General features: G+C 41.6%; 4 protein-coding genes across 5 annotated transcripts in view; all 4 read right to left on the bottom strand.

The window, feature by feature from the left end:
• Positions 1-25,804: 25,804 nt before the first annotated feature.
• Positions 25,805-37,337, bottom strand: LOC306715774 (proto-oncogene tyrosine-protein kinase Src-like; the record flags this gene model as incomplete). 2 transcript variants are annotated; one of them, XM_079186244.1, is made up of 11 exons in its annotated part: positions 25,805-28,761; positions 29,262-29,393; positions 29,599-29,752; positions 29,850-29,926; positions 30,192-30,371; positions 31,003-31,158; positions 31,254-31,403; positions 33,268-33,371; positions 33,637-33,735; positions 35,465-35,572; positions 37,072-37,337. In XM_079186244.1, the coding sequence occupies 11 exons, from the start codon at positions 37,335-37,337 to the stop codon at positions 28,553-28,555; spliced, it is 1,635 nt and encodes a 544-aa protein (XP_079042370.1). In that variant the 3' UTR covers positions 25,805-28,552. The 2 variants fall into 2 exon arrangements, with proteins under 2 accessions (XP_079042370.1, XP_079042369.1); XM_079186243.1 differs by having other exon boundaries at positions 35,465-35,564; positions 37,076-37,337.
• An 8,569-nt stretch (positions 37,338-45,906) lies between these two features.
• Positions 45,907-48,466, bottom strand: manbal (mannosidase beta like). The gene is made up of 3 exons (XM_079183741.1): positions 48,309-48,466; positions 47,418-47,631; positions 45,907-46,382 (listed from the first exon to the last, which is right to left on the bottom strand). The coding sequence occupies exons 2-3, from the start codon at positions 47,565-47,567 to the stop codon at positions 46,272-46,274; spliced, it is 261 nt and encodes an 86-aa protein (XP_079039867.1). The 5' UTR covers positions 47,568-47,631; positions 48,309-48,466; the 3' UTR covers positions 45,907-46,271.
• A 152-nt stretch (positions 48,467-48,618) lies between these two features.
• Positions 48,619-58,392, bottom strand: nfatc2b (nuclear factor of activated T cells 2b; the record flags this gene model as incomplete). Its single annotated transcript, XM_079183726.1, has 10 exons — positions 48,619-49,374; positions 51,133-51,771; positions 52,505-52,637; positions 52,973-53,028; positions 54,298-54,438; positions 54,897-55,069; positions 55,621-55,823; positions 56,354-56,525; positions 56,729-57,689; positions 58,266-58,392. The coding sequence occupies 10 exons, from the start codon at positions 58,390-58,392 to the stop codon at positions 49,328-49,330; spliced, it is 2,652 nt and encodes an 883-aa protein (XP_079039852.1). The 3' UTR covers positions 48,619-49,327.
• Positions 58,393-66,883: 8,491 nt separating this feature from the next.
• cyp24a1 (cytochrome P450, family 24, subfamily A, polypeptide 1) overlaps positions 66,884-72,089 on the bottom strand; it is a gene marked incomplete at its 5' end in the record, with an annotated part of 5,734 nt that continues 528 nt past the window's right edge. The window contains 11 exons of the mRNA XM_079186628.1: positions 66,884-67,004; positions 67,656-67,767; positions 67,863-68,060; positions 68,173-68,251; positions 69,079-69,245; positions 69,827-69,972; positions 70,764-70,875; positions 71,184-71,275; positions 71,646-71,739; positions 71,827-71,920; positions 72,007-72,089. The exon at positions 72,007-72,089 is cut by the window's right edge and continues 108 nt beyond it. Coding sequence (XP_079042754.1) covers positions 67,657-67,767; positions 67,863-68,060; positions 68,173-68,251; positions 69,079-69,245; positions 69,827-69,972; positions 70,764-70,875; positions 71,184-71,275; positions 71,646-71,739; positions 71,827-71,920; positions 72,007-72,089 — 1,176 coding nt within the window. The 3' untranslated portion in view covers positions 66,884-67,004; position 67,656. The remainder of the gene's footprint in view (positions 67,005-67,655; positions 67,768-67,862; positions 68,061-68,172; positions 68,252-69,078; positions 69,246-69,826; positions 69,973-70,763; positions 70,876-71,183; positions 71,276-71,645; positions 71,740-71,826; positions 71,921-72,006) is intronic.

The raw sequence follows: 72,089 nt of genomic DNA, 5'->3' as shown, positions 1-72,089 counted from the left end.
AAATCTATAAATATATAATTAACAGGAGTGCATTACTTTGAAAACATTCTGCATTTAGAGTCGGTAAAATCAAATTATTAAGTTACCAAATTTGAAAATTGGCATATTTTAAAGATATATGTACAGTACAGCATTGGTGCATGCATATTCAGTATGGGTGGCCCAAGTGGGAATCAAAACTCATCCAAAAACAAAAGTCTTTTGCTGTTGTAAGTCCTGAAATATCCTCCTTCTTCTCAGTTTACTGTATATAGACGTGAATCTATAACAGCATGTAATGACAGTACAGAGAGGACGCGGAGGTGGAAACTTTACACCTCACTTGCTCTATCGCTATCTTTACTTCTTAAGAGTTGGATCATATCGCGGCATGTGACATATCTCTGGCTTTACTCGTATCTTCTCAGTTGGAAGAGAGATTATAGATAGCAAAACCTCCTCTTGTTCAAGAATGTGCTACCTAAAAGTGACCACCCGTCTTCTAAACGTTCTCTACAGAGCCTCCAATGTTGATGTTCTTCAACATATAATCATCATATCTCAAGTTCCATTAAGCCCCTGTGAAATAGCTGAGATACATTATCATGTGTGCGGCGTTCTGTAACTGAATACAAGTGTTTCTTGTTAGTTTAATGTTTAAATGAGCCCGCGTCTGCATTGAACATGTGTTTCAATTTATGCTTTGTGAGGTTTTCTTGATTTATGCTGCTTTGCACACACACTTTGCAATGTCATTGTCCAGGCCTATGAGAATGTACAGTGTCATTTGCTATTGTGGGGGCTTGTTTGGCAGGCGATTGTGAAGGTGAACAATTGTACGTGTAAGATATGAGTGGTTAAATATTCCCATCTATTAACATTTGAAGGGCAATCGTATTTTGAAACCCAACTCAACTAAGTAGGTGAATAAAAATCGGACTGAACCAAATCCCGGTGAGGGTGAGGGGGTCATGGCTGTGACAGATGTTGGCAGAAGTCACATCTGGTTGGTATAGCGTACAAAATGGAGCTAATGGGGTGAGAGGGTGAGGGTTTGAGGCTGGCAGATGTCAGCAGAGGCCGCGCCTGTTATTGACATAGCTGCCATCTTAGGTCTTCTTTTCATCCGTCAGCCGGAATTGACCGAGGATCCCCACTGCTTTGTAATCTGACCCAGATGATGGATCTCCTGCTACAGGGAATGTGCGGGCATGCGCACACGGACACGTGTAAAGGAAACACTTGAACAAACACACATCTCTCTCTTTGGACACATGCACAAACACACACATTAGTGCTGAGCTCTGTTGCCGCTGTCTTCCACCATTTAGATCCATATCAGTTCCCTTCCCAAATCTGCCCACATATTATTTTACTCGACCTCAGACGGCAGAAGAGATTTGGTCCCGGGCTGCAAATGGGATCCTGACATGCAAAAGTGATGTTGGATTTAAATCCACAGGCCGGGCGAGACCTTTTCACAGTCTAACTTGAGATGCTGACACCACCCACCCACTGTCGCTGGTGATTTATGAGGGATGTAAGGCGTATTCATCACCTCCGCATGAAATAGCAGATCATTATGTAATGTGTGCAGCATATTTTTGAATCTCAAAAATAGGCATATTCCTGCATTGAAACATGTGTTTCGATTTATCGCATGTGCCGTTTTCTTGATTTATCCTGCCTGGCACACATACTTTCCCAGTTGTACTGCCATTGTACCATGTGTGGTAAATCAAACACACCTCGAGTAATTTAAGCGACCCAGGTCAGCTACTATTGTTTCTCATATCCTCCGGTTTATGGCTCCACAGTCAGTGCATGAAGGAGGGAGAGAAACAGAGCGGGAGGGAGGGATGCAGCAGTGGCGGACTCATGACTTGTCACATTCCAGTGGAGGTCTCTGCTGGTCCCAGTATGTGAGATTAGAGAGAGACATGAGGAGGGCCGGCTGAGGTGAGAGCTGATCCCGACCACAGATAGCACCTCCGGGGGCAGTTTACCTACGATGGTGGTCTGATGGGAAGCTTCACTCAATGTTCTCTGTCTCTGAATTATCAGTGTTCGTTGAGCTATAGTCGTCATCCAAAAAAAAAAAAAAAGGGTGAGGAATTGAAGAAATAAATCAGCATTGTGAGTGTTTCATTAAAGCAGCGCAAATGAATATTTTATGTGCACGATGGTTCAAATGTTTTTGTGAAAGAAGTCACTCGTAAAGAAGAACCCACAGAAAATTATCACCCATTTTTGGGGGTTATATAGCTGCTACTTTGCTGTTTTGTGTCACTCTCACCCAGCATTTGAATTACACTGCGGCTTTTGGGCGGGTCTCTTTTCTCGTTGTGGGTCTTAAAAACAACATACAAACAAAAACAGGAACATACCGATAAACCCATAAAGCTGAAATATAACATTTTATTCGTATAGAGTTAAGCTTCTTCCATGTTAAGATCAGGCATCCAGTTTCTATCATCTGGACTATGAGAGGAGAGAAAGAGAGAGCGGCTGCGTCCGAAATTACAGAACATGTTAATTAGTAAGCTAAAACAGGATGTGAGATTTGTTAGTACGTCTGAAACCTACAATTGAAACCAATGAATACATGATACATACATACGTTCATAACAGCCAATGGCAGAGAGCTCTATTATGTCACTAATGCATCAGTTTAAGCACAAGGACCATGGTTACGCGTCTTCAATCAGCAGGGAGGCTCTCGCGTGATAACTACACTTCAGTGTGTCCGAAAAGATAGTTAATACTATCACACTAAAGTATGTTGAACAATGGTACACATATTAATTACATAGCTCATTGTATGCAGTTTGGAATGCAGAGACTTTATTTAGATATCGCCTCTCACACAAAATATTATAAGGAAAAATAAAAGGCTCACCAGTTGAAAGGTAGGCATGTTTGTAGGCCTTTGTAGTAGGGTGAACGTTGTTGTGCTAAAGGACATTATGATTTCCTGTAGAATCAAGGAAATAAAAGAGTAGAATGGGCGCTCCCATTCAATCAGCGTAGCAGGATAGTCTTTTATTTTGAAAGGTTGGCTACACGTTGACACTTTTACTGTTACCTTTTTTTATGTTTACTTTGTTTCCAAAAGTGTTGTTAATATTTTTTCATGAGAGTAGCTACATGTGTTGTAATTTATAATTCATACACTTTACTATAAGAGGGAATGTTCTTTGTTTTAACAGGAAGCTCAAGTTCGGTGAGCTCACTCTCTTCCTTTTTCACGTTTTCTCTGGGAAGCTACACAATTTCTTTGCAGTTTTTTCTATGCATGCAAGGTTGATGTGACTTTAACTTTGTAGTTTCATCTATTTGCATGCAGAAATCTGTTAATGAGAGTTTGTCCAGCCGAATGTGTGGCAGGGCTGCTGTGTAGCTTGGGACGTAAGCGTGAACTGCTGTCCGCGTTGGCTCATGAGGAGCATTTTGACACTGTTCATGGTATTACACAAGCATGCAGTGCATTTAGGCAAGAGAGACCCTATGAATGCTTTGTTTCTCTGCAGAGAGGTTATGATGTTGCAATGTCACCTTGCAATAAAGGGCTAAAAGACAGTCCTGGGAAGTGAGGTAGAATCCAGATCAGGGTTAAATTCTTCTAGGAGTGAACAAGCATAATCAATTCCAAAAAAAGTTATCGACCAAAATTTCCAGTGAAGCATGGATTTCCCCTGATCTTGAAAATCAGCAGTGGAGTTAAAATGTGGCTTTAATTATCATAAACATCAGCAACTGTCAAATGTGATAAATAAACCTTGATATGTTTAGATTTGTCTAAACACTGGGCTTAATCTTGATACTAACATAGGCATTTTTTGCTCTTGGAGCTTCAGTCCGGATCTCACTGATACACTTTATTTTAAAATTTTGTCTGCAGCTTCTTCTCTCCTTCAGCTGCAACCAGCAGTAATTCTTCCGTTGACTGTTTGAGCGAGTCTGCAAAACAAAGCCTCTCCTTCCTCTGGATTTGCTTTGTACTCAGCTGGTGATAAGGAGCTGAAGAAAACGTTTTATTGAATGTGAACAACTGACCGGTTTTCAGTAGAGATGGCCATTATTTATTTTTAAGGAAAAGAGGGAGAGTGTTCGGTTTTAAGCACCTCTGAATTGTAGATCCTCTTGTCTGATTGTAATCATAATTGCCTCCATTTTGCGCCACTCCAAGTCTGTAATTTAGTTTGAGTATATGAATGCTGACAGATGTGGTGAGAGCACATAAGGACGGAGAGATAAGGGGAGGCAAGGATGAGGACAGGCAGGTGAGACCAGAGGAGACACAGTGTGTAGGCAAATGCCCTGCATGTCTTTCTCTCTAATTTCATACCTGCAGACAGGTGCTTGGCAGGGCACAACATGCATTTGAGAGGTGGAGGAGGCGGGCAGAGGGAGGGTGGGAATGAGGAAGACCTTCAGAGGGGATCAAAGAAGGTCACGCTATTCCTCCCTCTAAACCCCCCCCCCTCCCCTCCTCGTACTCTCCCTCCTCCACTGATCTGGAAACGATAGATTTCATTCCTGCTTTCACTCCTGAAGAGGGGAAGTGGTGTCGAATTACCAGAGTGGGGTCTGAGGATGTGATCTGGAACTAAGATCAAAATGCAGGATATGTAGAATATAGAAGGAAATCAGGGACATGTTTTTGTTATCTTTGATTGTGTCTGTTTATTGAAAGATGTGAAAGGAAAGACATTGCTTCATTGAATGTCAGTCAATCGGTCGGTCCGCTTTGGTCCAAACTAAAATATCTCAACAACTATTTCATGGATTGCAATGAATCTTTGTTTGGCGTTAATGTTCCCCTCAGGATAATAACTTTGGTGATCCATCGACTTTTCACTTTGTGTCAAAATTTGCTTCAAAATGTTGGTTTATGACCAAATTCTTGCAAAAACGGATGCCGTTCTCATCAACCTCAAATGTGCTTTGTGTTTAGCGCTAAGTAGCAAATGTTAGCTTGCAAACAACCAAAACTAAGATGGCTTACATGGTAAACATTAGCATGTTAGCATTGTCATTGTAAGCATGCTGGTGATAGCATTCAGCTCTGTGCATAAGTGCAGCCTCACTAGCATGGCTCCAGACTCTTATTCATGTCAATTCACTGCCAATTTAAAAGGTTTTCGTTGAGTTTGCCCTTCTAAATCATTATACCGGGTGTCAGACAGTGATCAGATTGTAAAACCGTATAACACAAATCTGTGATTTGGGGCTATAAAACAAAACTGACAAGCGTTCATGTTTATTTAACATTCATCCGAACTTAGTGTCAAGGGTTAGGGTTGCACTATCAATTATATCCCACAGTTTCCACTTTACCTCTTTTTAGGATTACCTGCAAGTACTTAAACAAGTGTGTTTTCTGCTTTGCCCACGAGGCTGTCCTACTTTCCTATTGCTCAATGTTACTTCACTACAACAATAAGCATCCTATTTCAAGGCGCCTTTACCGTATTCAATTCATGCACGGCCATAATTCCCATCTGTGGAGTCTTTATAGAGCTGCCGGACGACGTATATTTATGACTGCAGCCCCTTTATGATTTCTCTACTGTAAAGGAATAACAGCCTGGCAAGTAGCGGTGCAGCCCCGCAGGCCATTATTTACTGTGGTGTTGTACCTCGGAGACACGCAGCCGTGATACGGGACAGGAGGCATGCAGGAATTAAATTACACCAGAAATTTAGTGATCCTTCAAAAGAATGGGCTCCCTTGTTGGATAGGTTTACCTATGTTTCGGCAAATGGAGTTCCCCCTTTGGAAATGGCTGCAGGAGCAAAAACAGGTCGGAAAAACAGGTCGGAGGGAGCAAGTGAAAAATTCCAAATTAAGTGTCGAGTTGGTTTGTGTGGGCAGCGTGCGGTTGACATGTTGGCTCCTGCGTTTCGGGCTCCAAAAACACCCTGCTGTAGGTTCAGTTAAAGAGGGACCGCTGATGTCTAATTACCTGTTGAGATGCGGTTTGGATTGAAGCAGCTCTTGTGACAGAATGTCTTTCTTCTTGATGAGGAAATTATAGACTACAGCTGGGGCTCACATTCTCTTGGTTTGCATCTTGAGGTCTTCACCTGCTCCCATGCCTTTTTCTGTAAGTTTGAATCATGCGGTGGAAGAAATTCCCCCGCATCAGAAGTGATGTGGGTTTATTTTCTCTGCTGCCTGGAGGAGGTGGAGGTTTCTGAACCTTAAGTTCGCACATGAGAAATATTTTGATTTGCGTTTGATAACAACACCCTGCAATAAGGCAGACTGACTGCAAAGATAATCATGTTTTATCATCTGCTGTGTGATTGCAGGGCTGAGTTATCATGATATTTTGTGCAGGGAGTGTGGTTGAGGAGTCAACCAGTGACGTGAGATCAAACGGCATGTATGAGATTGTATGTGCGTGTGTGAGTGTGTGTGTGTGTGGAGGCAAAGGGGCAGATACAGGGCAGCAGGGATTATCAGGCTGCCCTTGATAACACACAGGTGGCTGATCTTGGGGCTTAGGGTCTGACGCTGTTCCTCAATCCACCACTTCCTACTCTGTACACACACACACACACACACACACACACTCCTGTCCGGCGGAGTTGCAATATCATGGCAGAGCTCAGGTTACTGTCCGGGTGCACCGCTCTGGGTTGTGGAGAGTTAGGAATGGGATGAAATAGATAGTCAATGTAATATTCTGCCAGTTCGTGCAGAGGTGAGTGGTTATTGATGGAGGCTTTGTTGTTTGAGCGATACGTCTGACTGCCTCAGGATCCCCGTTTGATTTACAGTTTAACGGCCTGTTGCTGGAGGAATGAACAAAGCCATTACAGAAGAAAAAAAGTGGAGAAAAAAAAGAATTTTATTGCACAAACAAAATAAGCAATCACTCTCTTCACCTCTCCGCTGTGCATTCTTAAGTGACGACAATTCATCTTCAATTTCACACCAGAGTTTTCCTGTGTTAGAACCCCATAAAGTGCTGGAGCGGACTGAAACTCTCCATGGTTGCTGTTGGTGTTAGCGGCGGGGGCTAGAGAGAGAAGGGGGTTGACATTTATGGATGAGGTTTTCCACCATCTCTACTATTGGGTTTTTAAGAGTTGTTGCTTGTATGGAGCCCCTCTGCGTGCAGCGTCGGGGACTCAGCTGACAGGATCTGGGGTGGCTGCACTGTATTCACGGAGGCTTTGTAAACTGCGGCCGTGATGTGCACATCCATCACGGCCCGGCGGCATGCTGGGTTTCAGGATGGGGGTGCATTCGTTATACTGACACAGGAGATGGAGGGGGCGGGCAGGGGGTCAAGATTAGGGTGTTGGGGTAGAGTGGACAGTGTAGACGTGGTGGGGTGGGGGCTGGTTGAAGATAAGGAGATTTGTGCAGGGTTTTAGGGGGATAAAGCTCCATGGCAGCAGTCTAGCCGCTCAAGAAAATCTCACTTGTTCTTTTACAAGTCTTTGCATTGTTACAAGGGGATTTGGGGAATAAAGGGTTTCTGTGGAATTTCATTAACAAAACAACTTTCAGGGGGAGACTAAATGATGAAAACACTTCAGGACTTTTAAGTAACAAGAACATGACTGCAAACATTGCTCCAATTAAGCTGAATGCCGTTTAGCTGCATCTGTTCACCATATCATACGATTTGCGTTATATCCCTTTAGGTTGGTTTTAACTTGGGACTACTTTTTCTCTTTGTCTTTTCCAGACAAGTCGTCTGCGTTGTAGACCACTAATTGTTTATTTTTTGACGGATGCACCTGCACACTGGTGACAGATGATTCAGTAATTCCATTGCCAATATTATTCAAACAGGATTGAATTGTGAATTTGTTGGGAACTATTGTCAGTCGGCACAAGTAAACTTGTAATTTTCATATCATTTCCTGTCCCACTTGCTACCGAATCTGACCCTGTGTGACCTTTTCCCACTCAACAAGTGACTCTCTCTTCACAGCTGTGCACACCAGCTGCTCAAAGTCAAAGTGTTTGAAGGAACTATTTCTTCAGTAGAACGAGAAGAATGTTTTGTTGAACATTGTTCTTGTAAAGAGATGTCAATGGCGACAGAAATCTCAGAGATTCCTCAAAATCAGACAATCTGCAAATTTTTTTTTATTTTATTTGGGTGAACCAACCCTTTAAACACAAAAAACGCCCTTTTCATGTATTGGCAGCAATATAAAAATTATTGTTTTGTGTGGCTGCCTCCCTCCACCACCCTGTAATCTGGACTAACTGGAGTGTCTGGTGTTGGGGAGTTAGGGAGTTTGGGGGGGGGGGGGGGAGTGATGCTGACAAGGTACATCAAAGCAAAAAGGGGGGAGAAGATGAGGAGCGAGGGGAGACAGAGATTAGGTTGAGGGAGGAGAGTGAGAGAAAGTATAGGTCAGGAGTAGGGCTGCATGGAAAGCTTGACAAGAAAACAACAAGTCTGAGATAATGATCTCATTTTCAGACCTTATCAGACCTCTGGCATGCAGACGTTACTGTCTGCATGATGGGAATTGTCAGCTTAAAAGCAAGGCATCGCTGCTTTTGGGATAAATACAGATGAATATCAGCCAAACACAATATTGAAACTTAACAGTGATCCAGGTTAATAAAGAGAGGCCTTTTTTAATCCCCAGGGCCGATGGCTTTATCACAAATTCCATCTGAGAGCCGGTGGTACTCCAGAGTGTCAGTCACAGAGACACTCGGGCTATTTCTGCGGCAGCCAAACCCTCCAATCACACATAATGATTTCCATTTGCTAGCTGCAGGCAGATGGAGCATTTCTGTCTATCTCCACACAAATCATTTCCCCAGACGAAACCCCAAATAACTTAAACCCTCAATTCAATGATAACTGGTCTCAAACTTTCTTTCTTTATTCTGTTGCTCTAAACAATGAATGAGATGTTTGTAGTCGAGATGCAATCCAGAAATGTGATAATATGAAGTTGTTTTAGCAACGATAGAAGATTCTTAACCACAAATAAGATTATCGGAAATACATGAGACTTCTAATTTCTGCAGCCACAAATGGAGGATCAGAGAGGAGAGGAAGAAAGAAAAGGAAAGGGAGAGAAGGAGGAAGAGGAGAGATGATGGGAGGAGGAACAGTAAGAGGAAGAAAGAAAAGGAGCGGAGGGGACGAGGAAGATGAGATTAGAAGTGGAGGATAAGGGGAAGAGAGGAAGATGAAGAGGAAGAGGAGAGGAAAACGGAAAAACCAAGGAGAGATGAGGAAGTGAGGGGGTGAGAAGAGGGACAAAGAAAAGGAAATCAAATGAAGAGGAGAGGAAGAGGAGAGTGAAGAGGAGGAGGAGAGGAGTGCTGGATGTAGATCCCATTGAGTCCTTTCTGTTTCACAGCCCACTGCAGCTGAAACCAAACATCCACAGCCGAACATCTGTTGTGTTTGGCCGTGGCAGCCGTCCCTCCTCTCCTCTCCTCTCCTCTTCTCTCCTCTCCTCCGCTGCCGACCTCTCTGACAAACCACTTGGCTCTCGCACCCACAAAAAGGTTTTATCCATCTCTTGCTTATAGTAGACCCTTGACCTGGGTGGAGGAGGAAGAGGAGGAAGAGGAGGCCTGGGGGGCCCTGAACACGAAGAGGAGGTTAGAAATATACAAGATTCTCTGTGAGAAGAGGCTGGCCTTCGGAAACGAGAGCATTGGCTCGACAGAAAGTGCTCCAAACACAACAGCGTCTGGCTGTAATATGCGGTTATTATGGATCACAGCTTTGCTGATTCAGTGATGAGCTCATGCTCTGCAGTAGATTATCTTACAGTCGTCCTGAACAACATCTCAAATTCTTGTTTTTCTGAGCTTTTTGAAGAGCAGAAAAAATTAACTTTGTGTCCAGAGAAAACAATTTCTTAAAGTGCATTTAATTAGTGCTTCTATGAAAATACTTTCCTGGTGGGATGTTAAATGATTGTAGTCAGCTTAATTTACTGACTGTGTAGACGTGTCTGATCTATCTATTTTCTGAAGGATCCTGTTGTGTGACAGGCAAAATGTCAGAAATATAACTGAAAACATCAATAAATAATGAGGATTATTAGTTAAATATTTTAAGTGGAAAAAATAATTCTAAAGCTTTATCATCTCCTTTACCACAAATAAATTGATAAAATGAATTAAAACTGGATTTACTCTATTATCTAACGTTCATTTGCTCATTTTATTAGTCAACTTCAGTTTTTCTATGTTATTGGCACACATTTTATATATATATATATATTCTCATAAAACTGAACCAGCCACGTGACTTAAATCCTCCATACTGCACTGAACACTGCTGTAGCATCACTGTATAAAGTCTTGTAACAGACGCTAAAGCATTTAGCAAATGCTAACAAAGTTTGCTAGCTAACAAAGAAGTTTTTAGTTCGTTCGACATAATGGGAAAAGATACATGAAAACACAAATTGGCTCCACAAATCATGTACTACAATTTTGAGTTAACCTTCTTACTGTAGCCTACTTGAGTATTTTCAGTTATACTACTTTATACTTTTACTACACTAGATTCAGAGGCAGCTATAGTCACTGCAATCTGTATTAATTCAGCAACAACCAACTAATAAATGATGCTGTATTATCATAGCCTAGATAAAGCTAATCTGCATTAGGATATATAAAGTAGCCTTTTCAAAATTTGCTCTATCTTTACCAGCTACCACATCAGTAATGCTTTGCGTCAATAATAACTTTAGGCCTTCTACGGCCAGAGATGGGCAAAAATACATCAAAATGTATTTTGATACAAAATACAAAATACCCCCAAATAAATGTATTACAACAAAATACAAAATACTGGTGCCAGAAAATGTAACAAAATACATGTATTTTGTATTTAAAATATAGGAAATACTTTTTTCTGGATTTTCTGTTTTCTCACAATTTGGTATAGCAGAGCATTCAGGTTTGGGCTATAATGTACACAAAGCTCTGGTGAACCCCACAAAAAGGAAGAACAGTCACGGAATGTCAGTGTAACTAAGCAAAGCTATTACAAGACAACAACTTGATTGATTATGTATATATATATTTGTATTAATGGGACTTAACAGCCCATAAACTTTGGCGTTGTATCAACAAGAAAATATTCATCACATATGACATACAAGCTCCCAATCTCCCTCTTCTTAAATGATTCTGGCAGTCCCTTCAAAATCATTGCTACTAACAGCCCGTCACTCAATGTCTCACCTGCGTTTCTCAATGCTGTGATGGCGGTCTCTGCGCGTATAACATACTCCGTCACACTCTCACTGCTCGACTTTTGAAGCAAAGTCAGTTCTGTATACACACTAATTACGTGTGGCTTCCCTTTGCCAGCATAATAGTCTCTCAGAATCGTCAGTACTTTCCGCCCATCGTCTGCCGCTTCTCTCATTACTAGCGACAAACTTTTATCATCCAGAAACTGGATTAGCTCCGCGTATGCTTTGGCATTTTTCGTCTCGTAGGCTGCCGGTTCTTCATCCTCAGTGGGCTCATTTAAAATAGTATCCTTTAGCCCTTGCAACCGAAGATGGCCCAAAAATTTCGTCTCCCACAGTTCATAATTTCGCCTACTCATGGTGCTAGCATAGTATGCGAACTCTCACTGGACACGCGGTACGTTGCGACTTTTCTCTCGGTGGTACTTCGCTGCATAATTTTCTTTGGGTGACCCTGGGTAGCTCTGGATAACTCTGGGCCCATAACCTGTTAGCAGATGTAGATTGTACAGCAATGCTGGCGTGTATACCCAGTGCTTACCCGAATGTAATTACGGAGGAATAAAACAACGTGGGGCATCACTTCTGTTCAGTGGAACTCTTTTTTCAAAGTAAAACTTTATTGACACGTCACCTTCAGCACCTCTTATTGGCTGTTCTCTTTGTCCATCACACAGTATCTGAATTAACTCTATAAAGCCTGCATATGACAATACAAATAGATAACATATAATTGAGAACACATTTCTACGTGCAATGCCTACCCTGTGAACATTGGTTCTTTAAAGAAAGCTGATCTTATACTCAAGGGACTTAAGTCATCCATGCACAAAGATTTCACAATTAGCATCATTTATGTTACACATTCACTGACTGTAAATGGACAGACATACAGGACTGCATCTGTGCTGACACTAAAAACACAGTATCATGGGAAGCACTTATTTGGTCAGATAAATCATGTTCTACCCCAGGAGGAGAAGTTACTCTTTCTTATTAGAGTGCTTGAAGTTCAGTGCTTTGATGAGCATTTCTATGATTCTAGATTTTTAAATAAAAACAGAGTGTCTGTTGCTATCAGGTGCATGACAACGGACGCGCATACGTCAGTAAATGTCATGGAAACGCCACCACGGCGCTATAAAAGGTCAGCAGCGGACCTCAGATTGTCACTTTGCATCTGAACTTGCAGACTCGGGGAGCTGAGCGGAGCGGAGCGGTGCGGAGCCTTGAGCCTTGACGGCGGAGCGGAGCCTTGAGCCTTGACGGCGGAGGGAGCGGAGCCTTGACGGTGGCCTTGAGCCTTGACGGCGGAGCGGAGCCTTGAGCCTTGACGGCAAAGCCTTGTGCCTTGACGTTGGAGCCTGAGTGTAGACAGCGAAGCCTGAGCCTAGACGGCAGAGCCTTGAGCCTTGACGGCAGAGCCTTGAGCCTTGACGCCGGAGCCTTGCCTTCATGGCTCCGCCGAGCCTGTCGCTCGGCGGAGCCTGTCGGCAGTTGACGGCGGAGCGGAGCCTTGACTTGACGGCGAATGGTTTACACATTTGCTGTGTTGAAATTAACTGAGTGCCTCAGTGGAGCGGTGCCCGCGGTATTATGATGTGAAATGCTGAATGTACTTGTTCATTTTCTACCATATTGTTACATGTTATGTTGAACTGTATTACATTGTGAATAAAATTCCTTTTAACTTTAAGTTGTTATTGTTGGTTTTATTATGGTCCATCCACCTGTATTTTCAGTTATTCTTTTTACATCAGTTAGAATTAGAACAAAGGTTTAAAAATAACTTAATTACAACCTGCTAACATAACTAACTACACTATTACATTTCAGAGCTATTCACATAACTGTTTTAAAACAACAGACTCCAGATTTGATACATTATAAAGGAAAATGTTGTTTACTGGTGGTGCATTGTAAATGTTATTTAATCTTGATCATTTTAAATGAACCAAACTAAATCCTGAAGAAAACACAAACTGACCCCTTCACCCATATATTACATACATATACATACATACATATACATATACGTACATATACGTACGTATATGTACTTCATTTATTAGAAGATTAAAATAAATTAACATATCTATACATATCCACCCCAATAACAATTGACCAATGTGTTCAGGCTAAAACAATTACAACCCTAAATTAATCTCTGAATATCACTTTAAAATTGTAAAGATATCCGGTTTATCCAAAGACGAGGTTTGTAACCAATTATATGTAGAGATACAAGGGAGACTGGGTCCGCCCACTTACTGTCAAAAAGAAAAACTACTCGCGAGCGAGCAGGAAAAAGACTCACGAGCGAGCAGGTTTAAACTTCGCGAGCGACTTTCGCTCACGCGAGACGGACTTTTGCTCGCTGAGTGATATAAAAGCGCTCATCAAAGTAACAGCGCGGCTGTTTGATTTTTCGCGCGCACATGGATCTCATTTGCGCTCTCGGATTTTGACAGTGATTTGCCTTCATATTGACTCACCATTCTGAATAATGTTTTAGTGCTTAGTTTTTACTCGCTCCCATGTCCTCTTGATAGCTGGGTTGCAACTACATGATGGTTGAAAGCACTCATAATTATATGACAGTATTATTAGTACACCATAGCATATCATTATTGTAGAAAATGATTAAGGTGGACTCATGATAAGAATAGAGAGAATCACACACAATTTATTTTCACTGCTTCAATTGATTGAATTACTGATTATGAATAATACATATACTGATACGCCCATACACAGATTCGCACACGCATATTCAAACTCCTAGTTGTATATGGTAAACTACACATACATGTATATACACATGTATATAGTACATGATACATAAGCGCATACAGTACATATATCCTCATAAGTATCTATTCATTCGTATCAGTTAGATACTCTTTGGGCTTGTTTTTATCTACTTATTCTGAAAGAGTTGAGATAATAATTTTCGCTATAAGATCTCATTGGATGATGCATTCCATTAAGCCTACTGCCAGCAGGCACATTTAAAGAAATATCATCTGATTGATTGGGGTGATGAGGCACTTAAAATTAACCTATACATTTTCCCAACACTTACGCATTTAACTTCCTCATATGCGTTCATGATCATCTCCTGCTCATCAGCGGACAAAAAAGAGGCTCTTTCTTTGAGTTTATTGGCCGTTGTACTGTTAGAAAATCATGGTTTTGGTGATCAACGCTTCCCACTTTTGAAGTAGGACGGGCACGCGCAAGGATCATGATTACTGACGTCTGGTTCGAATTAACGAGATTGTTTGGGCGCGGATCAGCCTTTGAGGACCCGAGATAGCCTGACATCAATCATCGGGTTAATTTAAGCTGGATGATAGGACATTTGATCGACTTAGTTGAACCACGTACGAGGAACGGGGCCCAAGCCAGAAGGGGGCGATAGCGGAGCAGCTGATGTCACCCACTCTGACCTCCAGCTGTTCTGCTTTAGGCAAACATTTCACACTTAAGTCCTTATAAGCCTCACAAATGTGCCTTCTGATACAAAATTGATAACTTAAAACAGATATTTAGTCCTTTTGCACGTTTAGGAAATACAACTTAGCTCCAAACACTAAGAGAGCCCTAAAGCTCTCTCATTCATTGTAATGTTATTTAGTTATTTCACATCTGAAAGTCTGTGACACATTCCCCTGCACCTCAGACAACAGTATGTTGGTTGATATATCTTCTCCTAAAGACATCTAACCAACATGTTTCATTACAACGGCTTACTGACACTATACTCATCTCTACATTTCAGGTTCTTTGGACTTTAGTTGGCCAAGACTAATATTTAAAGGCAGTTTAAGATTTTGTATCACTTGTATACTAAAAGAAGAAAAGTTCTAAACAAGTTAACAAAAAGAAACATGTTTAATAAAAATAATTTGATGTAGATTAGTTCAGTAGACACATCATATGTTCTACAATAACAACATTTCATATCATTATGCCTTCAACACAGAAGCAGATCCACTCTGCTAAGTTTCTGGAGATTCTCCACGTGAAGTTGCTTTGCTTAAATAGCTAGCTACTCGACTGATAAGTTAACTTGCTAAACACTCGATGCTAATATGCTAATGACGCTAGCATGCTGTCTAGGCTAGTGCATATATGCACTAGCCTAGACAGCATGCTAAAGAACTTGCTAAACACTCGATGCTAATATGCTAATGACGCTAGCATGCTGTCTAGGCTAGTGCATATATGCACTAGCCTAGACAGCATGCTAGCGTCATTAGCATATTAGCATCGATCGCTAGCATGTTAGCATTGATCGCTAGCTTGATATTATAACCATCACCATGTATATACAATAGGCTATGTAGCCAGACCCAGACAAAAATTATACATCAAGCTAGTTGACATCTGTCACACTCAGATACAATATTTTACTTGACAGACAATCCGTTGAACTTGAAGACTGAACTCATGAACTGTTTTTTGTTTCGTGGAGAAAGTATTTTGAGTATTTTAAATACAAAATTACTCCACTCTAAAGTATTTTGTTACAAATTACGTTCGATTTTTAATCGGCCCTATCAAATACAAATTACAAAATACTCAAAAGTAATTGAAATACGTATTTCAATTATAAGTAATAGAAATACTGCCCATCTCTGTCTACGGCCTATACTTTACTCAAGTAAAACTAACTATATTGAATAAATTAAATTGACTTTCTCTTCTTTTCTCTGTGTGATATTGACCATATTGTGAAAGGAGCTTCCCGTATTCCTGTCTCCAGCACCTTGCATGTCGGCCTCACAGACTCTGTTTGTTTCCTCCCAGCCCCCTTTGCTGCTGCTGCAGTCCTGTCAGGCATGTGGTCCAATAATAACCCGGCCAGGTAGCTCAGCCATGTGGAATTTGACATTATGTCCCGGGGCATGTCGGGCCCCCGATGGGAGAGTGTGAGTGGACGGTAGACAGCCAGTGTCAGGGTTTTCCAGAGTGAGTTACACAGTCTTTGGTGCATTTCATCTGCAGATAGGATAGGGCTGGCATTGTTAAATACATAAATCATTATCAACGAATCTCATGAAAAGACCAAAGCATCGATGAAGTTATCCCTAACCAGCCAGTCATGAAGCAGTAAATCACAAAATATGAAAAATCTAAATCTGAAGCAGAATCAGAGAGAACGGAATAAGATGTTTTCAAAAAAGTTTAAGTTACTTAAAATGGGAAATCGTTTACTGAATATAACTATTTGCTTTCTTAATCCGTCACAGCAAGGTCAAGTTTATCTGTTGTCCACAACTGAGTATTTACTCAAGCGTAGTACTTCATTCAACTCCACTACATTTCAGAGGGAAATATTGTACTTTTTACTTCACTACTTATACAAAATAGTTAAAAACAACTACAGCAGTGAAATCCTGCTTTCACATTAATACATGAGTAATTGTAATCGATTGATATTATATAGGGGCCTATTTCTGCATTGAGTGCTTTTACTTGTAATACTTTAAGTACATTTTCCTGAGTATACTTACACAATTATATATTTGCAGGACTTTTACTTGCAACAGAGTATTTTGACATTGGGGTACTACTACTTTTCCAGTAAGAATCTGAATAAAGCCCCAAAACATACTGTCTGCATGTAATCAGATTGTTCTTTCTTTATCTCTCACACACAAACCATTCCTCCAATAAAGTCCAATGGCATGTAAACGTTAAGCAGTGAACCTACACACATAGAAGCAGATAACACACATAGTGTACAAACATAAAGCATTGACACTCAACATACTTCAGCCTCCTACACGTCTCCTCATTCGCCCTCCCATCTCTCCTCATCTCTCTCCAAGGAGCCCGGGCCGGTGGCTGCAGAGGTGGGGGGGGGGGCAGAGTGATTCATGAGCGGGGCGGAAGGAATGTGTATGAGCACCACATGTCTTTTCTGTTACATGCTTCACACACACGCACACGCACGGCGACAGGTGCGGCGTTGCAGGAGAGTACGTGGCACTGAAGGAGGCCCTTGTTATCGTTGGCACCGGACTCTCAGCTGTGCCCTGTCGCACCACCGGAGGCTGTGTGGTCACAGGCTGATATATGGGCTGCTGTATAGGAGCAGACGTGCCATCACATTCAGTCATTATAGAGTAACGGTGCAGGAGCGAGCACCGGCAAACTTTGCTCTCTGTTCGATTGTGTTAAAAGAAAGCGCTGACCCCGATATGTCACCGTGTTCACAATATGCAATCTAACAGCTATCCAAAGAGTACGTTGTTTTTTGGGTTTTTTTTCTCCAGGATTAGGATGTTTCAGTTTTCTGCCTCCTCCCATTACGTGGATTATCTCAAGCAACAAGGGACACTGTTTCTGGAAAGAGATGTTGCTGCTCATTACAGTTTCTATTGCTGCGAGCAAAACAATTTTCAGTACAAAAACTATTCACAGCTGCGTCTGGCGGTTCTCTAAAATAAGGGGGTCATTATTTAGAGAGAGATGTTGAATTTTTTAATTTGATTATCAACTTAATAAATCATCCATTTACTAATTTTTCGAATGGAGCGATGACAAAAATCCCCAAGGGAAAAGAGTGAAAGTTAATTTGTGACCTTAGAGACAGCAGTTGCCAATCATATCACAATCGTCCTCAACAGAATGAACCAACAGGCTGAAGCTAACTTGGACAAAAAGTCCTTCAAGTGTTGAGAAAAAAAAAGGAAATCTGGACTTCTATAATTCGAATGACTTAATCTGCTGAGGAAGATCGTGTTATACAATCAAACGCATCAGAATGTTTGGTTCTACGTCCCCACACACCACTAGACACACGTGACAATATGCTTTCTTGTAATTTGGGTGAATCAACCCTTTAAGCTCAAAGACACCACCAATAGTTGAACCTGTATAAATATTAATATTTCAGTCATGGAGTTGACAGATGTGGCCCCATTTGGTAATCACAGAAACATATCACTTGTCGTTGGGGTGGAAAAAAGGTTGTGTGCCGAGAAAAATGTTTCAGCTTCACATCCACCCATTTAAAAAGAATCTAATTGGTTATGAAAAGGTTTAATAAACCCGGGAGTTAAAGCATTTAGGCAACCTTCAGGGACGACCAACGTTAACTGAAGGTACGTAGTACAAATCTTCAAAATGAGGTCATGTGGAGGTTAGAAACGTTTAAGTGGCGATGATGTGAAGCCCAATTTCCAGAATGACGTACGTGTTCATATTTCTCTGTCCGTCCTTCGTTCGTGCTCTCTGGGGGGCCAGAAGTCTTAGCTGGTGAGAACGAGGAGAGGACAGCGACTGGCTAATGAGCCAGTTTGTCAGAGACTCGAGACAGCTGCGTCCCCCGAGAGCTGCGGTGTTAATAGATGCAACAAAATGTTCACGCTTTAATTAATATCACCTGGAGATACGAGGGTAGTTTACATTCATGTCTATGTGTTTGTAGCATGTGAAACTGGATCGGGTTGGTGATTGTTGGGAGTCCTAATAGTTTCAGTTCTCAAGTGTGGGTCTGTGTGTGTGCATGCGTGTTTTACTCATCTTGTGGGGACATAAATCTGAACACAGTCACTTTTTGGGATCTCGTCTTTTTGGGGGACAAAATGGGGATAAACTGCACACGTAAACAATTACATTTTAAGGTGAGGATTAGGTTTAAGGGTAGGGTAAGGGTTAGGTTTAGGCTGGTAGCAGTTATGGTTAGGATAAGTCAATGTAATGTCCCCAAAAGTCGTGAAAAAACACAACTCTGTGTGTGTGTGTGTGTGTGTGTGTGTGTGTGTGTGTGTGTGTGTGTGTGTGTGTGTATCCTCAAAAAGACCCTGAACCTCTGTATCTGTGCCAGTATGCATGTGTTTTTGTGTTTGGTCTCAGCATGTGAAAACATTTATGTGCAACCAGAGGAATGCAGCTGTGCCTCGTTCAGAGGTCTGCCTTTCCGTCCATGTCAGAATATTGTGTGTGTGTGTGTGTGTGTGTGTGTGTGTGTGTGTGTGTGTGTGTGTGTGTGAGATTTGATGGTTTTCAGTGAGGATGGTACTGAACCAGTGGCTTCCATACTTCAACTTCTCTGCAGGAATTATGAATGGATCTAAGTGACGATATATGATTATGTCCTCTGATGAATAGAAAGTAATGGACTAGGCCGAGCGCTGAGTTCATTATTTTCTATATCAGAACACTAAAGCAGTGGTTCTCAACCGGTCTGGCTGCGGGACCCACCATCACCCCTTAATGACAAGCCGCGACCCAAATCGAGGAAAATGTTCAACTTCTCAAATGTATTTAATGAAAAGATGGTGCAGTTTGAACCTGAGCTGAAAATGTCCTCTGCAGTCGTAGTGTAGGGAGCTCTCTTGTGCAGAGAAATTGTTCCTGTGAGTCCCCGTCCCACACGTTTCACGTAAACGAGTAAAACTGTTTTGTTTGTTATGTCTGTAGATTCGTCCATTTGTAATGCAAAATGACCACTTGCCTAAATTCGAGCTGTGGTCCGTTGTTTGATGTCATCCGACATGTCTTCAACTCGTCTACTTATAGTGTCATTTGACAGAGGTATAGTTTTCAGTTCATCCTCTGCTGATATTAGCATTACAAGGCATTAACGCAAGGCTTATTTTTATTTTTTTTTGCCTGGCAACCCACTTTTGGGTCGCGACCCACCAGTTGAGAATCACTGCACTAAAGAATGTATTATTGTTCTTATACAATGCTCACTTACCACAGCCAAAAATAGCAGATATTTTTAAATGGTCGTCCATTTTGTTTGTTGTCATTCTTAACCATAGATTCAACAGTAACAGCTAATTTAGCTCAAAGCTAAATTTCTGTTGCAGTAGTTACCTGCCATTTAGACGGATACTTAGACTGCACACTCACGCACAGCTATTACAAGAGTTGTTTTTCCTTTTCTTGTTCCTAGCTAACCAGTTCACTTTTATTCTTACTTTTCTTTTATGAGTAATATATTCTTGTAAAGCACTTTGTCAATTATGTTCTATAAAAGGCGCTTTACCAAATCAACTATTATCGTTATTATTATTCATGTCTCTCCTGCATTACCGTATTGTAACATTTGAGTTAAAACCGCTTTTGTCGGACAGTGATACCTATCACCAGTGTATGAAACCACTTGAAGTGGGCCTGTTCAATACTGCATGTAAAAAATTCGACCTCACTAGTTGGATTTGAAGGCTGCGTATGTTTGAGTTGTTCTGTGATATGATGTTAACAGATGCCTGGCAGCCAACCACCAGTATTTTTGGCAGCCATGCTATAAATACAGATATATTCACACCACCCAGTGTTACACTCACATTCATGTTGACTTCAGGGAAATACATGGAAGCTTGTTTCTATCTGACAAACTCATCAGCCACGTATCACACATGAAAGTGTGAACTTCTTGTGTTTCACAGTTGTTGTTTTCTTTATCAGAGTATTATTTCACAACTATTGAGTACTTTATAATAGACTCCATCAAAGGAGTTATGCCTTTTAAGGAACATTTCCCAGGATAGGTACTGTACAGTTTCAAGTGCCGTGAAACATTAGGGACCCAAACTTTGAGCCTATGCATTCCTGGGCCTGTGTGCTGGTTGCTGTATGCTGTCTGCAGCTGCGGGGCTGCTTGCTGGTTGACGAATGAACCAATAGCATCCTGGCTACGTGATGAATGGACCAATAGAGGATGATGAATAACAGCGAAGAGGCCGTTGAGGCCCTAAACATGAATGTAGCAGCAAGATGTTAAAATTGAGGCAAGGAGAGGGAGAAAAATGAAAGAAAGATAAAGGAGACAGGTACAGGGAGAGAGTGTGCGTGGTGATAAGTAATGGGAGAAGGAGTGAGAGAGGGGATGAGCAATGTGACAAAGTGTTACCAAGGAGAGGAGAGCTGACAGACGGAGGGGAGATTTATGAGTGGACAGAGAAAGGAGAAAGAGACCGACGGAAATAAATAAATAAAGAAACAAGATGAGCATAGACTTATAGGCACAGCTACTTTAAGCTAAATGCTAACGTCATGCACAGAATCACAACACAACCACGCTGATGTTTAACATAGTGTGTTCGCATGCTAACAACTGCTAATTAGCACAGCTGAGGCTGATGGGAATGTCACGGTTGTGACTATGTACAGTAATCATAAAGCAACATATTAAAAAAAAGTTTTGACTGGATGGTGGTGATGGATGAAAAGTTAAGGGTTTACAAGAGAATCCCTCCTGATGGGGTCAAGGAAGTGTGTTCTACTTTTTACTGCAATCCATCCAAGTAGTTGTTGAGACATTTCACTGAAAACAACAAATGTCAACATCGTGGTGGAGCAAGATGAAAAGTCAGGGGATCGGAGAAAAATTCCTCCTCTGGGTGCAGACTGTCTGAACAACATTTCATGGCAAGACATCCAATAGTTGTTGAAATTGTTGTTGAGATATTCCAAGTGGTGGACTGACTGACCAACATTACCATCAATAGATCAGGCTGTTCTCATACAGCGTTCGTAGCTAAAGCTACAGAAATGAATGCGAGGAAGAGCAACACACAGGGAAGGTTGATGGGTAAAAACCAAACCAAGATCTTTACTAAAATGTTTCCTTTTGAAGACAAGACGTTTACTTTGAACAGAAGGTATGCATGTAACAAGTGGAAACTGACACATGTTGCAAGACATGTGCAAACGCACAAAAAATGTAACTTGTTTGTAACTTGTTTGATTAGATATCCGAATCTTATGAGGATTTGTTGCAGAGATCACAAAAAGGAAGAAAGAAAGCAGAAAGGAGGGAGTGATGACAACATGATGCATTGAGCACATTACTTGTGTTATTCACTGAAGTATGTGCGGCTATGAATCCATCTACTGTATGATACCACAAACGTGCTGCGAAGAAATAAAAGCAGACAAATTTGCCCGGCAACCCAGCAAACAGATTATTACAAACAAGAGGACTATTTTCAGGACCACAAGCCTCTAAAAACAACCCACTGAAAGGCAATGAAAAGGTGTGAGATAACCCCATAATAAATCTCACACTGACGAAAGATCAAATCCTCCGCTGGCTACGACATCAAAACAGTGGAATATTTTCCATTTGTGGGGATATGTTCAGGTCTCTTGGAGACGTGTGCCCAGGTTTTCATGCGTATCACAACTATCCCAACACGGTTCTCGCCGGCAAGTCAGAACTGAGCCGCCGGCGTGATTTCTCCCGCCAAAGCGACCGATATCAGAACAAGCTGCAGGGTGCAACGTCGAGCTCCCGTGGCAACTTGGCAGGTAGCTTGTAAAGCCGTCATGCGGGTCGGTCTCCAAACAGCTCTGTCAACACAGCACAGCACCTCGCAACAATGGAAGGCTGATTAAAGTTGAGGGGGGCCGTTGTCTGCACACCTGTTCATCCTCTGATATCAAAAAGAATCTCTTGTTTCTATTCACAGGCAGCACGCTGTTAACATCCTTCACAGTCTGTGACAGGCAGTGGGAGCAGCCGTGCGCAGAGCGAACCGGAGGGATTGTTCGTACACATAGCCGAGTGATCTTCCCGGTGTTTGAAGTCAGTTGATGATGGAGAACATGTGGGTCAGTTTCCAGCTCCTGGAGTAAGTCCTACCTTCAAACGGAATATCTAAGTGTGCAAAGACGGACAGAGAAGAAGGAAGAGGAAGGCCAATTAGGAGGCATAGATGAGAAGATAGGAGTGATGATTGGGATGTTAAAAATAAAAATGTATGAAAAAAAGATGGTAGTGGAAGCAATCTTGTTCATATCCGTTCGCCCAGCCCAGAGGTTGTAGCATCTTTTACCAGATGAAGGTACATTTACTCAGCACTGTTTATAGCTGCGATACTGATCCGAGTACTGAGTTAATTTGCATTTAATTATATCTTCAAATTGTAATATCTTCTTATACATTATTTCTATTGCATTTACACATAATATGTCATGGTGTTAATATAAAGTACTGTTGCATTAACATTTTTTCCTGCAAACGTGTTATGATCAAAACTTTATGTCAGGGGAACACAAGGATGAACATGAATAACGTTTACCCAACCCATATGCACAGAAAACGGGACCAAAAGCTAAAATAAAAGGCTGCTGAAGCACTTAAGGGGTAACGAGTGACATTTATTTATTCATTTATTTGAAGATGATTATTAAACAAAACATCCAGTATTACAGAAACGGAATCAAATAAGGCAACAGCGTCTCCAAGGGAATAATAACAAACAAAAGAATCCACAATAACTCAAAGTAATCTCTCTAACGAGCCACAAATCAGAAGAAAAAGTGAAGCTAAAGAAGTAGAATAGACAAATAAAGACCTGTGTCAAGGTGCTATCCAAGAAAAGCTGTTCAATGTAACAGTTGAGTGAGACAGCTCAGAGAGGAGGAACACTGGTGTTTTAGAAGATACACAGCTCCACTGATTGTTGAATGAGATTCAGGTGTGAGTGATCAGGAACTGAGAGAGGGGCGTGGCAGATCTGAAACACACAGGCTGTGTTAGAAAATCCCACACTAACACACTGCATGCTGCCTACTCACTCAGCACGTACTTCATACTGCCTACTACATTTTTTCATTTTCTCATAGTCTTCGATACAATCTGACTAATTTTTGTAACCAGATGAGTCTGATGGTCAGTAGACAGAATGCAAGATTAAAGCACTTCTGCATTGGCTTCACTTTTCAGACCCAGAGGTTGCTGCCTGGTCTCGGGGCACCCAGATGCAATGCATTGTGGGGCAGCTGAGTATGTGCAGTAAGCTCACATCTCACACTCAGTTATTCTTGCTGATGTAGTATACATCTGGGCGTTTCTCGAGTACACAAAATCAACATCATATGAAGTGTGACCACACAACATACTCCGGTTTACATCACACTGCGAACAATAGCGTGCGATTTTGAACACATCCTACGAGAGAGAGCGAGACAGCTCTCTCACAATATGAGGCCAGAGGAAAAATCCGTAGGCCTAACAGTGTCAGATGACGGATGCGTTATCACCGTAATGTATCATCTTGCAACAAAGGGCTCTGATATCTTCATGTGCACTACGTTTATGCAGACAAACCAGGGATCAAAAGAGAAAAGAAGAGACAACCTGGACCATTAGTGGAGGAAAAAAAACTGAAAAACGAAACCACCACTATTATCCAGCTTCTCTCCGGGGTTGCCATGCTCCTGTCACTGTAATGAGATGAAAACAAACAGTAACTGTAGCCCAGTCTGTGTGTGTGTGTGTGAGAGAGAGAGAGAGAGCAGACATACTATATCCTTGTGTGTATCCGCAGTGCTGTGTTGTCTGGTATCAATGGCAGTCACTTAGAGAGTGTGAGTCAGTGTGTTTACTGTTTTCACAGATGGAGCTCTGACACTGTCTGGATAACTGAGATAAATGACTCGCACTCTGGCTCAGTAGATGGGAAAAACAACAGCCAGTTACACACACACACACACACACACACACACACACACACACACACACACACACACACACACACACACATACACACACACACACACACACACACAGACGTACTGTACGTTAGAAATGAAGCACTTCATCAACTGATGTTTTTTTGCTTCTATTCACAGCAGGGAAGGAAAGAGTAGCTGCTCATTAATGGGGAAACGTTAGCTGCTGATGGGCTCAGTGTGGCCTCTAATTCAAGCCAATATAAGGAGAGCTCATATGTAATCAATTAACAGTTGCATTTGGTTTCAGGGGGATTTAAAGCAAGCGAGGGAGAGAAAAAGGTGAGCGAGCCAATGAGGTCCCCACATAAACTACTACAGTATGAGAGAGATTTTGTGAAAAAGGTATCCTCCCTCACGCCGTCTATAAAAGACCACTAAAGGTTAATGTTATTTAGTGGAGGCCACCGCAGCAGGTGTGTTGCAATCTGCTGCTGCTGATCTGCACTTCAACGTGTCCTCCAGCTCCTCGTCCACTGAGTGTCCTTGATACTCCTGACAAATACTGCCCCCGTGTGGACAAAAACACTTGAGCCGCTCTGAAGGAAGCAGGGGTCGACTGTCACACACAGAAGGAACCTGAACCAGACCTTCAACCTACATGCAGCGGTGGATGAAGTACTCCGAATCTTTTGCTTGCGTAAAAGTAGTACTTACTGCTCAAAAATGATAAGCTCCAACTGCTTTCAGTGCTTCCTCTTCAGCTGATACCGTCTTAACGTTTTTTGCATCTGTTCTGGCACTAACTTCCACTTCCAGGTCAATTTATCGCCCACCCCTTACACTTAACCTTAACTTCTTTCCGCACTTCAATTTCAACAGCAAGATAAAATGCAGCTTATTTCAGTTTCTTTGTTTTGCCGCAACTGAAACTATTATTAAAAATGTTCAGCAGCAATCAAATACATTCTCTCCAGAAAAATGTTGCCTTTTTCCAATTACGCTTCGTTTCATTCGTTCCTAAATGTGCTTGAAATTCCTGACCCTCCGGTCACATGCTCACTTCTCTAAACGTTTGGCTTTATTGAGGAATCACTGAGTCATGTCCAAACAGCACAATATTTATACATAGGTCAAAGGACAGCACACACACCAGCACACACTCTTATCAAAACACATTTGAAATATAATTTATTGCACATTTAAAGATCAACATAAAGTGGCACGATACCCATTTCAATCCTGTTACATCAGAAACAAAAGACAAAAAGAAGTCCTTACAAAATGCTCACACTGTCTTATTTACGATCCTTGTTTTTGACTTTAGAACAAAATAACCATGAAGTTGCAGGAATGCCAGACCGAAACTGCATAGATTCATAAAAACATGTTTTAAAAAAAAAAAGACAGACACTTCTTTAATATGGCACAGAAAAGCCAATCAGACCTTGGTGTTACTCATATTAGTCATGAGCCCATCAACTTCCACATTGTCTCAGTGACTCTCAGGCGGTTCAGTGCGTCAGCACAAAACAGGGGATTACCAATTCTTAGAGGAAAGCACTGATAAGATGTTCTCAGAAATACATATATGTATATATGTCATGCCCAATTTTAAGTTGTCTTTTGCATAAATAATAAGTCCAATATTAAAAAAGAAAACATTCCTTAAGCCCCATTTACAGTAGCATGTTATTTTTAAAACATTTCGGGAGCAGGCGTGCGTCACTGTAAAAACCTCAACGTGGAGTTTCAGTTAAAGAAAAACTATACAAAAACAAATTACATGATCGTCACAGTCATTTGTTTAAGATACTATTTACATCTTTGACCTCATTGTTCATGTCATATCACAACCCCAAACTCCTGTTTAACGTCAGAATCGTCCACATCATTGATTAAATTAGCCGTCCAGATTCATAATAATTGAATGGTTTTAGAGGGCACGGACCATCTCTTATTGCTGCATGGCTCATATTTTAATTACTGGTTTCATCATGTGTGTTGGCAACACGCTATAACTTTATATCTACTGTTGCTGCATCGGCTAAGTCATAAACTAAACCACTGTGAAATGTGTGACACCCAACATAAATACCTGCCATGTGAAAGTGGCTTACATGATACAAAACCAACCCTACAGTATGAGAGCTACAGTATGTACAGAATGACAGTGAGAAGTGGCAGCAGTGGGTAAGATATATAGATATTTGAAAGAAAAATTGGAATTAGATTGATGGCACAAATGTTCAGAAGTCCGTTTGTGATCCCGTCACCTAGACCTTGAGTAAAGTAAACATACACATGTTGATGTACAGTACAGCATAAATACAAACCCAGCCAATGGTCAAGAGAAGAACGGCACAAAAGCATGCTAACTGGTTTTAAAATCAACTCTTATAGTAAAGTCATCAACACAGTTTCATTAGAGTTACCTGATCTAAGTGTTAGTTTCAGTAGGACCGCTTGGTTGCATATCTTTAAGGACACAACAGCTGCGAAGTGAGTGAAAACCGTTTGAATCCTTGACAGGTTTACCCGTCAGGTTTACTCACTAGCATGACGTTTACTGGGGAAATGGTGCAGAGTTTCATTGTCAAATTGAAGTCAACAGAACTAGACTAAACCCCCCCCAAGTAAGCCCCTTGATGATAAAACATTATATACATGGATAGCAGTAAAGAAATGTCATTTGTTTGGCACACTTTTACACTCGGGGTCTTCCCATCTTGGGCTGAGTTGAATATTAAACAGTAATACGATTGGTTGCCATATCAGCTTCTTAGTAGGTCACATAAATGTTTGATGAAAGTTACCCCATTTATGCCTCAGAGGAAATGAGCTTCAAACTATCAAAACTGCTCTTTAGTGCCAACATAACAGTGATGATTATTGTCAATGCAACTTTTCAGTTAAATCAAGGTAGAAAAACAAAACAAGCATTCAAACACTACCTGCATCAAAATCATTTTTAATTGTCAAGAGTGGATCCAGCTGGCCGCTATGGACGTTCAGCGTGTGTCAAGAAATACAGCTAGAAAAGAGACATTGACCTAACTTCCAGTGTTACAGAACCTGCCTGTTGAGTACATTTACCCCGGCACTACCAGGAACACTTTTTGCACTACCAGAAAAAATGAAGAGAAATCCAGAGAATCAACTGTTTTTTGTCCGCCACTGAACAAAACCTTAAACCACAGGACGCATATTGTCCAAGTAAACATAAGTAAAGATGCAACGTAGAGTTCCAGAGCTGAGTTATTTGGAGACACTTTGAAGAAGCAGCACTTGAGAAAACTGGAGGGAGATACTGAAAGTCAGAAATAGAGAAAGAGAGGAGAGAGGCTGAGGGGAGATAAAAGGACGTGAAGAGAGACAGACTTTCCTTTGGCACCTGAGCCACAGTGGCAGTGCTCTTCTGTGGGCGGAAAAATGTACCAGGCGAGGGTAAAGAGACAACAGAAGAGGGAAAGAGGGAGGTTTTGCTAAACAGCTGATGCTCGAAATATCCTCCCTTGACCTTCTCTCTTCTGCAAAAGGTTTATTCTTTCCCCCCCTCGCTCCGTCTGTAGATCCTGATTTGGTTCCTCCCACATCAGTCGCACCTCTCAAAAACACATAAAATCAGAGCCAGAGTCCGTCCACTAGGAGTTCTCCTTCAGAGCCTTTGAACCTCACTTCAGCAGGAAAACCTTCAGTAAACAGTGAGTGCTGGCAGAAAGGCGGTTCTTCGGGTTCTTCTGTAACAGGTTCTTTATGGCACATGATGGGACTTCTGCAGGTTTCTATCTCGTTTTTTTTGCTTCCGCAGAAGATTCTCAAGTTTCTCCCAGTTGAGTTTCACAGGCGCTCCTCTGAGGTCGGTTAGTGCAGGTCGTTCTGTGTTGAGGTTCTCGCCCCGGGTTCGGTTCAGCGTGTGGTTCTATAGGTTCTCCCCAGGCTGATACTGGGGTTCTGTGGAGGTGAAGTAGTCCTCTAGGAAGCCCTGCAGGTACTCAAACGTAGGCCTCTCTTCTGGGTCCTTCCTCCAGCAGGAGAGCATGAGCTCGTGCAAAGAGCTGGGGCACTCTGCTGGGCAGGGCATCCTGTAGCCGCGCTCCACCTGGTCCAGCACCTCACGGTTCACCATACCTGCCGAGAGAAACAGGAAGTTAGAAGGAAGGAAGGGAACAGACAGACTTTCTTCCTCAAAAGAAAATCCTTCCAATAAAGTAAATTTGACGAATGATATTATAGAAATTTGGAAAACACCAACATCAAAAATCCTATATTTATCCATGAAATTCCAAAAACATTAAATAATTTTACCATTTTTAGGGCTACAACTAATGATTATCATCAGAATAGATTAATCTGATGAATATTCCTGTTTGTTCTGTAAAATGTCAGAAAATAGTAAAAAATGTCCATCACAATATCCCAGAGGACAAGATGACATCCTCACAGCTAGTTTCGCCATTTTTGCTTAAAAAATGACAAACAATTATTCAACTATTAAAAACAGTTGCTGATAAAATTTTGGTTGATTGACAAATCAATGAATTGACTAATTGTTTCAGCTCGTCTTGTTAAAGAAGTGCTTGTTTGGACGGAGAACTGTTCAGGTGCTGATTCGTTACGCGAGTCTTTACCTGGATAGGGGACTCTGCCTTTAGTTGCCAGCTCTGTGAGCAGCACACCGAAGGACCAGACGTCTGACTTGATGGTGAAACGGCCGTACAGAGCTGCCTCCGGTGCCGTCCATTTGATTGGGAACTTGGCTCCTGAGCAACCATGGGGAATAAAAGAACAGTTTCGTAAGGGTACATTTTAAAAGTACCATGTTGTAGAATAAAATATATTAGATTTTAGAACAGTCATTCCCAATTCATTAATTATCGCTTTATAGCAGTAAACAAATATGTACTTCTCTCTGTAGCTCGATGGAAATGAAAGAATAATAATATGTTGTGGAAAGAGTGGACTCACCCTGTCTCGCAGTGTACTCGTTGTCTTCAATGAGTCTTGCCAGACCAAAGTCAGCAACTTTGCACACCAGGTTGTCTCCCACCAGGATGTTGGCAGCGCGCAGGTCTCTGTGGACGTAGTTCATCCTCTCCACGTAGGCCATGCCTGCTGCAATCTGGAGGAAGTGACGCAGAGAGGACAGGGATTTTATTAGAAATACAAATATTGTGGGGGTTTTTTTTGTGTGTGGCTGAACCAAAGCTTATTTTTACCTGAGCAGCCATGTCTACTAGCTGAGGAAGACGAAGCATCTTTCCTGCTTCTCCTTTAAGGAAGTCCAGTAAGCTGCCTGCCAGTGCAAGATAAAAAGATGAACATTTGTAATGACAGCTAAGCTCCAAATAATCAACTAGTTGTTCATTATATGTGTAAACCTTAAAACACAAGCCATCATCCAGATGCAGTAATATATATAAAATGTTAGAAAACCTGGATTTCAGTTTTTATTTATTTATTTAATTTCGAGAAATATAAACCAGCCTTCAGCAGCATTTCAGTTTCAGTACCAGAAAAGGTTCGAGCCATCACGTGTTACTGTCGGTATCCTGTATTACCTTGGCTCATGTATTCTGTCACAATGTAGATGGGTTCTTCAGACACAACCGCGTACAGCTGGACCAGCTTCTCATGCCTGAGCTTCTTCATGACCTGAGCTTCCTGAAGAAAGGCCTCTGGAGACATGGTGCCGGGCTTTAGGGTCTTAATGGCTACTCGTGTTGTACCGTTCCATGTGCCTGTTAATAAAAAAAACATAATTGTAGGACTACTTTGATAAAGCGCTATAGACTTAAGGAATAGTTTGACATTTTGGGAAATACACTTTTCTTGCAGAGGGTTAGATGAGAAGATCAGGGCCACTCTTTATACAATTAGCAGCCCGTTAGCTTAGCACAAATACTGTAGAGCTCACTAATTAACATGTTAAATCTCATTTGTTTACTCCGTACAAAAACCAAAGTGTAAAAACTAACACTTAGCCTAGCACATAACCTACCATTAAACGACAGTGATCTCAGAGGTGCTGGAAGGGAAAATGTGTTACCGTTGGACAGAGCCAGGCCAGCTGTTTCCCCACCGTTTCCAGTATTTATGCTAAGCTAAATAACTACTAAATGTAGCCTTAAATTTAAGAGACAGATATCATAGCAATCTTTTCATCGAGTTCTCTGCCAGAAAGCAAAAAAATATGTCTCTCAAAATGTCAAAACATTCCTTCTATGAGAAATAAATTAGCTGCGACAGCTTTTACCAGGATTCACATCATCATCGCACGTAATGAGCAAATGATTCTCATATTTTGCAAATCCAATGCATAACCTGAGAGGAATTCATTTCCACTAAAAAGGAGTGGTGCGTCGTCCTTACCCATCCAGACCTCTCCAAAGCAGCCCTGGCCCAGTTTAAGGTCGAGGCGGAGGGACTCTCGGGGGATCTCCCAGGCGTCCCTGGCCAGTCCCTGGGTCTGAGGTTTGGCCACAGGACACACGTCCGATAGAGCGTGGCACAGCCCATCAGAGTGCTCTGAACGAGGGGCGAGAAGAGAGAGTGAGCGGGCAGTTTATGGGCAAACAGTGTCGTAAAAGGTTTACCGTCAGAGAGCAGATGTGAGGACTCACTGCGGTAGTGGAAGACTAGCTGCTGTAGGCTGCTGAACTGGGTGCGGGAGGTGATGTAGAAACCTCCGCTATCCAGCTTCCTGATCTTGTAATGTTTAACATTCAGGCCTTTGGTGTTGTCATAATCCAACACTGACAGGCAATATGCCCCTGTGAACAAGACCAAACGACAGACAGAGACATGTTAGAACAATAAAACGAGGCGCGTGTGTCCCTGTGAGACAGCTGCTCGGTGGAGTTTCCGAGCAGCTGTGCTGGGCAAGTCCCTGATGGCCCCTTCAAGGGCCCCAGAAATCCAACTAAGCCTTTCTGTCCCTGCCCTGGTGGACCCACTGGGAAGTAAGGTTGGATCATCAGAGTGAAATAGTGATAATTATTGACTTGTTTTGAACAGCGGCTTTAATGATAGGAATAAAATAAAAAAATAAGACCTTTCAAGTGTGACAGGAATCAAACGTGTACAAAACATGCTTTAAGAAGTGAACGGACAAATCTAACCTCCTTGACAGGGAGATTAAAAATCAATTCTCTTTAATCCGGTGTTCACTCTTGTGCAGTAAAGACACACAATAACTGAACTGGCAGTTTATTAATCCAAATTGCCTGATCGACACAATATTATTCCAGCAGTTTAACCAGATCGTAACGCAAACATGGCTAACAAAAGCTGAGATGATGGTTTCCAACTCCCGTGTTTGAGGATTTGAAGTGTCTTCTAGCCTGAGCCCGAGCATGATGAGATGTATCACGACCAGTCGGACATGATTTACGCTTTATTCATATGAGCGCTATGCTTCTGCTCATCGGGTGTCACACTATGAGCCTCACATGTGACATCTAATACAGAACACACCCAGAGGCCAATACACTTCCTGCCAGAGCTCCTCCTACTCTCCCTGATCTTCCCCCTTTCCCTCAAGTCTCCCCTCTCTTCATGCCTCTCCTGCCCTCACTCAGTGTGTGCATGTTAAGAGAACAGAGACTTATAGCCAGGAGGAACTCCAGCACCCTCCAAGGTTGACCTAATTCTGGCAAAGTGACTCACCGCTATCCATTCACAAGGCCCACTCCAATACACTCCACTGTGCTCCGTTCCTCCTCCTCCCCACCTCCCTTCCGCCAAAACAACCCCCTGAAGACCCCACTGACATCACAAGGACTACATCCGACTGCAGAGTTTCAGAGAAAGACGCAAAACTCCAGAGAACGAAGATACAGCGCCATAGGCCTGCGTGACAGTTAACAAATTACTTAATTACAAGGTTCTGTCTCTTTTAAATTGAGTCCCTAAAGATCTACTTATTTCAAAGTGAGATCTCATCTGCTACGTGGAGTGGACTCCAGGGACAGATGAAGTGCCATCACGTCCCTTTTTCACACATTTTAGAAATGAAAAGCTCAGGTTTTATGAAACATGTTTTATAATCAGATTTTTCTCTGAGAAGGCATGCACTTCCTGTCTGTTGTTGGATTACAATCTCTGAAAACGTATGTTTGTCTTTCAAAATGGCTGCAAAAACATTTTCAGGCAACGCTTCATGATTCTCATAATATCTCTTACCTTAAATACACAATGTCAGAGCTGTACTTTCACATTTCTTGAAGCAATTGCCTTCATCTTGAGAAATAAGTTATATGTGTAGGTTGAGCTGCAGCCGATGATTATTTCAATTATGAATAAAAATCCCAATTAAATCACACAATAAAATCGATGAAAAGTTCAGTGTATAAATGTGATAAAATAGTGACAAACACCCGTGAAATGTTCCTAAAGCGCAGGTTGACATATTCAAACTAGTTCCTTTGTCTGTTAGAAAGCAGCAAATATTTACATTTGAAAACTTTTGATTAACTAATCGATTAATCCTGTCAGCTGTATGGTTAATAACATGCATTTTACAATAATGTCATGGTGAAGTTGAATTGATCGACATTGCTTTAGAGATCATCACCATAAGCGCTAATTTGACCATCTTGATAACGACCGTAGCCTCCGGAGCGTCTGCTCTCTCACCTTTAGTGGTCTCGCTCTCCCTCACCAAGAAGGTTCCTCGTCGGTTCTGCAAGTTCAAAAGGAGCCTCTCGGAGTCGCGCCGAGTGATCTTCCCAAAATACCACCTGCCAAAGTGGGCCACGGAGAATAAGATCAGAAAGAAGCTACTACTGAGCGTCTGGAGCAGGCAGGCAGAAATATGTTTTGAATGTAAATACAGAGGGCCGTAGTGGATGGTATATTGGAAATATTCTCTCAATACGCTTTGCATTAGCTTGTAGAAGTAGATATAGCAGAGAATAAAATCACACCCAGGCTTTGAACTTAGACAAATGCTTTAGATTTGTAGGAGAGAAACTGCAAGAGTAAAACAAGGAGAGGATCATTTACTCTTCTGCTTGGATGGAGTCGGACGGAGCCACATAGTTGCTGGGGATATAACCACTCTCTCCTGTCGTCAGGGAGCGAGCGAGCCACCAGTCCCCTTCTCTGTGACAAAGAGAGAGAGAGAGAGAGTCAACAATATACAGAAAACACAACACTTCTTGGTTTAATGATCTTTTAGTTTATTCCCAATCAAGGGACACAATATTTGATGGAGAAAGCACTTAAACTTGCAACCGCTCTGTGGCTCTCAGCCCAAAGCCCATTGGAGGACGTGTCATATACGTATTTATGGCCCACGGAAGGTGTATGTGGGATTGACTCAAAATAAATTACAGTGCCCACATTAGTCATAATAAAAGAAACAGATATATATATACACACCAGTGCAACAGACGTATGTGTGTGTACAGTTTTTGGAGAACAATGAGGCCTATGGCACAGAATAACATCATAAATCAGGCTTTGTTTAGTTGGATAACTTATGTTTTGGTCGTTTCATGGGTTGTGTTGCTAACTAGAAAAAATGGATCACCACCAGAACATTAAATATTACAGTATTTGCAGCACAGGATGCTTCAGAATGTGTCCTCAGATTATGCCTTAGCAAGAAAGTCTACTTCTGAAGCTTCCACATTGTTTGACTGACAACCCATAATGTTATTTACGAAGCACAGAAAAACCTTTGATCGAAAAGAATGAGTTTAAAATAAAATAACACATCTCATCCCACACTAACAAGATTGTTAAGAGAGGAAATAGACAGACAAATGCAACCTTTTGTTCAACTTGCAGTCCCTCGGTTTACATTTTAAAACCTTTAACTGTTGCTCTATATAGAGAGACGAACAATATGTTACCTACCAACCAAATTAGAGCACCATCCCTCTACAGAACATCTCTAATATTTACTAATTCATTGCAGTTACGCTACGAGCTTGATCAGACAAATCCGCGCAGCAGCGAAGGGACAGTGAACAAAAGGTTGTGTGAGATTTTTCTTTTTTTTATTGCATTAAGTATTACTGACCTGAAGCTGTACTTTTTCCTAAGAGGAATCATGAAGCATGAGAGAGAAAGAGAGAGGGAGAGATAACAGACACAGCAGACACATCAAAAACCCAGCGAGGCAAGCAGCTCGGCACAGACAGATAGCAGAGGAGCCGGCTATGCTGCAGGACTACACAGTGGGGTCACACGAGCTGCAGTGTTTCTACAAGTGTAAAAGTTACACTTTCCAGTTTGTAACAGTTTTAATAATTCTAGAAGAGAGGAATGAAGAAATATCTCCCCATTTATTATCCATAAATGATTGTAAACTAGATATTCAAACTGTAATATTAATGTTATGTATGAATTAATTCTATTTTTCAGCCCAACTATGTAGTGCCAGACTATAGCTAAAGAACAGCAGAGCAGACTTATGACAGGAAATTATGGAAAGAGTTCAGCGGAAGAGAAAACAACATTGTTCTGATTTTAAACACCTGTGCAGGAGTTGTGCTCCAGTTCCTACACATCAATTCTCACTTCCTGCGACTGAAATGACACTAAATCACACCACAACGCAGACAAACTTCAACATGCGCCGATGTCCAACAGGAAACCACATTATTGAGGTGTTAGGAAAGATACTCGAGTGGCTTAAAGATGAGGATGACGAGAAGCAGTCGAAGGGGAACAGGATGCATTAGTTAAGTGCCGTTCTGCTCGGTTGCAGTCAACAGATGGAGAGGATCAGACTCGGCTGTCTAGATCGCTCCGCAGTCACCAGCTCTGACTTTGTTCATTCATTTACACATTTACACGAGAGAGAGAGGCTGTTGATTCTTACGTGTTGTTGACAATCTGCAGCCTGTCCCCTTTCCTAAAGGTCAGATCAGACGCTGTCCGTGACTCATAGTCATACAGCGCCACAAATGTAGTGATACCTCCTGCAAGAAAGTACACACACAGAAATACGCATTTAGGGAAGAATGTAATTAAAGACAAAAAGGTACTTCCCGCTAAGAATATTCCAATTCCTTTCCATGATCTACCTCCAATAATACAATCTCCAAATAATCTTGCTCTATCCACTGTAAAGCTGGTCTATTTTGCCTCTGCAGCTGTATATAACAATTTACCAAAGGCTTAATGAGAAAAATCGACATCCAGATTGCTTGTGGCCAATCGTCCGTGAAGGACGCCATCATTCCGATGGCGCTCTATGTTCTGTGGAGCTTTCTACCCCTTCCTTTTGATAAACCTGTGATCTAAACCCGAGAACTCTCCAGCCAATCATTGATTGGCTCATTAGATGCACAGGAGGAGCAGGCGGCGGCGGCCAGCAGATACACCAGCAGCCCTCCTCTCTCTGGACGGAGCAACATTAACCAAACCATCTGGCCGGTCTAGACACATTGCAGCTTAACGTAAAATCTGGACAGTTTGGCTTCAAAGTCAAAGAGAAGGTGTGAAGTCTGTTTGGCAGCTTGTGGTGGGAATAGGAAAATGTTTTTCACATGTGACATATGACTCATTGTGAATCATTTTTTTAAAGATATTTTTCTCAGGACTTTTGTGATCTCAAACTGAAAGCAGGTCAGGACTGCCTGGGCTGACTCACAGATAAATCAGCTCTCATCACATCTTATTCAATCAGCTTCCATTCACAACTTCATTCACACAAAAACAAAAAACATCTCTCTTTTGTGCATTCTCTAGTCATTGTGCATGCAGCATTACTTTTACCATTACTTGGGAATGCATTTATTTGATTCTTGCGAGGAGTTAGATGAGAAGATAGATACCACTCTCATGTCTGTCTGTTCAATATGAAGCTGGAACCAGGAAAAGGCAAAAAGACTGGAAACTGTATACTGCAAACCAGCACCTCCAACACTCACTAATTACACAGGATTTTATGTGCAGGACTATTTCTTGGCCGGGCACAGGGACTTCCTGGAGTCTTGTCCCGGTTAGATTTCCAGGTAACCGGCAGAGATTCGTGGAAGTCGCTGCAGCTGGTCACGAAATAGCCTATAGCACATACACCCTCCACTAAACCTCGTGTTGTCATTTTGAAACTTCAATTTTGTATGAACTACACAAATGAGAAATTATGTTTTGCTTTGTGAGCTTAAGAGGGGCTGGTAAGCTGGTAGAGGGAGTCAGGCTAGCTGTTTACCCCAGTTTCCACACTGTATGCTAAGCTAAGCTAACCAGTGTCTGGATGCAGCATATCACATTGAACGTGCAGACGTGACAGTGGTATCGATCTTCTCATCTATTTCTCGGCTTTTTCTTTTTTTACTGCTTTGCAACACTGTTGACAAAATGACAATTAGTTTCAAGAATTCAAAATGTAACTCTCATTTAGTAGCGATTGTAGGGGAAGTAAACGTTGTCCTGTAATATTTTGCAATACTTGCACAACTCGCCCCTGTCTCAAAACGTTACCTACCTCTATGAGGCGAGGTGATGGTGCCCGTGTGGTCCACCCCTCCAAACAGCGCCAGCTCAGGAGTGTTTGTCGGGGCGAGCTGGTGCTGCCCTTGGTGCCCACGCCTGCCTGTCCCGACGGCAGGGCTCCTGTTGGGCGTTTGAGTCTGCTGGGCGGGTCCCAGGTGGCGGAAGTGGCCGCTGTCGGAGCCTGTGCCGATGGTGCCGTCCAGGCTCATGGAGCGCTGGCCCGGCTCCTTGGGCTTGCTCTTGCCCGCCCCCATATGCAGACCTGGGAAGAGAGCCAATGATGAGTAAGTATGCAGCACTTTAATAATAATAATACAAACAATTGTTCTTGTTGTATGTCAAACAGCACACAGAAGATTAATCAATTAGTCGAGCCACAGAAAAATAACTATTTTAAAAATAATTTCATTGATTAAAAAAAACGGAATCAATTGTCAGGGAATAACATCAGTGTTTCAGCTTCTCCATTGTGAGGATTTGCTGCTTTTCTCGATTTCACAATCACTGTAAACTAAATATGTTTGAGTTTTGGACTGTTGGTCGGACAAAACTCCGGAAAACTGCGATAGTTGTTTTTTTTTGCAATTTTCGGGCATTTTACAGACTAAACAATTCATTGATTAAACATAAAAGCAGCCCTGGTCCCAAATATATGTTTCAAAAGGTATTTCTGTAAATATTTCTATCACAATATTTCCAATTGAAAAAGGGTCAAATTTGATAGAGATGCATTTTATATCCTCTGCTATCATATACTCAGAGGACTCAGAGTCAGTAACATGACTCAGAGGAGGGCATATGGATGTCACTTTACTTTTAAACTTTGTTAATATTTGAATGAAGACATACATCCTTTTCCATGAGGAAACATGGTATCAAAGTGAAATATATGAGAACATACGCTGTTCATTTACATACACATCTAAAGACATAAGATACAAGCTGTTGAGTGAAAAGAAACAAACATTCTGTTGCCTTTCAAACCTTCCTCAAACAAAACAAATCGTCTCTGCAGTGTGTGTGTGCCGTGAGTGTCATCTCTGCTCACCACAGAGTATCCTTGGAGCTGTTCCAGGTTCAGTTAGAACCGTTTAGCATGCAAATACTCGGCGAACAGGACACCTTCAAAGAAGCCGACGCACAGACATTCAAGGTCATCCCTATCTGTTGATTCAATCTGTTCTAAATCAATAAGCATCGACAAGGAAAACAAACAAAGGAGCAGTGGGCTGTAATGAAACGGAGCGAGAACACTGGTGAGTTGACAAGGACAGAAGCCGTTTCACCTGCTGCAGGTAATTATAACGCTGCTTCTCCTTTCCACCCTGATGGAGAACACATCTATTGCGGCCTGATAAAAAGCAACAAGAGAGCGCCACCATCATCATCATCCTCCTCATCATCGTTGAGTCCTGACAAAGACAAACATGCTCAGACAGTCAAGTGCACCCACACCAAGTCCGCCCCTCGAGGCATCGCAGAGTGATTCACTGTGAGACCGGCTATTTCAGGACGGCTGAAACAGAGACAGTCATACACACATGAAACAGCCCTGTTCCTTTGTGAATAGAGGCACTCTCGGATCCGCACTGAGTCGCTCCTTATGTGTGTGTGTGTGTGTTTGTGTGTGTGTGCGTGAGCAGCTGTTCCTTGGTTCCTCTGGGAAACGAGGCTCTATCGCCACGGTTGTGTCTCACATCCTTTTTCCATCACACGCATCTATCCGTGTGAGTGTCTCCACCACAGAGTCTGGATAGACAGGACAGAGAGGGTTATTAACAGACAAGGAGGAAGGAACCGGCAGTGGCCGTAAAAAGAACATGTAGGTGGTTGCTGTATACTGCATGGACAGCTGAGGCTTAGTGGGTGTTTTTAAGTGTAACGTGTGAGCATAGCATAATTACACAGGTACGGGAAATCTCAAAGATATGGCTGGACCGCGCTGTGGAGATGTGTGGGCGCGTTTAGGCTGCCGAGTGTGTGCACGAGCGGGAGCGACTTCGAGCGCACACGTACGGTCATGCAAGCTTTGATTCAACTCCTGCCAGGATGTAATCTGGCGCACTGGGGGGGTTAACGTATCCCACGGTGCAACACTGAGTCACACACAGAGACGGGCCTATAGGAGGCCTGCAGGAGGACAAGACTGTGTGAATTTTTGCGAACAATAAACCGCTCGATTTAGCGAGCTTTAACTGCTCTGGATATCAATTAAGAACTTTGTGGCCTCAAACAGCTACCGGCTCACTGAGGATCAGAAACAAGGACAAGTTTAAAAAGGATGAAACAAAAGCAGAATGGGTCGCGACTGATCACAGTGTTAGATTTTAAAGAAGAATGAAGGCTCTTATGATTTCAGTCCTTGAAGTCAATGCATGCAAACATGCTTATACTTGGAGTCCTCGAATCTATGCAAAAACTACTGTGAGGTGATTGTCTTGAAAAAATCGAGTGCTTCTTAAAAACTAATTGGTGATCTGTATTTTAGGAAAGAATTTACATCTGACGCTATATGTTCACACTACGAGCAACAAAAAGAAACTAAACGGTCAAGCGTCGCCACTGAAGTGTCGCTCGCTCGTTGACGTGGTTATGTCGTCAAACAGCGCTCAGAACTGGCAAGACAAAAGCAACAGTGGGGAGAGAGAAGGCAAGCGGAAATGGTTAAACAAAAACAAACGATTGGTTGACGCATGCTGAGAAAAGTTGAATCCAGCTCAAGTTCGTAGCTTCATGTCACCGGCTTCCATTGAAAAACGACTTGTAGCCCGTTGCTTTGTCATTGGCATCAAACGGCAGCAGCGTCACATGCTGCTGCTCGCGTCGCTCACAATGTCAAGTTACTTCAGTTCGTCCCTCACCGACCTCAGAAGAGAGGCCTTCCAAAAAGGTTTCTCAAGCTCTCACTGGGCTACTGACTGCCGTCATCAAAAAGGTCCAAAGCTTGAGCACCTGAACTACAGCGCAGCCCAGAGAAGCACAATGCTCTAGGGGTGGATTAATAGGCAAAAGATGATACGTCAAAACATCAGAACTAACAGGAGAGTTTCGTTCGTAACTTCTTCCAGATGGGTCATTATGCAAGTTGATGTGACGTTTTCTGGTTGTGTAAAGATAGTGTGAAGCTACTGTTGATCTGAGACAAGGAGGTCAGAGCGAGTTAAGAGAATGACAGTCAGTGAGCCGACGAGGGATTCAATATCTAACATTTCTGTAAACGGATGGAAGTTCTACAAAGTTAAAAAGTGTGCATAGGCACACCTACTCTGTAAGATGTGACATTCGATTAGGAAAACTGACTAATCATTGAGATGAAGCACACACACACCGATGAAGTGAGGTAATGATCCTCACCAGCACTGCAAACGTATCCCAGTGCAGCGCTGTAGCTGAGCCTTTTCCTAATAGCCAGAGTGGCCTAAATATCAAAAAGGTGCCAACATGTGACTACTTCCAACATTATGATTTTAAACGGAGGAGGGAAGACGAGGGAGAGACAAAAAGGTATATTGTGCAAAAGTACCACCAGGTAGAAAACATGAATATGAAGAGGAGAAATAGTAGAAAATGCGGAAAAGATTATGAGGAATTAGAAATGAGGAGAGATTTCCGTTCGTTGTGAGAGTTTCCATTCAACAGGAGCACGGAGGAATGTGGGAGAACCACATTGCACCACAGTGCTACCACCAGGCACCTGAGCAATGGGAGGGCTGGATGGGAGGAAGGAAGCGAGGAGGGAGATGAGGAGTGTGAGGGGGGGGGGGGGGGGGGGGGGGGGGGGGATTGGAAATCTTATTCCAAAAGAAACCCTTGTTGCCTTGCACCTGGCTTTACCGGATCACGATAATTATAATGAATCACTTTGCTTAATTTTAAAAACACTCCTCTTTTGACTATTGGTGTGAACATGTGTACGATAAGAGTGTACGTTTTTTTCTTTCTTTTAATTCAAAGCAGTACAAGCTGCATTTCTGGTATGAATGTGCTGTAGTTACGCCAACATGTGGTTTAATAATGTCAGAAAAGAGACCAAGAGAAGTCGTGCCTGGTTGTGTTGCAGGAACGGAGATTTGAAGGATTAGATGTGAATCACGGCAAATAGGGGCTTGGTCCAAAGGCGGCCCTCTGAGGGGTATTCACCTCAGAACAAAGAGATCAAACGCACTTCAACTTCAGCAGTACATTTATCACTATTCTGTGTCTCTCTCACAGTCTCAGTGTTGACCGAGTCCCACAAAATCTATTACAATAATAAAAAGAACTGTCTCTGTACATGGACTGAATGTATGGAAAGGGGGGAGAGCTTTGATGCCTACAAGTCAATAAAGCAGGTGAGTCCAGTAAGTCAGATACAGAAACAGCATCACATTAGGGTTGACACAGACAGTATTTTCATTATGAAAACACACCCGTAAATACACACTGTCATTTTAAATCTGACTCTTTGATCAAACAGGATAGGTTCACAAGTCTGTTTTCCTTACTGGTCGCTATGTTAGTGACAGAGGTCAAAAATCCTCAAATATTGGCTGGATCGCTAAGAACTTTTGACATCGACATTCATGGCTCACAGGCAATGAATCCTAGTGACCGAAATATCTCGTCAACTAACTAGTGGATGGATTGTTTTAAAATTTGGTAGAGGCTTTCCACGTTCCCCGCAGGATAAATTGTAATAACTTTTGGCGATATCCTGACTTTTCATCCAGCATCAATACATCATCGATACTTTGGTTTATGACCAAATATTGTAAAACTGATACCACCATCATCAGCTGTACTTTGTTTACTGCTGCGCCAACTGTCAAAGATTAGCAGGCTAATGCGCTAAACTACGATAGTGAGCATGATAAACATTGTACCTGCTACACATCAGCGTGCTGTGAGACTCTTAGTCCCTCCACCAGAGCATTGTTCGGGGGTACAATGAAGGAATATTGTAGTAAAATGACTAACTTTGGATACACACTTAGATTAGACTAACTCAGAGTGCCGAGGCCTTGTGTTGGTCTAAGATAAATTTAAGAAAGACTGTGGATTTAGTCTCTTACGTTGGATTTGTGCCAGGAAGGAATCTCTTCACAGCCAGTTCGGACAGGAGTGACCAAAGGTTGACGTTAGCCTGCGAGGGTTGTATTAAGACAGAACAAATATGAAACCCTCTCCAATCCCCGTCCTCCATGACACAATGCCTTTACTCCAGGCCTTCCAATCATCTGTTGAATTATTTGCACTATTGTACTCTTGCAGAAAAAACTTAAGTTGCAGTTTCTAACGTCATCGTATAATTAATTTGTTCCAGAAGATAAGGTTTCAAGGTGATGCGTTTCAGAACAAGCTATATTTGATTTAGCACAGGTTCCAAATGCGCAAAGAGTTTAACTCTTTCTCCCGCTTCCTCTGTCTAACCAGCGCTCGTAATCCTTCATCTGAAGCCGAGCACACAAGCTGCACGTTTCTGGTGAGGCACGCGAGCACATTTGGCCACGACAAACCTCACTGAGTCACAACAGACGGTTAACAGTTGCCACTGAGCTGCAGAGAGTGAAGGAGCTCGAGCCAATGTTTCAGTCGAATGGGAAAATTACAGTTTGCCCTGGGGAGGGGGAAGAGGAGGGAGGGGGCAATGATGGTTCCTCAAGATGAAAACAAGCGGAAATGTGCATAAAGCCAATGAAGTCACATAACCATCAAGCCTCGTCCCACTTCAGCACCGTGGCTGCCTCAATCGGATATTCTCCGTTATCTTTTCCCAAAAATCTTTTGCTGACCCCCCCACACTCCCTTTGCAAAGCCTGAGCCCGCATCTAGCTGTCCCATCCCATCCCATCTCCGCTCTTCGTCAGTGACGAACACACAGAGGAGAGGAGAAAAAAAAAAGAAGAAGAGGAAAAAGAGGGGAGGGGAATACACTCAGCTGATAAAAAACAACAACAATCACTTCCGTTTTCTGTCCTTCTTCAACTGACTCTGGCTGCAAGTGATCCAGGCTATGAGGAATAGCTACAGCATGGCCGACTCTATATAAAGGAGGGCATAGGGTGGGAAAGAGGACACGAAGGCTGTTTCATTACAGAGGTGCCACACTTTTAGCAGGTCATTAACTCTACAAATACATAACTTTCATTAATGCAATCTCAAATGAATGTACGGACAGACTTTTTGTGATTTACAGGATATTAAAATAAACTCAGGGTAATACTTGTTCTCCCACTACAAAATGTATGTTTAGATTCTTTTCATGTGTTGTCAAAGCTGCAACATTTAGGCAGTTGATTAATTAGTCTTAGTTGATCAACAGACAAATAGTCAGCAATAAAAACAGCAAAGAATCCAGCTCCTCGTATGAGAACATCTGATAGTTTCCTTTGTCTTTTGTGACAGACATCAAATTTGTTTAGTTTTTTCAATTGTTGACTGGACAAAACAAGACATATGGAGATTAAACTTTGGGATCATTTTTCAATAGATGGAAATTTAAAGCACTTAGTTGATTAATAAATAAAGTAAATACTCTTCAGTCACAGCTCAACAAGTCAACGTATTGCTGCCCTGTGAGAGGGAACATTGTGTATTTTTGACACATTGCACGTTCTCTAATTAGAAAATATTTTTTTTTAGAGAAAGTCATTCAACAATCCAATCAGGTGTTATCGCTCAAGCCATGTCAGCCTCGTGTCTATCAGATGAGGATAGCACATTATAGCATCTCCTCAACGTGTCCAGTGTCAAAATCGTACGTTGAGCTTTCTGATGATTCATGTGCTTCATTTTTTATTTTTGTTTAACAAACCTGAATTCACTGCCTTATGGAAATTAGCTGGAACTCGCCCAAAAAAAAAAAAAAGACTGTAAATAGATTAGCCACGTAATTAAAATTCTATTTCCACGGGATTAAACACCAGTTGTCGGCAAAGCTGCTTTCAGAGAAACAAGGGGTGGGGTAGTGGCTGCATACAGGAGTAGCAGCTGTCAAAATGATAACGTCTTTGCTATGGGAGGGAATAACAAAAATTAAAATTAAAAAAATAAAAAGACGTGAACAATCCATCTTTGCCAAAGTGATCCACATTAGACGCGTAAACAGGGGATTTGTGAATGGGAACAGGGATAGAAGGCGACAACGCTGGCTGCTGTGGTCGGCTCCAGCTCACATTCAGCGCATATGCGGCCTGATGAATCAAAACAGGTGCTGTTACAGCTCCATTTTGGATTTCGATGGATTGTTGACTCTAGTTTCTCTGTACGCAGTCGATGCACTGTGTCTTCTGTGGACGCGTGTTGGTCGTGAGAAAGTCAGAAATATGACATTTACTACGCACACGGTGCGGATATTTTGTCTAGGGGGGAGGAGGAGGAGGAGGAGGGGGGGGTAATCATCAACAACGGAGCCCCTGGCACACACTGAGTGGCACTGACCAAATGTGCGAGCAGCACTGACTGAATGGCCTGTAAAACAATGAAATACGAGTCAGTGTGAGAGAGAGGGTATACCAGACGCTGTGCGTAAAACATCAGTATGCGAACATGAGCGGCAACAAACACAAACCCATGGATCTATATCCGACACAAATATTATTTTTTTCTCGCATTAAAACACCACAAGCTCTAATTAACTCACCTTAGACGCGTCTGAAGATTCAGACCCCCCCACCACCAAAAATAAAAAAAAATCAAAGACGCGCAGCGAGGAACTGTGTTAAATCCCGATGGCTGTCCTCATTAGAGGAGTAATGGAAGCGGATGGCCAGTTGCTGTGGAAACCTCGAGCCGGCCACGAATCCCATTTAGTGAATATCGGCAGTAAAGGGGAGGTCATGACGGGGGCTGCCTTCGGGAGCAGAGGGCACAGCTGCCCGGGCGGCGCTGCGGTGGAGCCCGGACAAACACCGCGGCTCACTACGGTGAAGCAGCCTGCCTAGCCGGGAAGAGTCGACGGCGCGGTCAATTCATGCGAGGAAGCAGGAGTGGTGTGGGGAAGACATGCCTCGTATGGGGGGTGGTGGAGGAGTGGTGTGTGTGTGTGGGGGGGGGGGGGGGGGAGGCACGGGATAGTGCATCACCGACGAAACACGAGAGCGCAAATATGATGAGTCTGGATTTTACGCTTTGTACGCAGCAACGGCGGAGTCCGGAAGATTCACGTCGTGTTGCGTAACTCGACGCTCCGACAGTTAAACTCGCCGAGGCGTTGACAGGCACGACAACAGCCCCCGTTTAGCTTTTCTACAAAAAAAACACTGTCACGATTGAGAAGCTTTTTTTTGTGTGTGAGTGTGAGGAAAGTTGTTACAATAACATGACACAAATACTATATAATAAATACTTCAATCTCACGTATTATCCAATACCAAACTAGCGTCATTGCTGGCCAGCAGCACCGGTTGCTTAGCGACACAACTTTGGACCGGCGCATTGATACTACAATTTCACCGTTATGCGGCCTAACAGGTGCTCTGTAATTAAAGATGTTCCACATTTTTAAGGTTACAGTTAATCATTATTTTTGATGCCCATACCTCTATTTGAGGATTTAAAAATACCCAATAAGTATGCCTTTATATTGGCTTAACAGGCACAATCATTTCCATTAAGAATTCCTTAAATCTGATTATTAAATTAAACTATGCCCTATTTATTTGGCTTGATCCTCCCTTGTTTCGGAACTTTTTATTTGGATGGTGCCTGAATATCGTGTAAATGCAGAAAGAAAGGATATTTTTTAAAGTTAAATACACCTTACCTGCTGAGAAAACAAGTGCCAAGGACGTCATGATGTATTCTGTCACACTAAAGAAGTGAATATACAGACAGGACATGATCTCAATCTGACAAATGACCTCATCATGTGTTTAATTGAAAGATGAAATCCAAACATAATTCAAACAAAGATATTCAATTATAAAAGACAAATATGTAGCTACATAAAAAAATCCGCAAACAATATATATGACAATTTGCTTTTTTTAATATTGTATTGAATGTGAAGGACACATAGTTCGAGGTCATTCTCAAGAGTCTCAAATTAAATGCACATCATTTTTAATTGTCGTAATATGACAGTGCTTTGTATACCTGTAGTGATAATTGTATTAGTAACTGCCAATGTTGACTATACACACGCATTCACACACGCGCGCGCACACACACACACCCCCCCCCACACACACACACACACACACGCAGCACTATCGCTTCTTTTTGCTCTCTTTCTTTGGTTTCTGTCGGATCTGCGGTGTGAGTCCTTTAGGTTTCTTCATCTGTTCAGTGGCCTTTCCATCAGTGAACGCAGTCTCCTCCTGTAGAGCAAACACAGGAAGCATTAACCACCCTGTAATTTCAAAAGAATCCATCCGAGTCATTTTAATTAAACATGGTGTAAAATTACAAAAAGTATGATTAGATAACTGTGATTTGAAGATGTATTTGGAAAATGCTTTTCGGGTCTCAAAACTTTTTTCCAAGATATTATTTTCCAAGTAAATCTTGTCAATACACAGTCTGTGTTTTATACAAAATACTGTGCATACAGGGATAGTAATTAGTGAAAAACAAGCGATATACATTTTGGTTATGCAGTTTGTCATCTCTCCATATAGCTCAGACTCTGCTTGGACTTATCTCAATCAAATGGACGGTTGAATGAAATCCCCTGAGGTTTTGGAGCACTGATGCACACACAAATCAAACAAAAGAAATGCAGATGTCTTTCAACAGTTTCCCTCTGTCAGCACTGTCCCTGTCTTTGCATGGCGATACAGAACTACAGCAGGCTGCTATGAAGGATGAAATGGCGACATACTCTGGAGCGTAATCAGTACATCTGATGACAGTGTCTGAAAATAGAATAATTAGACAGTGGATTTAATTGCTCTTGTCTATAAATAATCTCTCCTGGCAGTTGTTAGCATGGAGATTGTGCGAGTAGCCCTCCGTGGTACGGTCCTCATGGACATTCAAAAACAAGATATTGTGCACTAAACTAACTGACATCTGGTTTCTCTGTATTTCAGAAAATAGTGTTTTTGCAGAACCTGTAGATCTGTCAAGCAAGATGGAAAAAATAAAGATATTAATCAAACCATTTTCCTAGTTAGGCTGTGACACACTGCGAATGTATCTGATTGTATTATATTGATATAAGAATATAAGTCTGTTTTCCTATTGATTTGTGTTCCACCTGAACCCACAACCCTTATCCCGACCGGCTTACTCAATCAGAATGTAGCATACTCCCCGAGTCACAACAGCCCAGGAAATACAGTTTCTAAGGAGAAGAAAACAGACTTAACGACAAAAGACCTGCTCCTCTCCTTCCCCGGGTGTCTACCCACCTGTTCATGTGACTTGGATGTGGGGAAGATGACAGCCAGGATACAGATGAGCTGGAAGATGGCCCCCAGGAACAGCCCATAGCGCAGCAGGCTTTCTAGAAAGGTGGGCTCAGGGACCTCTGGAGGGGACAGGTCCACTTCTGCAGACATGATGCTGCTGATTGGCTGTTTGGTCGGTTATCCTTCAGCGCACCTATCTGTGCAAACACCACGTCTAGCAGGAAACAATATAAATAAATACGAATGTATTTAAAAGTAACTTATAAACCAAACAAAGGATGGCTAACTCTCGTCCACTTGCGGCAATGCATATGCTATTTACCCATAGTAATGAATAATATGAATCATGTTAGAAATAGATGCATTTAAATTATCCATATAAAAGATATGAGGAACGTCCAAAGTCAGAATGTCATTTACCTTTAGTTTCTATCTAAGTTACACTGGGCATAAGAAAAACATGTGTTCTAATATGTGGTCTGTTACATTACAACACAGGTAAACAGGTACAAGAGCCTGCTTCAAATGTAAACCTTTAAAAAACACATTAAGCAACCTGGTAAACCTTAAGATTGGTAAAGAAATTTCAGTGATCCTGATAAGTGGTGTATGGTGGTGTTCGTAGCTCAGACACACTATAAACCGTTATCACAAAAGACAAGCGTGGAAGTGTGACTCAAATGATGTATTGTGCTCTCACATAGCCATGCTGATAACAAACACACAGTAATAAACTATGCCGACTGATACCAATAAACGTACCGTACATTTTCATTGTGGACAGACTCAGCTAGGACACATTTACGTTACAATGGTAGGTTGAAGCTAACGCTATGCATGACTTTCATTAACATTAACACAAAACGTTAGCATGTGGGAGAAGATGCTCACCGGTGCCGGGGTTACTTCACGCGTCACTTGTCGTTACAGGAGTTTGTTTGTTTCTACATCAAAATCAGGGCTAAAAAAGTATGACTAAAGCTGCGAAACAGAGAAATGCTAATTAAGCTTACAAAGGGAGAAAACAACATCCGTTAACCGGAAGTGACGTGCCATCAACTTCCGACCCGGTGAATGATTGTTTTGAAAATGTCGACCTCTAGCGTTTAATATATCTTTATCATATGTTAGACTTGAAAACATAGAAAACTGTAAACTTTCAGTATCACTACTTTGAGAGGAAATTGTTCAATACATTAATGGAACAGTATTTATTTTACAATTCAATTCATTGTTGCTTTATTGGCATGAAATGTCCAGTGAAAACCATGTAGTATTTATTTATACCAGAAGTATTTAGACATAAAAACTGCTAACACTGTGTTGCATCAACAAATTAACACTGAGAGAGGATTCTTCAGTGTCAGTACTTTCTTTGTGTGATACACTATTACTACACAGTATTTAGGCATTTTTGTATTACTGCTTTGACCTGGTATCGGTGAGTTAGTCATCCTAAGACTCCTTGCACAGAGGATATATTATAGCAACTTGATAATGGTGGCTTAAGTAGGGCTTCATTGAAGGGAAAGTCATTTCAAAGACAAAGGGAGTCATGTTAGATGTTAATTGAGAATATTTGATTTTCTCTTCGGTCTATTCCTGCTATTATACAAACACACTGATTCAAATAAACAGAATCTATTTAATATAAAATATCTTATACATGCTTACAAAGAGCAATTTTACAAATAAATGAACAAAGATTAGTCAGACAGATTAATATAGATACACAGTATAAGGTATAACACATGTTGTCTACTATCATTGCGGAGGCTAAAAAGTCTAAAGTCAAGATATAGGCCTACGTTTTTTATTGCAGCTCTTACAAGTACAAGCTTCCTCCAAGACATTCAGGATTTCATATTTTACATATTCTGCTTGATGTGATGGACATCAGGCGTCCAGGATCACTCTCCATTGTGGCCTTTCATGTCTCTTCTTATGATGTCATTCACTGTAAAACATTACAAACACGGTAAGCAACTTTAGTTTTCACAACTACGCTGTAATAAACAACGACACCATGCTTATTTTACGTAACATGTTGAAGTAGTTCATCTGGTATTCTTCATATTGCTGTACAACATCCATCGGGTCAATTTTTTGCACATTCTTGCACAAAACAGTCCAGCTCTGCCACTTAAAAATAACATATAGTTTTAGGCATTTCTTATATTTTCTATTGTAAATATTTATATTTTATATAATCTCTCTTGACTATTGCACTGTTTATTGTTATGCGCCAAATTACCAAGATAAATGATTTGTATGTCCAAACCTACTTGGAAATTAAACCTTCTCTGATTCTGATTAATTTGTATTTATATTTGAAGCCCATTTGTGTAGATTCTTTAAATTATAATAAATATAATACAAGAGTGTTTTGTTTTCAATACTACCAGCAGATGTCTCTAAAGTACATTTTTTGGGGGGCATTTTTAGGATTTTGTGTGAAGTGAAGAGGTGACAGGAAACAAGAGAGTTGAGCATCAAAGGTCCTCACTTGGACTTGTGGTTTGTGGTTAAAGCCACCAGGGGGTCCCCAGAAAAGGTCTGATTTCATACATTCAGTTTAACTATGCCATGCATCTCCAACGGATTTTCCACTATGTTGATATTTTGTTGAACCCAGATTTTTCTGATACTCTTTTGGACTGATCAATGATGTCTTTCCTAACAAAACTAAGCAAAATGGTTGTATATGAGTCCTTTGACTGAAAGAATTGAACTATTAACAATATTAGATATAATCTCAAGAAACAACAACAAATAAAAACATGAACACAATAGTGTGTTTTGTTAAATCTTCTAGAGATGCTAAATAAAACAGAGTGTAGTAGTTATCTAAACTCTCTGTATCAGAGACCAGGACAAAGGACAATGCTGGCTCTGCATGTATTTGTGTATACAGTAAACTTCCTGTTTCTGTCTTTCATCACGGAGGTGTAAACAGAAACTTTGCCCTGCAGCAAACAAGGGCGAGGTACATCACTTGTTTTCTCACTCCATGATGGTGTTGCTTCTTTCTCCTCCATCATGCTCAAATACATCAGGTGTCATAAATACGTTGTATTAGATCTATCTTAAATGAGGCTGCGCATGCGCATGAAGCCGTTAGTGTGGTGAGTGTTTCGGTTGTGTGAGTGAGAGTGAGACTGAAAGAGACAGGAAAGTGGATAGAAAGGCCCAACACAAACCACAATGCAGGATTTGCAAGCGTACAGTTGCAATGTGCTTGTATGCGTTTGCAAACTGGACCACAATTTCCCATCTCTCAGACAGGTTTGCATGTTTCTTTGTATAGTATTTTCCCTCACATTTACATTTTTGGGTGAAGCAATTAATGCAGTGTTTTCTACAACTCAGCTTAACGCTTCAGCGATCTGTTGGCTTGTCAAGGAGAACCCCAAAAAAGCTGAAGCAGAGATAGACACAGATCTATTGGCATCTAGACGAGACTCAAACCGGGTTACTGACTGATTGAGAGATACTGCAAATGTGTTGCCAATTTCTCTCTTAAGACAGTTGTATACGTAAAATATTACAATATGAAAAACAGACGTGATAATCGTTCACATGGTTTAAACAACATACACTTTCGATCAGTCTTCCCTCAAAGACATACAAAAGTAATCATGTAAGCCTATTTAAACCCTGCAAAGATGTGAGGATGGGGGGGATTAAGAAGACAGCATGTAAAATAATTACTCACCATCCTCCAGGTAAGCATAGCGGAGAGTCTCTTGTTTGACTGTGACCCCCTCTGGAGCTCGTTCCTCATGGTTTCCTCTACCAGAGCCGATCTGGGTCAGAGGCTCCACTCGGCTTCCAGCCTTTCCTTGAGCTTGACCGTGGATGTATCTTGAAGGTGGTGACTTTCCCAGTGGCAGCGCTGTCTGCGTATAACTCTGATGTCTTGACACCACACAGGCCTTGAATGAATCACCAACTTGAGGATCTTCACCCAGTTTGCCCACAGGGGTTCTGACACTGACACACAGGCTGGGAGTGGAGGTAGGGTGGGAAGCCATCGGGGAACCATGGGGGCTGGTACCACAGTTGCTGTAACGTTGATTTGCAGTGTGGTAAAGCACAGGGTTGTTGATCAGAGTGCTGGCTCTGGACTGGTAATAAACTGGCTGGTCGTCCAGTGGGTCAGGGATTAAGACGTGGGCTCTGGGGTCTACAGTGGCTAGATGGTACCTCATTGGAGAAACATCCAAAGATTGAAGGTTGCTCTCCTGATCCATGTGATGGTAAAGCGACTTCATTGACAGGCCAGACAGAGACTGATTATCTGAGTAGATGTACGAATTCAACTGGTAGTCATCCAGTGGTTCTGCTTTAATGGCTAGAATTAAAAGAACACAAAGGTGAGAGAAATCAATGTAGGTCTGTCATTAGCTCACTGACAAGAGTGCAAGCACAGAAACAAGAATAAGAGCCACACTGGCAGCACAGTGGTACTCCAAGCTAAATGCTAACATAAGCATGCTAACATCCTCACAATGGCATTGCTAACATGCTGATGTTTTTTAGCTTTTGTTAATTACCAGGTTCACCATCCTAGTTTTACTTAGGGGTTATAAACCTTTTGTAACTTAAGGCCCACTTGTTATTGTAAAAAAAAAAAAATACATGAAAAATCAAAACATATTCTGGTTACCCTCACCCATCACTGGTCATATTTCCTGGGCCAAAGTACCGGGCCAATTCAATTGACCTGATGGTGGCGCTTGATGAAAAGTAAGAGGATCACCAACACAGGAAGGAGTCATACTTGGGGGACCATGGATATCTGTACACGATTTCATGACAATCCATCAAATAGTTTCTGAAATATTTCCGTCTGGACCAAACTAGTGGAGCAGCCGACCAACAAGAAAAGGTCCAAATGAATGTTCAGTGTGTTGCATTAAGTCCTGCAGAGGGAGGTTTGTGCTGATAGAGGTGAGAACGACTGACTTTTCCTGCTGACCCCATGGTGAACACTGATGGCCTTCTAGTCATCATCCCATTCTCAAACATTCAAGGTACCCTTTTTCCTCCTGAGCCCAGCTCTGTCATGGCTGACAGATACATACCTATCATAGGAGTGTAGATGAAGTGCTGAGGCTGACTGCGTTTCTTCTTCCCGTTGATGACGTAGAAGTTGACTTTGGCTGGGTGGGAAATGGTCCGGTTTCGATACGGAGGGACCTCAACAAAGAGCATGTTCTAGACGGGGATTGCGACACAACAGACAAAAAGATCACGCTTCAGACAAAGAATCATGTTGAAACAGAGAGGCGTAGGCTGCCCCAAATGTCACGCTTTTATGTTTCAAATCAAAATCAGCATCAGAAATAAAACTCTTTCAATATGATACACGTAGCAGCATGTTGTGTGTGGTCATAGGTTTTGTGTTTAGCTTTCTGTTTATGTGAATTTGTAACAGACAATGTTGATGTAATGATCAAATACATTTCTACAAAAAGTACATAATTGGTTTTGTAAAATTATGCTAGTGCGTCAATCCATGTATCATTACAGGTAAGTGTAAGTTAACTCACAGCTTGTGATTTGTCTCTGTCAACAGTGGCCTCCACCTCCCAGATCTGCTGCCCATCTGTAAACAGAGGGAATACAGTGTGTACACACATTAAAGCAAGCAATACGCTGTCTTGATGAACGATAGATGGGAAGATTGAAACCACGAGAAATAGCTGCAGATAGCAGCCGCTTAGCTTAGCATAAACCGGTTGAAAACAGTGTAAAAACTGGTTCTGGGTTTTAGAGGTGCTGGTATGCAGATTTTGTTTCCCTCTGTTTCCAGTCATTGTGCTAAGCTAAGCTAACCGGCTGCTGGCTACAGCTTTATATTTGCCTGAAAGATAAACGAGTGGAACTGATTTTCTCATCTAACTCCCAGATGAAAGCAAATAAGCAAATCTCCCATTATGTCAAACTATTGGTGTTATTACTATAGTATATATATATTAAAAAAATAAATGAATTTGTAAGAAATTAGATCACAACAGCACATTTACAGACAGATAGTGGAAAGCAGGTTTCTCTCTGTCTGGTTTATTATTTAATTCCCACCTCAGTTTTAACCTGCTGTTTCTATTTTGTACCCACGCTTTGAACAAAAAAAAACACAAAGTCTTTGCTCCGGGTCTGAATCTTTATCTGTCTGTCTAACCACATCCTGTTGCATAAAACCCCACGCACAGCAACAGGGAGGCTTTATATGCAGTCAACTGTACCCATCATGCTCTCAAGCCATGTAAAGCGATGTAAAATCTTGTGTGGGCAGGAGGAGCAATAATGAGGTGAGACATTTCCATGTAGAAATCAATAAAAGGTGTCACCAACAGTAAAAGTTGAAAGTAATGGCTCATTTTGTCAGAGTCAAAAGTGTGGGCTGAAGGAAGATGTGCGTCACTATAAGTTGATTTTGCCCAGGCAAAATGCAAATTCTCTGAAAGAACAAATACTATATGAGGTGGATACGCACACGCAGCATGTTGGGAGGATACAGACGGATGTTGCACAAAATATGAGGTTTTTTTAATCATAGAAATCTGTTTGGAGTCAAAATATACACACACAGCAATCAGATCAAAATAACACACATATCAGTGTGTGAGTGTTCATGATAACTAAATGGACAGCATAATGTTTTAAAGGAATAGTTCAACATTTTGGGAACTTATTTGTGTTTTTGTTGAGCTTTAAATGAGGAAATTCTCATCTAACTCAAGATGTGGAACTATTTTTTAAAGTGAATTTTTATTATATGTTGCGGCTCATTTTCAGTAGCTCTTAAAAAATGCAATTTGAGGTACGGACAACTTCACATGAACGGACAATTAAAGTACTGATTTCCTCTCACCTTGTGTCTTCTCTGAGAATATCACTTTGGAGTCAGATGTGAAATTCTGTCCGGTGAGGACCATTTGTTGACCACCGAGCACTGAGCATCGGTCCAGGTCCTGCCTCTCGACTGCAGGGAACTCCTGAGCTGAGCGCTGGGCTGAGGAAACAGGGAGACACAGCTGTATGAAAGACCGCACTGAGGTCAGAAAACATCTAGGGGAAACATTTTCAAGGCAGATGGCTACTCCAATTTTTAAATAAATATTTAAATCCAGAATTGCAAAATTGACTACTAGCCTGGCAAACATTTATATTAAAGTCAGCCTTTGTAACTTTTCACGAGGGACAATTAAATGATAATGTTGTATGATAAAACACATGGTAACAGTAAAACAAGTTCAGTTAGGGAACTTGCCAGCAACAGACCAATAGCCATCCAAGTTTGTTTTATTGCTTATAATTTAAATTTATAGAAAGATATTTTAGTAGTTTGAAAGGGCATTAAGTTCAAACATACAGATATAAACAGTAGGGTAAATAAATAAAGATAAAAGCTGCAAGTTCTACAATACTAGATGTCATGACCCAGCGAAAGAAAGCTAAATTCTTCCTTACAGCATTCGATAGGATGAGAGGCAGCTTGGAGAGACAACAGTTGGCCTCCAGGTTGAGGAATGTGGACACGAAACACCAAACGCACGCGTGTGTTTTTTCGTCCAATGTCCGTCTCACCGTTCCTCAGTTCGATGTCGGCATTCCTCAACTTCAGGATTCCTACACAGTCAATCCTATAAAGTGTAAGAAAATAAGATTAAACGGATAAGATTGAAAAGGTGTGCTGAAATTAGACCAAAGTGCTCGTAACTGTACAAAGATTGTCAAACTATAGTCAACTGATTGAATCTGTGTCAGCTATAACCTAGTTTTGTTCTGTCAAAGTAGTGGTCAGTGACATTTCGATAATAAATAACTTTTTCAGTGATTCATAATGAGTCAAGTTCATCAAAGCAGTTGTTTTTTTTGCTGTGTGTGGTAGATTTTCTTGGAAAAACCCTCTGGCACACAGGAAGTGATGCATTTTGTGTTGCCGCCACTTGTTGGTAGCAAAAAAATGACAAAGAACTTGTAGCATGCATGAGCAGCAATAGCCATCATGAGAAATGAGCACAAAAAAACTCAAACTTTATCAACATAAAATCCAAAGAAAACCGATAGCATTGAGATTCAGTTAAATGTATCTCTGCATCTGTAACTCTGGGAGAGGAAATACAAAAACACCACAGAAGTGACTGCCGATTGCTTAACAACGTGTATCCCACAGCGTCTCTCTGCGACTCACATCACTCTCATGTGGTTCTTTGGCTCCAGCGGGATCTCCAACACTTTGGTCCCGTTCATCATCCTCTCCATGCTGGGTGTGGTGACGGTCTTCCCAGTGATGCGGTGGACCTGGTAGAAGGCGTGGGGTTTCAGGATTCTCTCGTCGGCTGTCCCGATGAAGACATGCAGCCCCAGTGGAGCTGTGCCTTGGTACCCGCGGAGCTAAGGGCAACAAAGGCGATTAATTGCATGCTTCACGGTGAATTAAATGAACTATAATACCATCAACATCCATGGCTGCAGAGTACAAATTTACACTGCGCAATACATCTCGTTCCCTGTGGGGAGGATGTCACAGGTCACAGGAGCAAGAACACTGATTTGCATAGTCTGTTTGTGCATCAGTGCCAGGAAAACCAACAGTAACAGCCTTTTCAATGAACTCATCAGAGCAAGAAATAAAACAGACCCATAAACCGATACTTGTATGATATATCAACACCAAGACTTTTAACTATTTGTGTATCTTTTAGCACTTTGAAACAGTGAATGTCCTGATACTTTGCCCTTTCATTCATTTGCATCATGGCTGTTGGCTTTACATAAACACATCACCCAGGAAATACCACCCTATATTTACAATCTCTACTGCTTAATCTTTCACAGAACTGGCAGAGACACAGGAGGGAAGTGAGAGTGATCTTTCTATTTTTCTTGCTTTTCTTTCTTTGCCTACCCCCCAAAAAAAGCACCTGAACTTCCGGATGCCCTCCGTTTGGTGTCTTCACAGCGCCGCGGCTGCCCTCAGTCTCATAGTGAGCTCTGTGGTGAGATCTGGGCTCTTGCTGGATGAGAAGCTCGTACTGACCGGACTGACTGGGCAACGGCCACTCTAAAGAAGGAAGTGGAGCCACAGAGAGTCCACTGGGGAAAAGACGAAGAGAGAAGGACAATGAGAGGGAAACCAAAGACAAAACATTACATTCCAAAATGTCCATAATGACCAAAATGCCCATAGTTCATAATTTCATAGTTGTCAATAAATGGTGTACTTCTTAATGCTTTGCTTACATTTGAGCAGAAAGACAGACAAAAAGTCTCTGAATAAGAAAGGACAAACAACACACCCGAGTGCTCCGTGGTGGACTGGATGAGGAGGAGGCCACACAGCTGGGAGCATGTAGAAGGTTTCAGACTTTATCTCGACTCCTGCCCTGCTCACCCTCTCCTGCTCAATGGCCCGGTCATACCCCTCTCCATACACACAGTCCTGTCTCTGGGCAGGGGCATCTCGCACCACTGCATAAGGCAGAGCTCTGGGTAGACTGGAGCTGAGGCTGCTCAGCATCTCCTCCAGGCCCAGGGAGGAGGTCTGAGTTTGGGCCTCCGCTTGGGCCTGGTACTGTTGGAGGTAGTAGGACCCCTGCTGCTCATGGAGTGAGGGGATGGGGCTGGGGCTCCTGGAGCGCTGCTTGACTGGAGTGGCCCCCTGACAGGAGTGGGCCGAGTCATAGGACCGCTTCCCATGCGGCGAGACAGAGCGGGAGCGTTGGTGGGGAAGTGATGAGGCGGCGTGTTGGTGCTGGGGCAGGAGAAAGGTCTCGTCTGTCACGCTGTTGCGAGGTGAGGCTCCTGGGGAGGAGTGGGCAGAAGAAGTGTGGCAGAGGTCTAAGCTGGACAACCCCATGCCAGTGCCGCCTCCATTAGATGGGGAGACGCACGGTGAAGCCAAAGGAGAGTATGCCTCTGCAGGCCAGCCCGTGGAGGAGTTACTGCTGGCAGGGCTCACACACTCCCTGTAGGCCCCTAGAGCTTTGGTGCCAGGGCTCAGTGCCAGGGTTTGAGAGCTGAGAGAGTCCCCCGATGGAGTGATCTCAATCCTGGGGCTGGGAGCAGGGATGGTCCCTGGTCTTGAAGCCAGCCCCAGGGAGTCAAACACAGCCCCGGACAGGTTTGCTGTGGTAAGGCCATGAGAGGAGACGTCCTGACTGGAGGCTGGCTGGTTGGACCTGGAGATGTACGCATTGTGATGGTCGACCACCAGCAAAGGAGGCTGGTTGTCGTTTTGAAGGAGATTACCGGAGTCGTCTGTCCGAAACAAAAGCAGAATTAATTTGTGCAGACATGTCCAGAGACTACTACTATACCACCCTGAGATAACATATATATGTTTTAAGACATGTAAAACTACTCCCACAAGTAATAATAATTTGTCTGATTTGTTGTTGTTTTTGCACAAAAACATTCAATTACCTCATTAGAAAATGTTAAAATGACATCCACGCCTCCATACATGAAACATCCGTGCAAAGTAACAAGAACGGAAACACATTTTTGAGTGAATTGAAACCACATTAAACTGTAATAAAGACAGTCCATGCCTCTGTTTCTGTGTTTCTATAGTCTCCTGAAACAGAAAGAAGAGTCTAGTGTATCCCCCCCCCCCCCCCACCCTTCTTAATGACAGTGAAAGAGGAGGATTACAGTATAACATCAGGAACTGACAGCTAAGTACTCACTGATAGATATCCCAAAGCCACTTTACTTTACTTCACTGCTAAATAACAAACTCTAGAAAAGCCATCAGCATCTTTACAATTACTAGGAAAAAAGCGGATATTATGTTAAGTCTCTGTAATAGCAGAATAACTACTGCATGCACACCTTGATGACAGCTGACAGGAAAGTCCTCCCCAGGTGGATTGTACAGAAACAGGTCGGAGAAGTCCAACTCCTCCTGGCTGATGTCTTGACCGAGGTCCTCGGTGAAGCCCAAACCTGCAGAACACATCTCCAGCTCTGAATATTTAAATCTTCTTTGGACAAGTGTATCTTCTATAATAACGTTCAAACTCGCCAAATAACAGAAGCTGTACGCATACAAAACATGTGGCAGCTGCTCAAATACGACATACAACAAAGCGACATGAAAAAAAAGAGCGGCGACAGACGCTTCCTGTCACTGATGATGATGACAAGCAGCAGGAGGTGCAGACCTGCGTGTCTCTCTCTCTCTCTCTGTGTGTGTGTGTGTGTGTGTGTGTGTGTGTGTGTGTGTGTGTGTGTGTGTGTGTGTGTTTGTGTGTGTTTGTGTGTGCACTTCAAACAAGCCTCATTTCCTCCTGTTTGAGTCAGTAGAGTCACAGTATGAAATGTTAAGGGAGGCTAAATATACAGCAGGTCTGTACATTATTAGAATATCAAAAGGGTCACGTTGTCATCATTTCCAATTATAGTTTTATAAACCGACAGCCTTACTGTGCTTTAGCTTTGTGATTAAAGGGGCTTTTACTTCTTCTACTCTATCTGAATTCCCGTACCTATGAATCACACCGGTCCGGATTCAAGGTGGAGATGTCAGTGATTAGATATTTGAGTAATCAGTCTCCTTCCCCACTCGTCTTCCTCTGATTTTCACACCTGGCAGCAGGTCACAGTGACCAGCGCTTGCGTTCCCCTCCGTTTGAAAACCTGTATTTACTTGTACATCTACTTCTCTCTCTATCTTCCCCCGCGCTCCAAGGCCACTATGCTTACTCCCCCACGTGCGTCTGAATCAGAGAGATGGTTGACAAGCTCATCCTCCCGTTGATGAGTTTGGTTCGTGCATATTTACACTGAGCTGAGTTGCGCATATTTTCTCGTGCAGGGCCGAGATCCTCCTTGTGGCACTGGCACCCCAGTGGCAGGTCTCGGAACTGTGTCAGTCAGGTGCCACAACTGTGGCAGGCGAGCGGCACTCGTTCGGTACCCGTCAAGAAGCTGCCGAGCTGAGTGGGCGGAGCCACATTTCCTGAGAGCACCCATTGTTGTTACGACAGGTCAACTGCCATAAATCAGTTTTATGATTTTAGTTGAGTCACTCGCTGTCTCTCTATTTTCGTACATAGAAAGCTAGACTCCCTGTTCCTTCCTTATCCCTGGCCGTTCTTTCCCCCTCTGACAGAACATCCCGTTTCCCATGCACACAATTGTGAAGTAGTTGGTTTACAGATTGAACCTCGCTTTACCTGCATGTCAAAAGGTTACATGGTTGAGTCGGCTAAAAGAGCACAAACGCCCTGCCTCAGTGATGTGAATAACATAGGACAATGATACAGGCCAATATCACAGTATGAATGTGAATAGACATGAATACCTTTCAAATTATGGATATCATTTTACACAAATATATTTCAAGACACAAATACATTTTTCTCCCACAAATATCACCAGCTATGCATCTATTACATTGGCTTAACCACTTTTTATAATGTTGTCACTCAACTATTTTGTTTTTTTATAGATACATGCAGCTCCTGCAGGGAAAAGCCATGTATCCTATGCAGAGGGATGTGATCTCATTCCCACCTATTACCAACAGTGAGAAAACCAAGGTGTGTATATCTCTTTTCTTTTCTGGTTATCATCATTTTGACAGACTTGAATAATTATGACTGTGGAAAAACTAATTATACTCAATATTAGCAGCTTTATGCAGAGTGGACTCAATAGAAAGAAAACAAAGTAAAGAAGTTCACTCAGCATCAAAGTTTACAGGTCACGTTATCATACTCAAAGTTCTTCAATTTGTTATGTCTTGTGTTTAACTTTCACTTAAACTTGAGGATACTTTTAGTCTACATTTGAATTATTAATATTTACTAAACATGTGCAGCACACACACGACTATGGGATTTACATGTTCATTAATATTGGGATACAATTTACTGACAACCTGATCTTAGTAGACTAGTTTAAGTCAGCATTTCCACTGCAGGTGGACAACACACTTATCCATACAATAAGTATTTTGTTACATTTATGGTAAACATGGTCCATTTGTTTGTCCAAATAAGTAAAAAAAAAGAATACGAAATAAAATGAACAGTAAATATAGCAAACTGTCATTGAACGGATTCTCGTTCTCAAGAACAAGAACCATCCATACAAAAACAAAACAAGCTAGGCTTACGAGAGATTATTACACTTTTAAAAAGCACAATATAACCAAACCGTTGAATATACATTATTGCACAAAGGAAATATTGATATTGAACAGTTTCATTGATACTGCACGAGTGAATTGTTTCTACTAAAGCAGTGTTGATTGTAAGGTGTGACAGCAGCAGGAAGGAAGGAGCTCCGGTTTCTCTCCTTTACACCACAAGTGAGGCACCCCGTCACAAAAGAAGGTGTTTATATAAAGAAGGTGTTAATATAAAGAAGGTGTTAATATGGCCTGCATGCAACAGATGACAACATGTCAAGGGGTCATGTTGTAGTTCTACCGTGGCAGACCCACGTCAGTGACATCCGTCGTAGTGTCATGATTACATAACGTAGTGAAAGTGTAGTTTGATTCTCTGAACACAACAGTTGTCTCTTCCTAACTCCTCATCCTTCACTTCCTCCCTTGACCCTATGACTTTTTCTATAGTGGTCAAGACAAATGGTTAGAAATAGACATTAGGAGGTCATTTTTGGACTTTTCGACCGCAGCCAGACTCAGTGTGCAATCCTCTTAATCCTTTGCCTTACAGTCCACAAAATTGTCTTCATCTGTAAAACATCTACTATTTACAGTTATATTAACATGTTCACGTTGATATGTATTTGGTTTGAGTATTGTTGATGCTAATGTGGATGTATTAGTATTTAGTGGGTAAAGCATTGGCGCTTGTGTAAATGTTATTTACTGCTGTATTTCATCTTTTATTACTTGCATTGAAATACTTTTAAGCGCCTGTCCGCTTTGGTTTAGGCCAGTAATCTCTCATCCACTGATGTATTAGAGATATTATCTAGTACTTATAAAGGCACTTACCTTTTATGTTTTATGCTCTTTTTCAGTTTTAAAAAAAGAATTACATATTTTCCTTCATTAATCCTGCCAAACACAACAACCTGTCTGTTCCATGGAGAATACGGTGCTGGGAAATATAATGTCATGCTGTCTGTAGAGCTGATAAATACTTCCTGAAACAACTTTTAGTGAGGACAGTAACGACTCAGCCTCTCCTCTGGAGCCACCCTCAGGACAAACTAAACTGTTTGTTAATGAAAAGCCAAGTTTTTTTGTCAATGTTTCATCTACCCAACCTTTTTTTCTTGCTTCATGGTATGTGTGTGAGTTGGAGGAGGAATTGAATTGAATTAGTTGAAAATATATACTTGTATACACATGCTGGTTGAAACACACTCATGGTGACAAAGTCGTTTCGGAAGCATGACACTGTCTGGCTGAATGTCACCATTTAAATCAACCTTTAAAAATATAATATAGGCCTACAGTCAAAAGCAGAATGCAATTTTAGCCATAACTCTTAAAAAACATTGTGTACTTCATGTGAATCTATTCATACTGAAATCAAGTAATATTCCAAACATTAATACACTACGTTATATTCATGTAGAATTTAATTTTATCCTAGTCATCCCAAAATAAAAACAATTACATGAGTATTACAGGTAATTGTGTGTTATTTTGTTTTCTGAACGATATTTCTCTCTTTTGAAACTTTACATATCACTGTTGAGTAGCGAACCCCTGAGCTAATATGTTGTCAACGTGTAGATTGTCAAAATTATATTAAAATAATAATATTTACAGCTAATCCTGAAGGAGGTACTTAGCCTCGGCAACGGTTGTGCCCACTAACGTAATAATGTTTATTCACTCAAACATTGTAAGAAAGCACAATACAAACACTAGAAACTAATGAACTATTACATTGCTTATGTCAAATACCTGCCTGAACAAATAAATAAGGAAACCTCAAAAGTGAGGTTAAGGGGGTGTCTGTAAACATGCAAAATATAAAGCGCATAGTATAAAATAACACATATAAGTAATTGGGCAATCACATCTGTGCCACATTCACCACAAATTCACACAAAACATAACAAGTCAGTTACCGCAGCTTTTTGCCACTAGGTGGCGATATTGTACAATTTTCATCCAAGCACGAGCTCTGTTCCTCCACATTTAACAAAATGCATATACTTTGTACATTTTCTCTCTCACTACTCTTCTGGTATGTATAACAATGCAGACATTAAAGTTGTGGTTATGAGATATCTGTCAGTCGCTTTCAGTACTTTTCACATTGTTATAAAATGAGATTTCAGCAAAGTCATTCAATGCGCTCAAAGAATATTTACATCACCTTCCATGTGCAATTTCTAAAAACGGTCTTATATCATTACTACGTCTTTATTAGAGTACCTCGCTCATCTTTCAATGCGGAAGTGTCTTAAATTAGCATTTTGTCTACTGGCCAGTTGGGGGCGACTCCTCTGGTTGAAAAAAGAAGTTAGATTGTATGTCTACAATTACAAATACTATTGTAAGTCTACAAGAAAATGACCCTATACTTCTTACTTGATTTATTATTTCAGTAAACATTTTAAAGATGAGTTCATGGTCTCAAGTCTTCTTCAGTACAGCATGATGTCCATTGTGTAAATGATGGTCCCATTTAGAGTCAAATAAACGATAAAGCAGGGTGTGCTTTAGGGCGTGGCTACCTTGTGATTGACAGGTCATTACTGCGCTTCTTTACCACGCAGTGAAATGTTAATCAAGATCAGGATGGAGGTCCAGCGTTTGCTTGTACATTTTTTTTTCTTTAAACACTAAGGAGTCGGCTGTTCGCTTGCGTTAGCTGATGTCATAGCATGTGCTATGCTAACGGTACCTGTTCCCAGTTGGTAACTATGTTACCAGAGGGGAACGGGTGCATGCGTGCAAGCTATTTACTCACAGCCTGATAAATGTATATGTAACCAACGTTTGCTTTCTGTGTGACCAAGTTGAAGTGTATTGCGGTAGTGTAATGAGCTGCATTAAAGTCAGTAAAGCGACAGTAGTTTTAGTTAGTTCATTGTAATTTCAAGTGTTCATTTGATGTGTTTTCATGTCGAGTGTATGATATAACATATCTTAATGCTTTGTCTAGTGGTTGTGTCAACTAGCATGTTTATGTTGTATGATGTCTGTTGCTTGCATGATTTCTCCTTTGCTGACAATGTTAGATTGCTTGGTGCAGGATCTTCATTTTTTTTTGTATGTTTTCTTTTCACGTTTTTTCTAAGCCATCAACCTGCCAGGGACTGCAGATGAAAATTAGCTTGCATGGCGATATCTGGCACATTTAAATAATTAACCTAATTAATGTGCTTTGGCTACTACATTAAGTTAATAAACGTGATCCCATGTTTGTATAAAATGTTAATATACACACTATTCTGTTATGTATGGTCTGAAGACAAACAGATTACCTTCAGGTGGCTATTACAGGCTGAAGCAATGGTTGATGAACATGAGGAGAAACAACTGGACCCCATGTAACGAGTCACCGCTGTGCAGTAACGTTACTCACTTTGAGGAGGATCAAATCTTCACAGTCAAGAAGGTGACATATACATTTTTATGGACTAATTATACAGTAAACTCTCCAATGTACCAATGTCATGGTGCAGGTGACTGAAATACAAAACTAAACACGGTCACTGTGTAAGATCTCTTCAAATTTTCATTAACTACATTATTTTACGCTGTTAATGTACCTAGCACGCAAGCATTTGCAGGGCTTAACATGTATTTTTTCACAATCAAATGCGAGGTTGGTAATCTTGAGAAACAAGCAAGAGTATGCTTACTATAAATTCAACTCAAAACACGCCAGCGCAGTGTTGCCAGCTCTTTTCCAATGAATGCAGCTAGCAGCACTAGGTACCAGATTTTTTTCTTTTTCTTGTCAGAGCATTTGATTCATTGATTGCCGTCAGGATCTAATTAGAATTTCGACACAAACATCAAATGTATTTCAAAAGATTACCAGCTCTGTCTTAAGTCAATACAGTAGAAATGACCACATGCAGCAAACCTTGAGGTTTCACAGTCACAACTTGAGTCACAGACCACATGCTCAACTTCTGTGGCTCTATAGCTTAGTGGTTAGAGCACTGGTGTAATCCAGGGGTTGTGAGTTTAATCCCCTCTCGGTAGCATTACATTTAATTTAATAGTAACATTGAATCATATAACTAGTTCAGCTTGTATCAGCTATAGCGATGTAGTCAATAAATACACTGAAAAAATACAGTAGTCACATCTGTTTTGACTGGTGAAGCCTCTTGGAGGCATGTTAACCTGTTCTAGCTCCTTCACGTGTTTATGTGACCTGTCACATGTGAGGCTGTGGGCCTCACATGTGAATCAAGGTGTGAAGTGGTGTGAAACTGCCAGGGACATTATGTCAGGACAACACATGTGAGAAGCTGATAAGTGGTGTTGCTCATTTCTTCAGGATGTTCTCAAACGAGAACCTCTTGCCATAGGCCGAGAGGTGGTGAGAGTTTAGTGTTCGGATTATTTACTGAAAGTAAAAGTACCAGGACCACAATATCAATTTCCAAGTACAATTTTGTTAACATTAGAAGTAGTACATCTGTCAAAGTATAAAAAATACAAGTTAAAACATTTATATTTTAAAGTAGAGTTAAATGGAAATACACAAGTGAAGCACAAGTACATCAAATTGTACTTATGTATAGTATCGAGAAAATCTACTTTGTTACTTTTCATCAGAGCTTCCGAGTCTTGTCCAACCGAACCGACCCACCAATGTCGGGCCCCATGCTTGTTGTCTGACTTAGATCATATTTTCCCATGTTACATACTGTATTTTTTAAAAGTATATGAATTGTCCAAGAGCAAAAGAAAAGTATATGAACGCTTTCACAGTTCCCATTTTGTTTCTCTTCCATGTTTTTCATTATTTAGTCTGATTCAGGGGTGTCAAACTAATTTTAGTTCACGGGCCACATACAGCTCAACTAGATCTCATGTGGACCGGACCAGTAACACCATTGCATAACACCACCTCCGTGTATCCATTTTCTTTTAATGTAAAGAAGTACAAGTACATTCTAAAAACATTCACGATTAGTAAACAATTTGTGAAACATGATGAAAAGCCTGCGATGTCTCGCTGACCTCTCGGGTCTGAACTATTCACTTATCTTCTGTTTTTGCAAGTTCTGGCGTTTTAGTATGCGGTGTCCGATAGTGTTGCAGAATATTATATTCCTTGAGCACTGAAAGGTGCTGTGAACTAAATTGTATTGTCTCTCTCCAGAGAAATGTTTAACCGAAGGGAAAGTAGTTCAGCTAATGTTTTGTACGTAAAATCTTGATCCTCAAAGTAACAACTGTAGAATACATGTAATATACTCACAGCTGTGGTAGTGGTACCGTGCAAGTTACTGGCGTGATCAGCGGGATGAATTTGTGGTGTTGCCCAAGGACACTTTTTGACATGTGGAAAGGAGAAAGTGGGGATCAAACGCTCAACATTGATTAATGCAAGACTCTACTGCCTGATGCTGTGTTCACACCAAACATGGCACATATTTTGATTTCAAATAGAAAAACGGATTTGAATTCTTAATGTACTTCAGATTTCTAAGAAACTCTTAGCATTTAGTAAATTACTTGAGGAAAAAAATGGTGATAAGAGATGACACAAAAATCTGCCCCATTTTATTTATTCCTCCTTCAAATTAAACAGTTGGAGGAAAAAAACACCTCAGTTTATATCCACACTGAGTCCAGAACTTATGACGAGAGGTCACAAGCAGACATCTACTCATTCTAAGGAGTCACAAGCCAACAGGGATTGGGATCTACACAGAAAATACAGTATTCTAAACGCACGTGGCCTGTCAACTTTGTATCAAGTATTTATTCAAAAGTTTCTTCATCTGGAAAAGATTGAGATTTATTTTATGTCAAAATGTACAGATTAGTTAGCATTATCCTTTAATGATTCTAATCCAACTTTGGACGAAGATCTGAAGAAAACATGCACACTTACTTAGCTAAGCTGTTAAAATATTTATTTAGCTCTGTTACTAAAGCTGTAAAGACTCCAAATCACCCAAATACTTTAACACCAATTGTTTAAAAAAACAACAAAAAAAAACAAACAAGGCAGACGTGGCTTTAATACATTTATGAATTTATTTAGTGAATAAAATATGTCTACATAAAAACAATGTACAATATGATAATAGCACTTTATATACACAATGAAAAATATACATATGCATGATATATATATACTAACTATTAAACAAGGAAAAGAAATAGTTAGACATTTACATACACAGCTGCCTTGGTACAACATTCAATTTGTACATGACAGCTGGTATTTTGGTCAGTCATTATTCGTCATAAGTAATAGTTTTAAATAGGTTTGAGGTATTTATGGCACGATTACATGTATAATAATGTCTGTCTTTTAATCTATTTACAGAGCAGCAATACAAGGAGTCACTGAACCATCAGGGCCTCGACAACAGAGGTATCATCTTTCTGTCACTACGTCCACAAGAGTTGAATATGGAGCCTGAGAGCTGAGGGAAAGAAGAAATAATGAATTAGTGTGAATGCCACAGTGTTGAGAAATCTAGATTAAAGAAACAAACTTAAAGAGTTTGACATTTTGGATGATACATGTATTCACTTTCTGGTAGAGAGTGAGATAACATTTATACTACTCATATCTGTACAGTAAATACTGCAAGCAGCCAGTTAGCTTAGCATAGAGACTGGAAACTGGGAAACTGCTAGCCTGGTTCTCTTCAGTACAGTAGCTCAAATCAACACATATCGTCCGATACAAGTAAAAAAAAAACTAAAAAAACACGATGATGACGTTTTACCGGGCGTTAATTTTATTTGGCTGCTTCTAGTAACTTACCAGAGTCTCCTCTGGTTGCCTGGCCACTGTTCAGAGCTAAGAAATAGCCCGAACAAATAACCCCCAAATTATTAAAGAAATAATGTTTTAATTAGTGAGCTTTAGTGGTGGCACATTTGACAGACCCAGGCTTCCAATGTCAGTGCTAAGCTAACAGGCTTTAGCTTCATAGTTAATGGACAGATGAGTTATATCAATCTTCTCGTCTAACTCTTGGCCAGAAAGAGAATAAGCACATTTATACGAGTCAAATGTTTGTTTATAAAAAAATAAAAATGGAGCTCTAATAGAGAGATCTCCTTACCTCATCTCTTAATGAAGGCAACAGGAAGTTCTCTGTTGGGGACCAAAACTCCTGAATGGATCATGTCGACCGGCTTATCATCTGTAGCCACGACCTCATAGTCTCTCACCAACTGTAAGAAACACAAGAGTTTGATTTGATAAGTCGATTAAAGCTTCACGAACAATCGGTCCGATTGTCTATAAACTAAACTTTGTCTGATCTTACCCAGCACATGGCCAGCTGTAGCTGCAGCTCTGCCAGCCGGCGGCCGATGCACATCCTCTTTCCGATGCCGAAGGGAACGTGGGCGAAGGGGTTGATGGCGTTGTTCTCCCGCAGCCAGCGCTCAGGTTTGAACTGCTTCCCATCATCAAAGTACTCCTCGTTGGAGCCCAGTACATGGGTGTTTATCATTAAAACCGTCTGTAAATGAAGGAAAATCACAATTTAAGCATTATTACATCAGTCAAATGTAAATTAATACAAGAATGTAATCTGCTCATGTCAGGTGTATGTTAAGAACTAAGCCACTTACCCCTTTGGGAATCGCATAATCCCCCAACACAGTGTCTTTGTCCAGAGTCCTGCTGGTGAAAGGGACTGATGGCGATAACCTGTAAGCACATGGGAATACGGCCTCAGTGACACTACGGTAAAGCATGACACACGTAGCTAAGCCGTTTAACGGGAGTTTAAAGTACTCCTGATGCTTTTCACTGTGTAACATGCGGTGAGATATAATCTCCAATCAGGGGTCATATACATTCCCTGTGTGATGTGGTCATGGCATTATCCTTAATCATGTTAAGCAACTTGGGACTGCACGAGAAGAAGGGTAGAAAGTGGTCATGCATGTGATTTTTGCCCCTTAATCTCCGTGGTAACCCACGGAGTGAAATCAGCCAGCGAGTCTGACAGGAAATTAATCAGTCGGATGCTACAACCTTTTTATTACCCGACCATGAGCTGTACAGCCCGGGTATGTATGGTATAGTCACATCTATAGGCGTGTCTTTCGACTCTGTGCTGCATGGCTTGTGTGTCATATCAGATTTTTTAGAAATCAAGACCTCACCATCATTTCATTTATGTCCTGTTACTAATTGCTGCTCTGCATGTTTGCATGCGTCATAAAACTACTAATCCGTGTTGCTTCCTTGCACAAGTAAATGTACTGAACAGTGGACATTGTTTACGTATTAACTTTGCTGTTTTCGTGGCGTCTTCCGTCTGTATAATTTATCAAATGAGCCAGCTGGCGAACACATAATGTGCCATGTCCTTATAAATAGATAAATGAAAATAGTTGGACATATACTGCTTTTGGAAGTCACTGCAGGGTATTGCCTGCTTATCATTTTCTCATAATGTGACTGCAGTAGCAGCCAGGAGCTTTTTGTAGCGGTTCTATTCTCTACACCATGACCCTGTCGTACTGTACCTCATTGACTCCTTGAGGCAGGCCTTGAGGTAGGGCATGCTCTTGAGGTGCTCTCCACATGGGTCCTGGCCGGGAGCAACCACTTCTCTAATCTCCTCCAGCAACTTGCTCTGGGCAACAGGGTTACGCGACAGGTTGAAAATAGCCCACAGCATACTGTTGGCGGTCTGAGAAATGTAAACACAGGGAGAGAGAGAAAGAGGGAGAGTGGGAGGGAGCGAGAGAGAACGGAGATGTCACTTATTGAGGCAGCTACTATAAGTGCATTCCTCAGTGGGGTCCTGAAGGGAGCTGAGGAATGTTTGGGGTCCCTAAAGGGCCCCTCAGTTACATCACATTCATTTTCCGCTTTAGAAACACTGTAAATGCAGCACCTGTTTGTTTTAGAGGCTGAACAGTTTATTTTTTTCCTTTCCTTACTCAAAAGGTAAAACATTTGAAAGGTTAATCCCCGTTCATAACTATATGGCGCTGTTAAGTGTTAAGAGCATTAATTGTAAACAAACGCTGGCGACCATCTTGTGATGGGACCCTACCGGGGGGGTGCCTAATGGCCCCTTCGCCATTTCCTAGCCCCCTTCTGCTGGCGCCATTTAAACTCGTCAACAATCTGTAAAGTTTTGAGACTGCATCTTGCACCGTGGCAACAGGAGAGCGGTATCAATCTTCTCATCTAAATTAAGCGTATTTCTCAAATATCAAAACTATTCCTATTAAATGTGTCTTTGAAGTACAAAACGTTGCTCACCGTCTCAACTCCTCCGATCTGTAGCTCTGTGATGGATGCGTACAGCTCTTCCTTTGAGAGATTGCCCTGGTGTACGATGTCCCCGATCAAGTCATCCGGATCTCTGTCTGCGTTCTTCACCAGCTTCTTGTCTATATAGACTTTGGCTGAGGAAACATGAAAATAGTAAAGATGTAAAGATGTCAGCGATTTGGCATCATGTTCCTTGGAACCTGATCATTTGGTTTGTTTGGAGTTGAATCAGACCTTGTGCTGAAACAATAAGTCGATAAATTAATTGAGTGAAATATTTGCAGAGTCCAGCTTCTCCGACATGAGGATTTCTCTTTTCTCTGCTTTATATCATTATAAAAAGTATTTTTACTTTCGACAGTAGGTCGGACAAAATGAGACATTTCAAGCCTTCGTCTTGGTCTTCGTCGTAGGACATTTTTGTAAAATGTTCTGACATTTTATAGATCGAATAATATTATGTGTCCAATGTTGCAGTGTTTGTCATCCGGATCAAGTTACATCTGCATTAAAGTCATTTTCTTTGCGTTTTCCTTCCTCTGTATGATTCATACATCAGATTGTATGAGAGTTTGGGCATGGTGTCTTATCTATCATACGGGCATTCAAGAGGGCACTTTTTTTTTTATCTGAACAACGAGTTACAGCACAATCAGCATCATGCTCTTCCTCCACAACAAATATTTGGAAGATTTCTCCCCCTCAGGTCACACGGTTTACTATGACTCTGGCTGCCGTTTACTCAGAGTACCAAGTACACAAAACACCCTGAGGCACTCGGTTCAAACCCCCCCCCCCCCCCCTCCCTCCCTCCCTGTCCTCTCTATCTATCCTCTGGCTGGAACTGAGCTCAAACTGTGATGCAACTTTGTGAAATGAGAGTGATCTGTTTTGCAGTGTAATATTCATTTGCGTGTGTTTGTACCTGTGCTGAAGATGCTGTCCCACGCTGCCGTGTGGTCCTGCCACGTTTTGGTGTTGAGGTTCTTGTGGAGCGCCACCGGCGTGACCATCATCTTGCCAAACGTGCTCATCATCTGCACAGATAAGACAAAGAGGGCAGAGTGTTCACATCTATTGATCTCACACTGAAATTCTTTGATGCAATTAAGTTATCAAGATTTTCAGTTTCTTGCACCCTCTGCCCTGTGAGACCTTTGTGAGTCTCATCGCCTCCTGACTGTGGATGATACTGGTTTGACCCAGTAATCCCAGCAGTGACCAGCTGACCTCATGCTTGAGAGGAACCTGATGAACTACGGTGTTTCTAACGGCTCATCGTGTCACAGATCGTCCCGGCTGCCCTCTCCCATTGTTCACACTACGAGTGGAGCAACGTACTTACTGTTTTCACGGCAGTGATGAAGTTCATGGCTTCCTCGTTGACTTCATCCTGCAGAAGACCAAATCTCTTGTCGTAGAGGACGAGGCAGATGGCTGAATGACAAAGAAAAGCAAAGATTGAGACTCAGAGCCTGAGATGAATGTATATACAGATTCAGTAAGACTTGAACATGTTTTGATATTGCTATCTACTTTTAGGTATCACAAATGATCTACTGGTCCATTTTCTTTTATAAAGATGAAAGTTAAATAACACGGCATGTGTATAGAACTGTTATGGCAGCCATAATGACTTCTGTGAAAGCAAACTATATTTTTGAACATTTGATGAAGTTTTGTCCCTTTTTTTACACATTTTATGGATTAAACATTATCGAGACAATAATCAGCAGATTCGTTGATAATTAAAATAATCCACTTGCAGCCCAAATTATTAATTTATGCATAAAATAGTTGAACTTACTCTCAAACGACCATTTATTCAGCTCGAAGTACAAGTTCTCGATCTTCCCATCGACGTTTTTTTCCTCAATTCTGCCAACGAAGTCCACCATCACCTGCATTTACGGTCAAAAGCTGTCAGGCATGGATCATAAATACGATTATAAGCACTATACGTGCGATATATTTATTAAGCGTCTTACCTCGTTTATTTTGCGATCGAGCTTCACCACCTCTTTCGGTTTCATGAGTTTCTGCTGAAAAGCGCGCCTCACTCTCTGCCAGTCTTCCCCCTCCCTGCAAATACAACCGGCTTTAAAACAATTGTGACCCCATTAAGTTAAGCTGCGTCACCTTCTATACGAATAAACAAGTGTACTTACAGAATGAGGAGTCCGTACGCCTCGCCTCTCATGTCTCGGTACGCTGTCCAGGGTTTGATCGCCAGTCTCTGAGGGTAATTCCC

This window comes from Pholis gunnellus (genome assembly GCF_910591455.1).
Source record: "Pholis gunnellus genome assembly, chromosome: 3".
NCBI classification, from domain to species: Eukaryota; Metazoa; Chordata; class Actinopteri; order Perciformes; family Pholidae; genus Pholis; species Pholis gunnellus.
This window is presented reverse-complemented; position numbering and strand designations above follow the sequence as displayed.

Bases quoted from the DNA above. Each gene is read 5' to 3' on its own strand.
- manbal (XM_079183741.1), bottom strand. From the start codon at position 47,567: ATGTCTGCAGAAGTGGACCTGTCCCCTCCAGAGGTCCCTGAGCCCACC. The intron at 46,383-47,417 runs GTGGGTAGACAC...TTTGCTCTACAG, and splicing joins CATCCAAGTCACATGAACAG to GAGGAGACTGCGTTCACTGA.